This window comes from Zea mays, chromosome 5 (assembly GCF_902167145.1).
Source record: "Zea mays cultivar B73 chromosome 5, Zm-B73-REFERENCE-NAM-5.0, whole genome shotgun sequence".
Lineage (NCBI taxonomy): Eukaryota > Viridiplantae > Streptophyta > Magnoliopsida > Poales > Poaceae > Zea > Zea mays.
In genome coordinates this window covers 224,548,521-224,619,282 of record NC_050100.1, presented here as the reverse complement: position 1 = coordinate 224,619,282, position 70,762 = coordinate 224,548,521, and the positions used below count along the sequence as shown (strand labels likewise).

The window sequence follows — 70,762 nt, the reverse complement described above, 5'->3', positions numbered from 1 at the left end:
ACCAGGCTGCAGGTGAAGACAGGAGCGATGGCCACTTTAAGTACCAAGTGATGCCTTTTGGATTAACAGGAGCCCCGACCACATTCCAGGAATTTATGAATCATACTATGGATGGTGTACTTGTCTACAGTCCTACTATGGAGCTGCATATCCAACACCTGAAAGTTGTCTTTGAATTGCTTAACCACCACCAATTGAACCTCAAACAGTCCAAGTGCATGTTTGCACAAAACAAGATGGAGTTTCTCAGCCATGTAATTAGTGCCAAGGGCATTGCATGCTATTGACCCTCGCAAAGGTCAGACTGTTCAAGAGTGGACAATACCAACCAATGTCAAAGAGCTTCACAATTGTGTCTCAGCAGTGCCTATCATACTCAATCGGATGGACATACTGAATGAGTGAATCAATGTCTCGAGACTTACATCGCAAGTTGAACAAATTTGGCTGTTGAACAAATCGGAACAAGAAAGGAATAACATCTGCCCACATCGCAAATCCTAGATCGTGAGTTCCTTCATGTGAGTGCTAATACTCCTGCTAACTAATGGTGGAGGAGAGCCTTGACCTGCTGTGTGCCGCACAGCTCGAAAGGCAGAGCGTTCCCCTGGAGCTGGACCGCGCTCGCCGACGCCGTGGTTCCCATGGCACCGGCAGCAACTTTGTCGGCCAGCTCCCCGCCGCCGCAGGTGAGGAAGCACGAGGCGACGCCGTCGCAGCTCAGGCGTTGGACGATGACGTAGCGACCGGACATGTACAGTTTCATGACGTAGCACTCCTTGCCCTGCACCGTGACCATGGAGGTCGGCGTGTCATCATCCCAACAGTTGAGGTGGCACTCGTCCCAGTAGATGGGGCAGTAGTGAATCAGCAGCGGGTGGCGCTCCGTGCAGAGGAAGCAGTAGTACATCTCAAAGTTTTCGGCGCCATGGGGAGACGCCGACGCAGCAGAGTCATGCATGGTGAACGCCGTCGTGTTCACGTCCACCGCGGCCGGGACAGCGGCGGCAGGTGTCGTGGTCGTCATGTCGCCGAGGAGAAGGGTGAGGGAGACCAGGGCATGGAGGAGGAGGATGGAAGAAGCTGCCGAGAGAGGCATCGTGTCGTCGTCGGCCGGGACGCCGCGCAGAGCGGAAACAGAGCTAGCTAGTCTCGTGGATGGGCCTCCTTTTTGGCAAAACAATTTTCAGAAATATTCTATATATATAAGGGTAAAGCTCGATCGGCTGTCCTTCGTATCATCAAGAACACGCCGCGCCAAATTGGATGCCATTTACTTTTATCTTTTTTTTTTACCGCTCATGTTTTTCAATGTACATCAAATTCGTTTAAAACTCAGTAAGTACATGAGTCTTCTAACTATCAACATAACATACGCATGTTAGTACTTTTGTTTTTCGGTGGATGAGTTCCAAATACACGATCCTAGTTAGAACTAGAACATTTTTTGTTGACTTGGATGTTAAGATTTAGCAATCAGAAGTGAAACATTCAAGGTGTATGACTGCTTCACTCTGAATGCATGGACACAACATCCATCAGAGAACATATCCGAGGTGTGGCTACAGAGACTGCTTCCTTGTCGTTCTTCGCGGTTGGAGCGGACAGATCACTAAATGTTGTAGCTGTAGGTAGAGGCGATTTTACACTATAAAATTTAAGTATCAGATCGAATTAGAATCGAACTCTATTTCTATTCATTTTTCGACTAAAATTAATTAATGGCTTAAATGAATTATAAAGAAATATTTCGATCATAATTTATTATCACCCCTAGTTGTAAGCGGACAGTTAAAGAAAACAATGTGCACTCATGCTTGCAGCGGACTTGAGGGAGGGAGGAGACGAGGAGTTTATGAACTCCGGCATGTTGGAAGGTCGCGATGTATCTAGACCGACAATAGATACCTGCGGATGTGCTTGTGCGCCTCATACGAGGGCTACCAACGGGGCCTGCTCGCTGGCGTGGTAGCGCGCTCAACAGGAGTGTTGGCCTAGGGAAAAGTATGGAAGCCCGCTCAACATAGGTGACATTCCCTTGTTTGGGGCGGTCTAAGATTGGTGAGGTTGAATCTTGTCGTATTTTTGGTGGAATCCTTCTTCATGCTCGAATTATAGATAAGCATGGTTTTATAGGCATCCAGTCGAGACTATAACAATTCAAGCTTCTCCAGTTTCTTCTTAGAACACGCAAGCGACATCGTTAAAAATTTCAATATTTTTTATTTTCTGTTCAACTCGGATACGGAAACAACTCAAACTGCACGAGTCCTTCTCGAACATGACCAAACTTTCTGAATCAGTTTCTCAACCATCGAATAGCTACGGTCCAAGTTTAGCCATACTCCCTCTCAAACTCAAGAATAACACTTCGGTCTACTATAAGGTGGTCGCAAGACTTATCCCAACCACTCTTGCGCTAAAGGAGGAGGGTTACAAGGAAGAAGTCCCACTAATGAGCACTCAACATGGCTTAGCCATCACTGCCACATCAGAAGGAAAGACTATACATTGGCTAAGAGTCCGGTTACACTCGAACATCTTGCCTTCATGGATCAATTGCCACACTAAACCGAGTCGCCATCTCAGTTATCCTCGATCACCAAGTCGTGCACTCTTGACAGCATAGGCATCTATGATCATAGCAAGGTGATAATTTGCTTTGAAATGAGACATCAGCCACAAGAACGAAGAAGAAGATGCTAACATCTCTAATGACCAGCAAAGTGTAGTTGGACTATTGGAGAGACATACCCTAAGAAGGCTATTCGAACACACATGAACAGGCAACACACATAACAACACATTTGATAGTCGCCTAGAGGGGGGGTGAATAGGGCGAAACTGAAATTTACAAAATTAATCACAACTACAAGCCGGGTTAGCGTTAGAAATAATAACGAGTCCGAGAGAGAGGGCGCAAAACAAATCGCAAGCAAATGAAGAGTGTGACACGCGGATTTGTTTTACCGAGGTTCGGTTCTCGCAAACCTACTCCCCGTTGAGGAGGCCACAAAGGCCGGGTCTCTTTCAACCCTTACCCTCTCTCAAACGGTCCCTCGGACCGAGTGAGCTTCTCTTCTCAAATCACAACCGGGAACAAAACTTCCCCGCAAGGGCCACCACACAATTGGTGCCTCTTGCCTTGATTACAATGGAGTTTTGATCACAAGAACAAGTGAGAAAGAAAAGAAGCAATCCAAGCGCAAGAGCTCAAAAGAACACGGCAAATCTCTCTCGCTAATCACTAAAGCCTTGTGTGGAATTGGAGAGGATTTGATCACTTGGGTGTGTCTAGAATTGAATGCCTAGCTCTTGTAAGTAGTTGAGAAGTGGAAAACTTGGATGCAATGAATGGTGGGTGGTTGGGGGTATTTATAGCCCCAACCACCAAACTAGCCGTTTGGTGGGGCTGACTGTCGTATGGTGCACCGGACATGTCCGATGCGTACCGGACATGTCCGGTGCGCCAGCCACGTCACCAAAACCGTTGGGTTCCGACTGTTGGAGCTCTGACTTATGGGCCCACCTGAATGTCCGGTGGCGCACCGGACATGTACTGTAGAGTGTCCGGTGCGCCAGTATGGGCGTGCCTGACTTCTGCGCGCGCTGGCGCGCATTTAATGCGTCCGCAGGTAGCCGTTGGCGCCGAAGTAGCCGTTGCCCCGCAATTACACCGGACAGTCCGGTGTACACCGGACATGTCCGGTGAATTATAGCGGAGCAGCTGTTGCGAATTCCTGAGGCTGCCAAGTTCCAGAGCTGTGTCCTCTTGGAGCACCGGACACTGTCCGGTGTACACAGGACATGTCCGGTGAATTATAGCGCACCGGCTCCGAAAATTCCCGAGGCTGAGGAGTTCAGCGCGAGGTCCCCTGGTGCACCGAACACTGTCCGGTGGCACACCGGACAGTCCGGTGCGCCAGACCAGGGAGCCTTTCGGGATGCCTTTAGCTCTCTATTTTGAACCCAACATTGGTCTTTTAAATTGGCTTGTTGTGAACCTTTGGCACCTGTATAACTTATACACTAGAGCAAACTAGTTAGTCCAATTATTTGTGTTGGGCAATTCAACCACCAAAATCATTTAGGAACTAGGTGTAAGCCTAATTCCCTTTCAATCTCCCCCTTTTTGGTGATTGATGTCAACACAAACCAAAGCAAATATAGAGGAGCAAAATTGAACTAGTTTGCATAATGTAAGTGCAAAGGTTGCTTTGGAATTGAGCCAATGTAAATACTTACAAGATATGCATGGATTGTTTCTTTGTTTTCAACATTTTGGACCACGCTTGCACCACATGTTTTGTTTTTGCAAATTCTTTTGTACATCATTTTCAAGGTTATTTTGCAAATAGTCAAAGGTAAATAAATAAGATTTTGCAAAGCATTTTCAAGATTTGAAATTTTCTCCCCCTGTTTCAAATGCTTTTCCTTTGACTAAACAAAACTCCCCCTTAATGAAATCCTCCTCTTAGTGTTCAAGAGGGTTTTAGGATATCAATTTTGAAAATACTACTTTCTCCCCCTTTTGAACACAAAGAGATACCAATTTGAAAATCATTAGTTTTAAAATAAGGTGGTGGTGCGGTCCTTTTGCTTTGGGCTCATACTTTCTCCCCCTTTGGCATGAAACGCCAAAAACGGATACTTTGAGTGAGATATAAGCCCTTAAAGTTACTCTCTCCCCCCTTTGGTCATAAATAAATGAGTGAAGATTTTACCAAAGATGGAGTCCTTTTGCTTTGGATTCTCCCCAAAGATGGAGAGATGCGAGGAGCGACGGCGAAGGATGAGTTACGGAGTGGAAGCCTTTGTCTTCGCCGAAGACTCCAATTCCCTTTCAATACACCTATGACTTGGTTTGAAATAGACTTGAAAAAACACATTAGTCATAGCATATGAAAGAGACATGATCAAAGGTATACAAATGAGCTATGTGTGCAGTTTAGCAAAAGAAATTGCGCGAATCAAGAATATTGAGCTCATGCCTAAGTTTGTTAAAAGTTTGTTCATCGAGAGGCTTGGTAAAGATATCGGCTAATTGATCTTTAGTGTTAATGTAAGAAATCTCGATATCTCCCTTTTGTTGGTGATCTCTAAGAAAATGATACTGAATGGCTATGTGTTTAGTGCGGCTATGCTCGACGGGATTATCCGCCATCTTGATTGCACTCTCATTATCACATAGCAAAGGGACTTTGGTTAATTTTTAACCGTAGTCCCGCAGGGTTTGCCTCATCCAAAGCAATTGCGCGCAACAATGGCCTGCAGCAATGTACTCGGCTTCGGCGGTGGAAAGAGCAACCGAATTTTGCTTCTTTGAAGCCCAAGACACCAAGGATCTTCCCAAGAACTGACAAGTCCCCGATGTGCTCTTTCTATTTATCTTACACCCCGCCCAATCGGCATCCGAATAACCAATCAAATCAAATGTGGATCTCCGAGGGTACCAAAGCCCATACTTAGGAGTGTAAGCCAAATATCTCAAGATTCGTTTTACGGCCGTAAGGTGAGATTCCTTAGGGTCGGATTGGAATCTTGCACACATGCAAACCGAAAGCATAATGTCCGGTCAAGATGCACATAAATAGAGTAATGAACCAATCATCGACCGGTATACCTTTTGATCCACGGACTTACCTCCCGTGTCGAGGTCGAGATGCCCATTTGTTCCCATGGGAGTCTTGATGGGCTTGGCATCCTTCATTCCAAACTTGGTTAGAATGTCTTGAGTATACTTCGTTTGGCTAATGAAGGTGCCCTCTTGGAGTTGCTTCACTTGAAATCCTAAGAAATACTTCAACTCCCCCATCATAGACATCTCGAACTTTTGTGTCATGATCCTACTAAATTCTTCACATGTAGACTCGCTAGTAGACCCAAATATAATATCATCAACATAAATTTGGCATACGAACAAGTCATTTTCAAGAGTTTTAGTAAATAAAGTAGGATCGGCCTTTCCGACTTTGAATCCATTAGTGGTAAGAAAATCCCTAAGGCATTCATACCATGCTCTTGGGGCTTGCTTGAGCCCATAAAGCGCCTTAGAGAGTTTATAAACATGGTTAGGGTACTCACTATCTTCAAAGCCGGGAGGTTGCTCAACATAGACTTCTTCCTTGATTGGTCCATTGAGGAAGGCACTTTTCACGTCCATTTGATAAAGCTTAAAGCCATGGTAAGTAGCATAGGCCAATAAAATGCGAATTGACTCAAGCCTAGCTACGGGTGCATAGGTTTCACCGAAGTCCAAACCTTCGACTTGGGAGTATCCTTTGGCCACAAGTCGAGCTTTGTTCCTTGTCACCACACCATGCTCGTCTTGCTTGTTGCGGAAGACCCATTTGGTTCCTACAACATTTTGATTAGGACGTGGAACTAAATGTCATACCTCATTCCTAGTGAAGTTGTTGAGCTCCTCTTGCATCGCCACCACCCAATCCGAATCTTGGAGTGCTTCCTCTACCCTGTGTGGCTCAATAGAGGAAACAAAAGAGTAATGCTCACAAAAATGTGCAACACGAGATCTAGTAGTTACTCCCTTATGAATGTCGTCGAGGATGGTGTCGACGGGGTGATCTCGTTGGATTGCTTGGTGGACTCTTGGGTGTGGTGGTCTTTGTTCTTCATCCTCCTTGTCTTGATCATTTGTATCTCCCCCTTGATCATTGTCGTCATCTTGAGGTGGCTCATTTGCTTGATCTTCTATTTCATCAACTTGAGCTTCATCCTCGTTTTGAGTCGGTTGAGATGCTTGCGTGGAGGAGGACGGTTGATCTTGTGCATTTGGAGGCTCTTCGGATTCCTTAGGACACACATCCACAATGGACATGTTTCTTAGCGCGATGCATGGAGCCTCTTCATTACCTATCTCATCAAGATCAACTTGCTCTACTTGAGAGCCGTTAGTCTCATCAAACACAACGTCACAAGAAACTTCAACTTGTCCAGTGGACTTGTTAAAGACTCTATATGCCCTTGTGTTTGAATCATATCCTAGTAAAAAGCCTTCTACAGTCTTAGGAGCAAATTTAGATTTTCTACCTCTTTTAACAAGAATAAAACATTTGCTACCAAAGACTCTAAAATATGAAATATTGGGCTTTTTACCGGTTAGGAGTTCATAAGATGTCTTCTTGAGGATTCGGTGTAGATATAACCGGTTGATGGCGTAGCAGGCGGTGTTGACCACCTCGGCCCAAAACCAATCCGAAGTCTTGTACTCATCAAGCATGGTTCTTGCCATGTCCAATAGAGTTCTATTCTTCCTCTCCACTACACCATTTTGTTGTGGCGTATAGGGAGAAGAGAACTCATACTTGATGCCTTCTTCCTCAAGGAAGCCTTCGATTTGAGAGTTCTTGAACTCCGTCCCGTTGTCGCTTCTTATTTTCTTGATCCTTAAGCCGAACTCATTTTGAGTCCGTCTCAAGAATCCCTTTAAGGTCTCTTGGGTTTGAGATTTTTCCTGCAAAAAGAATACCCAAGTGAAGCGAGAATAATCATCCACGATTACAAGACAATACTTACTCCCGCCGATGCTTATGTAAGCAATCGGGTCGAATAGATCCATGTGGAGTAGCTCAAGCGGCCTGTCGGTCGTCATGATGTTCTTGTGTGGATGATGGGCACCAATTTGCTTTCCTGCTTGGCATGCGCTATAAACCATGTCTTTCTCAAAATGAACATTGGTTAGTCCTAAAATGTGTTCTCCCTTTAGAAGCTTGTGAAGATTCTTCATCCCAACATGGGCTAGTCGACGGTGCCAGAGCCAACCCATGTTAGTCTTAGCAATTAAGCAAGTGTCGAGTTCAGCTCTATCAAAATCTACTAAGTATAGCTGACCCTCCAACACTCCCTTAAATGCTATTGAATCATCACTTCTTCTAAAGACAGTGACACCTACATCAGTGAAAAGACAATTGTAACCCATTTTGCATAATTGAGATACAGAAAGCAAATTGTAATCTAATGAATCTACAAGAAAAATATTGGAAATAGAATGGTCAGGAGATATAGCAATTTTACCCAACCCTTTGACCAAACCTTGATTTCTATCCCCGAATGTGATAGCTCGTAGAGGATCTTGGTTTTTCTCGTAGGAGGAGAACATTTTCTTCTCCCCATTCATGTGGTTTGTGCACCCGCTATCGATGATCCAACTTGAGCCCCCGGATGCATAAACCTATAAAACAAGTTTAGTTCTTGACTTTAGGTATCCAAACGGTTTTGGGTCCTTTGGCATTAGAAACAAGAACTTTGGGTACCCAAACACAAGTCTTGGAGCCCTTGTGTTTGCCCCCAACAAACTTGGCAACTACCTTGCCGGATTTGTTAGTTAAAACATATGATGCATCAAAAGTTTTGTAGCATCCCAAAAATCCTAATCTAGGTTTGAAACCCTAATCCACCTTTTTTTCCCCTCCCTTCATCCTTTAAATCCAATACCTCCACTAGTTTTTCTTTCATCATATGCATACATTTTGTTTGATCACAAAGCACCTCACTTAGATTCTATTTTCTAAACACTTAGAGTATCCACAAAATTTTTGTTCAAAAGAAAAAAGGGGCAAAATGGGAAATAGAAATTAGAAAGTAAAAAGAAAAAGGGAACAGCTCCCTCCTCCCCCTGCTGGACCGAATCCAGGCCCAAGCCCGCGACCTCCCCTCTCCCACGCGCCCGCACTCCTCCGCTTTCGGCCCATCTCCGGCCTGCCTCCACGCGCGCGCCAGCCCGCTCCTCGCCCCGCACCGCTCTCACTGGCAAGGTGTCCCCACCCGTCAGCCGCCCTCTCTCTCGCGCGCTCGCTCCCTCTGACAGGATGGCCCCACTGGTCAGTTGCTTCGTCGTCCTTCCGCCGTCTCCTCACCGAGGTCACCTCCGGTCGTCGCCTCCGTCCTCCCCTCTGCCATCTCGCCGCACAGGGAAGTTTGGCACCGCTCCGTCCTCCTCCCCTTGACCAGCGTCCTCGCCGGTACCGCCCCGCCGTAGCGTCCCCTCGGCAGCGCTGTGCGCCATTTATGGCGGCACGGGGAAGCTCGCCGGAGTTAGGGAGCTCCACCGCCCCCCCTTCCCCCGCGCGCCTATAAAAAGCTCGCCCCGAGCCCCTCCTTCCTCGCACTAGCCCCGGCCATCCCTCTCCTCCCCTCCCCCGAGCCCAATTCGCGAAGCGCCGGCGTCGTTCTCCACTCCGGTGAGTCCCTTCCTCCTCCTCCCTCTCCTTCCCTATTGGTCCGGCAATGAATTGAATGAGCCGAGCGGCTCCCTCGCGTAACCGCGAACCCGAAGCACCGTCTTCCAGCTCCCGTTTCCCACCCAGAGCCCACCGGCGGCAATCCCCGCCGCGGAGCTCCGCCCCCTCCCCGTGGGCAGCCCCCTCCCGACCCCCTCTGGCCAAATTGAACCTACCATGAGAAGCACCAACTGCCGCCCGTGCTAAACCCCCCCCCCCCCCCTCGGACCAGGAGCCGGGCCACCGGCGGCAAGCCGCCGTCAAGTCTCCCCGGCGGCCAGTTTTTCCCCGCGCTCGGCCGGTTCGCCCGCCGTCTGGCCGCGACGCCGTTTCCTCCCCCCCCTCTCGCTGGCAAGTGGGCCCTCAAGCGACGCCGTTACCCTCGCGGCCGCGCCGTTCCCCCTCGCCCGTGGGCCGCCGCTGGGTCGAAAGCGCCTCAGCGCGCGCTCGCGCCCAGGGTGGGCCAAAAACCGTGTCCCCGGCCCAGCAGAGAGGAATCCCCTTTTCTTTTTCTTTTTCCACCCTTTTTCCCATTCAAATAGTTTCCTCAATATTTTATGCACCAAAAATTATCAAAAAGGATTTTCAAGGTCACATAAAATAATATTGTTAGAAAATGGCACACTATGATTGATGAACCATTATTGATGTATTGTTTTACTGTGTGTTTCCTAGAAGAAGCGGGAACCGCAGATCCGGATCCCGTAGCCCCGGAAGAAGGGTCGGAGCCCGAACTTCCGGAAGTAGATCTCCTGTGCCAAGAGAGCTTCAACGAAGGCAAGTCCATCCTTCCCTTGATGCATAAATTACCTATTCTCTCTACCACTGCCTAGGCCGGGAATCATGGGGGAATGGTGCATTGTGAGTGAGAGATGGCCCGCATTAACATATGCTTTCTGGATACGAAATGTGTTTTGGAAAGAAGGGCAAAGTGTTTCTTCAAATAAAACCTCTTTTTGAAAAGTTATGCGATGAAGGGTACTCACCCTCATCACCTTGAGAGTGGGGTGATCAGGGACTCCTTGGTTTAGGGGAGAGCCTAAGGTGTTGGCTCAGCTGGTTTAGGCGTGAGCAGAAGGATTGTCCCCTCATATAAGGACCGGCTTGTCATTTTCACTACCTGTACTCCTTTATCGTACAACCACTCGAGACTGTGTGGGCAGTCACTCGATCCGAACTCGTACGGTCCAACCCCAGTGTTAAGAAGGCTGGGGAGCACCGGGAGGATAAGGAGGGGGAAAGTTTTGTCCGGTTTGGGCATGGTGGTGGCCTGACTCCTTCCGGATAACCGTTAAGGTTAGGACGTACGGGTAAGGAAAGAGATCCGGCATTCGGGTCTCGCGACGGTGAGATCGCGGAAACCGGGCTAGTGGGTAAAGTGTACCCCTCTGCGCAGAGTCGAAACCTATTCGAATAGTCCGTGTCCACTGGTATGGATGAGTCCGGTATGGTATGACAATTAGAACTTTCTCTATGAATTTCAAGAAAAGGGGGAATGTGTGAATGAGTAAGTGTTAAGAAAAAAACTAAGGCCACGGGAGCGGGAAGCTCAGTGGTGGTTGAGTTTTTGGTTACTTTTAAAGACTATGGGGTAAACCTTCAAGCAACTTCCTTTCTCTAAGAAAATGATGAGTGACATCAACTCCACCAAATTGAGCATGTACATCATAGGTCTCTTTCTCTCTACGGGAGCGGGGTGGGCTTGCGGAATACCTAGTGTATTCACCCAGATTTATTTATGTTTTTCAGCAGCCGAAGACTTCTTTTCTGCTATGCTTGATTAAGAGGGCTGTGTCTGCACCCAGTTCTGCCTGTGGCTTGGGCTAGAGTGTTTTCCTACTGCGCTTCTCTATTTGGCTCTCTCGAGCTTGTACCCTGGTATTGTAATAAATTTATCTAAACTCTGTACTATTTGAAGTAAGGAATGTGTTTACTAGCCTCCTGGGACTAGTAATTGTTTCACATTTGAGTCCCAAAGGATCGGGACGCTTCAGGTGGTATCAGAGCCATAGGACTGGCCGTAGGTCGCAGCCCTGACCCTAAAACTTACCTTAAAAAGAAAATACCTCTTACCTCAAGAAAAGTTTTCTCTTCCCTTCCCCGGTTTTAACAAGACCCCTTCTTTTCCTATTCCAGATGGAAGATTCTCTGGCCATTAAGTCATCCTACTGCTCAGAAGTGGAAGGGTTCCCACGCCTCTTGCAAAGTTGTGCGCTCCGCATGGGAATCCGCAAGAAGCCGGAATACGTCTGGACGGAGCATATCGAGGGCGGAATGATAAGATGCTCTATGGCAGTCTACCTGGGGGAAAGCCAAAGCTATCCAAACCAACGTTCCTTCCAAGTCACTTTTACCGGGGTCCATTTCCTAGATGCTTGCCAAAATGTCGCCCGAAAAGCCCTCCGACAACTGTGTCAGAACTACAACAAAGTAATCATTGAAACCCCCCTTCGCTACTTTCCACCCAGCAACAAGAATACCCCACCTGGAGGAAAAGACTTCAGGCCCTATCAGGAGGAGATCCTATTGAGAATGATCCCACCATTGTCTACATGGCGGGATACCTTCATACCCTTGATAACCAATATGATGACCTCGCCCTCCACTGCACCTCCCTAACCTCCCGGGTGGAAAGCCTGGAGCAGAAAGTCAGGGAACTTTCAGAAGAAAAAGTGTCCCTTCAAGAGAGCCTCTCGATAGCTGAAGGCGAAGAGACCAATACCCGTGAAGCTTACCGCACCCTCAAAATGGACTACGACAAGAAACTGAAGAAGCTCGCCCCCGCAAGAAAAATCCGCAAGAAGACCAAAAGCCAAGGATGTCAGACTGAGCAGCAGGAAGAGAACCCTCCTAGGAACCAGTCCGACACCGAGGACATGTCCCTGGCCAGCCTTGATGACCTTCTCAAGGAATTTGGGGACACCTTAGAGAAATAGTTTGGGGGTACCCTAGGTAGCACTCGTGTGTGATGAACTTGTGGTAGCAGTATTCTATGTAATGTAATGGCTTGATGTAATGAATAAAATACTAGTTAAAAAAATGGCATGTGCATAATAGTGACTCTCTTCCCATGGCAGATGGCTTCGGATAGAACCACGCCTACCGCCTCCGGGATTGGAGCAAGACTTCCTCTAGGAGCTGAAGGAGAGGCTGGCGGAGAAGGGGGTGAGACCCACCTCCCCGCACCTCCAGAACTACCACTAGACCTAGCCCAAGTTCTGGCCAATCAAACCAGACTCATTGAAGTCCTCACTCGAAGCCTGGAAAACCAGCGCCCAGGCGGTGGAAGGCCCCAGGACAGGATGGGAGAGTTTTTGAGACTCAAGCCTCCCACGTTCGCGGGGTCCAGCAATCCCCTCGATGCAGATGACTGGCTTCGCACGATCAAGAGGAAGTTGGAAGCCATCGCTTGTCCTGAGAATCAGCGTGTTCAGCTGGCAGCTCATCAGCTTTCAGGAATGGCTTTAGCATGGTGGGACACCTTCAGTGAAGCAGTCAGAGATGCGACATGGGCAGATTTCGAAGCAGCCTTCCGTGAGCACCACGTACCCCAGGGGATAGTTCAACTCAAGGAGGATGAGTTCCGGGAGCTAACTCAAGGCGGGAGAACAGTCAGTGAGTATGTGCACAAGTTCACAGAGTTGGCCCGTTACGCACCTGAGGATGTCAGCACCGAGTCCAGAAAGATGGCCCGTTTCCTGAGAGGATTAAGACCCGAGCTTAAGACCATCCTTGCCAGCCAAGACTTCCACAGCTTCTCTCACCTCTCCAATAAAGCTATTCAAGTGGAAAGAGCAAAAGAGGAAGAAAAAGGGCACATCAAGAGGAAATTCCAGGTCCTCCGAGCGCAACAGCAAGAACGTCACCAGAGAGCTCGACCCTTTGGGCTTCCGCCCAGGGGTCCAAGCTTCAATAAACAATCTGGACCCTCTCCATCACGCTTCAGTCAGCAGAGTCAGAGCTCCCATCAGGCACCCTCCGTGGCAAGCAACCAGCCGCCAGCAAACGCCTGTTGGCACTGCGGGGACCCCAGTCATTTCAAAAACAACTGCCCTCAGTTGAAGGCACCAGGACCAACCTATTCCAACTCAGTGAATGGCCCCAAGATTCCATCGGCACCTACCTCCAAGGCGCTCCCTTCCAACAGCCAGCAGAGCAGGACTCAGTACCAGGGCAGGGCCCGGGTCAACCACGTCGACGCTCAGGAAGCCCAGCAAGCCCCGGGAGTAGTGCTCGGTGAGTTCCTCGTTGAATTTACTCCCGCTTCTGTGCTTTTTGATTCAGGAGCATCCCATTCATTTATAACCGCTAAGTTTGTGGAGAAGCATGGCATACCCGCTACACCACTAGCTATCCCTTTGGTCACCCGAACCCCGGGATCAGACCTCCTGTGCAAACTCAGGTGTTCCCAAGTCAGAATTCTTTTAAGTGGGGTAGTGTTCCTGGCAGACTTAACCATCTTGCCATCCGAAGGAATTGATGTAATCCTAGGAATGGATTGGCTAGCTAAGCACAAGGGTGTTATCAGCTGCGCAAGCAAGACTGTTCTTCTCATAGATCACCAAGGAAAGGCAGTTTCCTGCCAAGTCCAACCACCCGCAAATGATCCAATGATATTTAATCTGGCAGTAGAAAGCATGTCTGTAATCAAGGAGTTTGAAGATGTATTTCCAGAAGAGTTGCCCGGGATGCCACCAGAAAGAGGAGTAGAGTTCTATATAGATCTCATTCCCGGCACTGCACCCATTGCAAAGAGACCATACCGCATGGCCCCCACTGAGCTGGCAGAATTGAAACTCCAGATTTCAGAACTACAACAAAAAGGGTACATCCGTCCCAGTTCGTCTCCCTGGGGAGCACCCGTTCTTTTCGTTACTAAAAAGGATGGGAGTATGAGGATGTGTATTGATTATCGATCCTTGAACGAAGTTACAATCAAGAATAAGTACCCTCTCCCTCGGATCGATGACCTCTTCGACCAACTACAAGGAGCCAAATATTTCTCCAAGATAGACCTCAGGTCAGGGTATCACCAACTGAGAATCAAAGAGGCAGACATTCAGAAAACTGCATTCGTCACCAGATATGGGCAATATGAGTTCACAGTGATGCCATTTGGACTAACCAACGCACCCGCCTTTTTCATGAACCTCATGAATAAGGTATTTATGGAAGAATTGGATAAGTTTGTCGTGGTCTTCATCGACGACATCCTTATTTATTCAAAGAATCGCAAGGACCATGAGCAGCACCTTCGAATCGTCCTCGGAAGACTCAGAGCACATCAACTTTATGCGAAGCTCAGCAAGTGTGAGTTCTGGTTGGAGAAGATAGCTTTCCTGGGGCATATCTTGACTGTAGAAGGGATAGAAGTGGACCCATCTAAGGTAGAAGCTGTTTCAAATTGGAAGCAACCATCCAATGTCAGTGAAGTACGAAGCTTTCTGGGAATGGCAGGGTATTACCGCCGTTTTATCAAGGGATTCTCCAGCATAGCAAAGCCCATGACCGAACTACTCAAAAAGGACAATAAGTTCGTGTGGACTCCCAAATGTGAAAGAAGTTTCCAAGTCATCAAGGAAAGGCTTACAACCGCACCAGTCCTGACTCTGCCAGACATACACCAGGATTTTGTCATCTTCTGTGATGCTTCCAAGCAAGGCTTAGGGTGTGTCTTAATGCAAAATGAGAAAGTCATTGCTTATGCATCCCGATTACTCAAGCCGCACGAACAGAACTATCCTACCCACGATCTGGAATTGGCAGCCATAGTGCACGCCCTAAAAATTTGGAGGCATTATCTGATTGGGAACAAATGCCACATCTTCACTGATCACAAGAGTCTAACGTACATCTTCACGCAACCGGACCTCAACCTCCGTCAAAGAAGGTGGCTCGAATTGATCAAAGATTATGACCTCGAAATCCACTACCACCCCAGAAAGGCCAACGTAGTAGCAGACGCCCTCAGCCGAAAACCCTTCGGGGTTAAGGGAGCAAACTTTCTGGAAGATTGGAAGAAAGAATCAGCTCAGCTAAATGCATGTCTGGGAGACAACAGTGGCCTGGAAGTCAAGCCAAATCTAGAAGATCTCATATGCAAGGCCCAACGCCTGGACGCAGCAACAACCAAGCTTATGGAAAGAGCACGAAAGGAGCAACTTCCGGACCTCAGGACAGATAAGCAAGGAGCCCTCTGGTTCAAGGATCGCCTGTGCGTGCCAGTGGGAGAAACACGAGAAACCCTGCTCGATGAAGCCCACAACTCAGCTTACTCTATCCACCCAGGGACCACCAAAATGTACTTAGACCTTAAGACCAGATATTGGTGGAAAGGGATGAAAAGGGAAATAGCACAGTATGTGGCCCGATGTGACACCTGTCAGCGAACAAAGGCCGAACATCAGAAGCCTGCAGGCCTACTTCAACCCCTCCCAATACCCGAATGGAAGTGGGAAGAAATAGGCATGGATTTCGTAACCGGACTGCCCAGATCACAAAGAGGAAATGATTCCATATGGGTAATAATCGATCGTCTCACCAAGGTGGCCCATTTCATTCCAGTAAAGACCACTTTTGGAGGAGCAGCCCTTGCCCAAATATACCTTAAAGAGATAGTCAGGCTACATGGCATTCCACGGAAGATAGTATCAGATAGAGGAACGCAGTTCACTTCAAAATTTTGGAAGGGCCTTCAGCAAGCAATAGGCACCAAGCTAGATTTTAGCACTGCTTATCACCCCCAGTCAGATGGCCAAACAGAAAGAGTCAACAAGGTCCTTGAAGATTTACTCAGAGCCTGCGTGTTAGCCTTCGACGGAGATTGGGAGTCTAGTTTGCCGTACGCCGAATTCTCATACAACAACAGCCATCAGGCCAGCATCAAAATGTCACCATTCGAAGCACTGTATGGAAGAAAATGACAGACTCCCCTAATGTGGTCCAATGTAGGGGAAAGGACACTAGAAGGACCCGACTTCGTTAAAGAAGCCGAAGAAAAAGTTGCTTTGATCCGCAGAAGGTTACTTGAAGCTCAGAGTCGACAGAAGAGTTACACAAACAATAGGCGAAGGGAACTCAGATTTGAGGAAGGAGATTTTGTTTACCTCAAGGTTTCCCCAATGCGTGGTGTCAAAAGGTTCCAGGTGAGAGGAAAGCTAGCACCCCGTTTCGTCGGTCCTTACCCTGTCATTTCCCGAATAGGACCCGTGGCATACCGTCTTGAGCTACCAGAATCCATGTCAGATATTCACAATGTGTTCCATGTGTCTCAACTCCGCAAATGCCTAAAAGTACCAGAAACCCGTATCGAGGCAGAAGCAATTCAGATTCAAAAGGATCTCCAGTACCGGGAAAATCCAGTGAAGATTCTTGACTCAGCAGTCAGAAGGACCCGCAATTCTGAAGTGAAGCTCTGTAAGGTTCAGTGGAGCAGAGATGGAGAAGAGGAAGCCACCTGGGAGAGTGAGGACTCTCTGAGGAAGGAATACCCTTACCTTTTCTCAAGCCCCGTCTGAATCTCGAGGGCGAGATTCCTTTAAGTGGGGTAGGTTTGTAGCATCCCAAAAATCCTAATCTAGGTTTGAAACCCTAATCCACCTTTTTTCCCCTCCCTTCATCCTTTAAATCCAATACCTCCACTAGTTTTTCTTTCATCATATGCATACATTTTGTTTGATCACAAAGCACCTCACTTAGATTCTATTTTCTAAACACTTAGAGTATCCACAAAATTTTTGTTCAAAAGAAAAAAGGGGCAAAATGGGAAATAGAAATTAGAAAGTAAAAAGAAAAAGGGAACAGCTCCCTCCTCCCCCTGCTGGACCGAATCCAGGCCCAAGCCCGCGACCTCCCCTCTCCCACGCGCCCGCACTCCTCCGCTTTCGGCCCATCTCCGGCCTGCCTCCGCGCGCGCGCCAGCCCGCTCCTCGCCCTGCACCGCTCTCACTGGCAAGGTGTCCCCACCCGTCAGCCGCCCTCTCTCTCGTGCGCTCGCTCCCTCTGACAGGATGGCCCCACTGGTCAGTTGCTTCGTCGTCCTTCCGCCGTCTCCTCACCGAGGTCACCTCCGGCTGTCGCCTCCGTCCTCCCCTCTGCCATCACGCCGCACAGGGAAGTTTGGCACCGCTCCGTCCTCCTCCCCTTGACCAGCGTCCTCGCCGGTACCGCCCCGCCGTAGCGTCCCCTCGGCAGCGCTGTGCGCCATTTATGGCGGCACAGGGAAGCTCGCCAGAGTCAGGGAGCTCCACCGCCCCCCCTTCCCCCGCGCGCCTATAAAAAGCTCGCCCCGAGCCCCTCCTTCCTCGCACCAGCCCCGGCCATCCCTCTCCTCCCCTCCCCCGAGCCCAATTCGCGAAGCGCCGGCGTCGTTCTCCACTCCGGTGAGTCCCTTCCTCCTCCTCCCTCTCCTTCCCTATTGGTCCGGCAATGAATTGAATGAGCCGAGCGGCTCCCTCGCGTAACCGCGAACCCGAAGCACCGTCTTCCAGCTCCCGTTTCCCACCCAGAGCCCACCGGCGGCAATCCCCGCCGCGGAGCTCCGCCCCCTCCCCGTGGGCAGCCCCCTCCCGACCCCCTCTGGCCAAATTGAACCTACCATGAGAAGCACCAACTGCCGCCCGTGCTAAACCCCCCCCCCTCGGACCAGGAGCCGGGCCACCGGCGGCAAGCCGCCGTCAAGTCTCCCCGGCGGCCGGTTTTTCCCCGCGCTCGGCCGGTTCGCCCGCCGTCTGGCCGCGACGCCGTTTCCTCCCCCCCCCCTCTTGCTGGCAAGTGGGCCCTCAAGCGACGCCGTTACCCTCGCGGCCGCGCCGTTCCCCCTCGCCCGTGGGCCGCCGCTAGGCCGAAAGCGCCTCAGCGCGCGCTCGCGCCCAGGGTGGGCCAAAAACCGTGTCCCCGGCCCAGCAGAGAGGAATCCCCTTTTCTTTTTCTTTTTCCACCCTTTTTCCCATTCAAATAGTTTCCTCAATATTTTATGCACCAAAAATTATCAAAAAGGATTTTCAAGGTCACATAAAATAATATTGTTAGAAAATGGCACACTATGATTGATGAACCATTATTGATGTATTGTTTTACTGTGTGTTTCCTAGAAGAAGCGGGAACCGCAGATCCGGATCCCATAGCCCCGGAAGAAGGGTCGGAGCCTGAACTTCCGGAAGTAGATCTCCTGTGCCAAGAGAGCTTCAACGAAGGCAAGTCCATCCTTCCCTTGATGCATAAATTACCTATTCTCTCTACCACTGCCTAGGCCGGGAATCATGGGGGAATAGTGCATTGTGAGTGAGAGATGGCCCGCATTAACATATGCTTTCTGGATACGAAATGTGGTTTGGAAAGAAGGGCAAAGTGTTTCTTCAAATAAAACCTCTTTTTGAAAAGTTATGCGATGAAGGGTACTCACCCTCATCACCTTGAGAGTGGGGTGATCAGGGACTCCCTGGTTTAGGGGAGAGCCTAAGGTGTTGGCTCAGCTGGTTTAGGCGTGAGCAGAAGGATTGTCCCCTCATATAAGGACCGGCTTGTCATTTTCACTACCTGTACTCCTTTATCGTACAACCACTCGAGACTGTGTGTGCAGTCACTCGATCCGAACTCGTACGGTCCAACCCCAGGGTTAAGAAGGCTGGGGAGCACCGGGAGGATAAGGAGGGGGAAAGTTTTGTCCGGTTTGGGCATGGTGGTGGCCTGACTCCTTCCAGATAACCGTTAAGGTTAGGACGTACGGGTAAGGAAAGAGATCCGACATTCGGGTCTCGCGACGGTGAGATCGCGGAAACCGGGCTAGTGGGTAAAGTGTACCCCTCTACGCAGAGTCGAAACCTATTCGAATAGTCCGTGTCCACTGGTATGGATGAGTCCGGTATGGTATGACAATTAGAACTTTCTCTATGAATTTCAAGAAAAGGGGGAATGTGTGAATGAGTAAGTGTTAAGAAAAAAACTAAGGCCACGGGAGCGGGAAGCTCAGTGGTGGTTGAGTTTTTGGTTACTTTTAAAGACTATGGGGTAAACCTTCAAGCAACTTCCTTTCTCTAAGAAAATGATGAGTGACATCAACTCCACCAAATTGAGCATGTACATCATAGGTCTCTTTCTCTCTACGGGAGCGGGGTGGGCTTGCGGAATACCTAGTGTATTCACCCAGATTTATTTATGTTTTTCAGCAGCCGAAGACTTCTTTTCTGCTATGCTTGATTAAGAGGGCTGTGTCTGCACCCAGTTCTGCCTGTGGCTTGGGCTAGAGTGTTTTCCTACTGCGCTTCTCTATTTGGCTCTCTCGAGCTTGTACCCCGGTATTGTAATAAATTTATCTAAACTCTGTACTATTTGAAGTAAGGAATGTGTTTACTAGCCTCCTGGGACTAGTAATTGTTTCACATTTGAGTCCCAAAGGATCGGGACGCTTCAAGTTTTAAATGAAAAGCTATGTTCGTTTGATGCACTAGGAGTTCTCTTTTTAGGCAACTTAGCACGGGTTGGTTGCCTAGAGCTAGATGTCTCACCCTTATACATAAATGCATGATTAGGGCCAGAGTGAGACTTCCTAGAATGAATTCTCCTAATTTTGCTCTCGGGATAACCGGCAGGGTATAAAATGTAACCCTCGTTATCCTGAGGCATGGGAGCCGTGCCCTTAACAAAGTTTGACAATTTCTTAGGAGGGGCATTAATTTTGACATTGTCTCCCCTTTGGAAGCCAATGCCATCCTTAATGCCAGGGTGTCTCCCACTATAGAGCATACTTCTAGCAAATTTAAATTTTTCATTTTCTAAGTTATGCTCGGCAATTTTAGCATCTAATTTTGCTATATGATCATTTTGTTGTTTAATTAAAGCCATGTGATCATGAATAGCATTAATATCAATATCTCTACATCTAGTACAAATGGAAGTGTGCTCAACGGTAGATGTAGAGGTTTTGCAATATTTTAATTCCACAACCTTAGCATGCAATATATCATTCTTAGTTCTAAGGTCGGAAATAGTAGCATTGCAAACATCAAAATCTTTAGCCTTAGCAAGCAATTTTTCATTCTCAATTCTAAGGCTAGCAAGTGAAACATTCAATTCTTCAATCCTAGCAAGTAAATCATCATTATTATCTCTAGGATTGGAAATTGAAACATTACAAACATGAGAATCAACCTTAGCTAATAAATTAGCATTTTCATTTCTAAGGTTGGCAATAGTGTCATGGCATGTGCTTAGCTCACTAGTTAATTTTTCACATTTTTCTATCTCTAGAGCATAAGCATTCTTAACCTTAACATGCTTTTTATTTTCCTTGATTAGGAAGTCCTCTTGGGAGTCCAAGAGATCATCCTTCTCATGGATGGCACTAATTAGCTCATTTAGTTTTTCTTTTTGTTCCATGTTAAGGTTGGCAAAAAGGGTACGCAAATTATCTTCCTCATCACTAGCATTATCATCACTAGAGGACTCATATCTAGTGGAGGTTTTAGATTTAACCTTCTTCTTCTTGCCGTCCTTTGCCATGAGGCACTTGTGGCCGATGTTGGGGAAGAGGAGTCCCTTGGTGACGGGGATGTTGGCGACGTCCTCGTCGTCGGAGGAGTCGGTGGAGCTCTCGTCGGAGTCCCACTCGCGGCACACGTGAGCATCGCCGCCCCTCTTCTTGTGGTACCTCTTCTTTCCTCTCCTCTTGCCCTTCATGTCGTTATCCCTGTCACTGTCACTTGATAATGGACATTTAGCAATAAAGTGACCGGGCTTACCACACTTGTAGCAAACCTTCTTGGAATGGGATTTGTAATCCTTCCCCTTCCGTTGCTTGAGGATTTGGTGAAAGCTTTTGATGATCAAAGCCATCTCCTCGTTGTCGAGTTTTGAAGCGTCGATTGGTTGTCTACTTGGTGTAGATTCCTCCTTCTTCTCCTCCGTCGCCTTGAACGCCACCGGTTGTGCTTCGGATGTGGAGGGATCATCAAGCTCGTTGATCTTCTTTGAGCCCTTGATCATACATTCAAAGCTCACAAAATTCCCGATAACTTCCTCGGGAGTCATTAGTGTGTATCTAGGATTACCACGAATTAATTGAACTTGAGTGGGGTTAAGGAATATGAGTGATCTAAGAATAACCTTAACCACCTCGTGGTCATCCCATTTCTTGCTCCCGAGGTTGCGCACTTGGTTCACCAAGGTTTTGAGTCGGTTGTACATATCTTGTGGCTCCTCCCCTTGGCGAAGACGAAAGCGACCGAGCTCCCCCTCGATCGTTTCCCGCTTGGTGATCTTGGTGAGTTCATCACCCTCGTGCGCGGTCTTGAGTAGATCCCAAATCTCCTTTGCATTCTTCAACCCTTGCACCTTGTTATATTCCTCTCTACTTAGAGAGGCGAGGAGTATGGTTGTGGCTTGGGAGTTGAAGTGCTCGATTTGGGCTACTTCATCCTCATCATAGTTCTCATCCCCTACGGATGGTACATGTGCACCAAACTCAACAACATCCCATATACTTTTGTGGAGCGAGGTTAGATGAAATCGCATTAAATCACTCCACCTAGCGTAATCTTCACCATCAAAAGTTGGTGGTTTGCCTAATGGGACGGAAAGTAAAGGTGTATGTTTAGAAATGCGAGGGTAGCGTAGGGGAATCTTACTATACTTCTTACGCTCTTGGCGCTTAGAAGTGACGGACGCTGCGTCGGAGCCGGAGGTGGATTCTGATGAAGAATCGGTCTCGTAGTAGACCACCTTCCTCATCCTCTTTTTCTTGTCCCCACTCCGATGCGGCTTGTGGGAAGAGGATTTCTCCTTCTTCTCGTTGTGGTGTGAAGAAGATTTCTTCTCCTTCCCTTTGGAGGAGTCCTTCTTCTTCTCCTTCCTTTTGGTGCGGGACTCTTCCGATGAAGTGCTCCCGTGGCTTGTAGTGGGCTTTTCGCCGGTCTCCATCTCCTTCTTGGCGTGATCTCCCGACATCACTTCGAGCGGTTAGGCTCTAATGAAGCACCGGGCTCTGATACCAATTGATAGTCGCCTAGAGGGGGGGTGAATAGGGCGAAACTGAAATTTACAAAATTAATCACAACTACAAGCCGGGTTAGCGTTAGAAATAATAACGAGCCCGAGAGAGAGGGCGCAAAACAAATCGCAAGAAAATGAAGAGTGTGACACGCGGATTTGTTTTACCGAGGTTCGGTTCTCGCAAACCTACTCTCCGTTGAGGAGGCCACAAAGGCCGGGTCTCTTTCAACCCTTACCCTCTCTCAAACGGTCCCTCGGACCGAGTGAGCTTCTCTTCTCAAATCACAACCGGGAACAAAACTTCCCCGCAAGGGCCACCACACAATTGGTGCCTCTTGCCTTGATTACAATGGAGTTTTGATCACAAGAACAAGTGAGAAAGAAAAGAAGCAATCCAAGCGCAAGAGCTCAAAAGAACACGGCAAATCTCTCTCGCTAATCACTAAAGCCTTGTGTGGAATTGGAGAGGATTTGATCACTTGGGTGTGTCTAGAATTGAATGCCTAGCTCTTGTAAGTAGTTGAGAAGTGGAAAACTTGGATGCAATGAATGGTGGGTGGTTGGGGGTATTTATAGCCCCAACCACCAAACTAGCCGTTTGGTGGGGCTGACTGTCGTATGGTGCACCGGACAGTCCGGTGCACACCGGACATGTCCGGTGCGCCAGCCACGTCACCAAAACCGTTGGGTTCCGACCATTGGAGCTCTGACTTCTGGGCCCGTCTGAATGTCCGGTGGCGCACCGGACATGTACTGTAGAGTGTCCGGTGCGCCAGTATGGGCGTGCCTGACTTCTGCGCGCGCTGGCGCGCATTTAATGCGTCCGCAGGTAGCCGTTGGCGCCGAAGTAGCCGTTGCCCCGCAGTTACACCGGACAGTCCGGTGTACACCGGACATGTCCGGTGAATTATAGCGGAGCAGCTGTTGCGAATTCCCGAGGCTGCCAAGTTCCAGAGCCGCGTCCTCTTGGAGCACCGGACACTGTCCGGTGTACACCGGACATGTCCGGTGAATTATAGCGCGCCGGCTCCGAAAATTCCCGAGGCTGAGGTGTTCAGCGCGAGGTCCCCTGGTGCACCGGACACTGTCCGGTGGCACACCGGACAGTCCGGTGCGCCAGACCAGGGAGCCTTTCGGGATGTCTTTAGCTCTCTATTTTGAACCCAACATTGGTCTTTTAAATTGGCTTGTTGTGAACCTTTGGCACCTGTATAACTTATACACTAGAGCAAACTAGTTAGTCCAATTATTTGTGTTGGGCAATTCAACCACCAAAATTATTTAGGAACTAGGTGTAAGCCTAATTCCCTTTCAACATTCACTCCTGACTTCACCGTGAAGCACTCAATCAATACTTAGCTGAGCTGTAAAAGGAGGCTCGGCTCGCGAGCGAGCTGCACCTTGAAAACTAATATTACATTATATATTGAATTAATAGTCTATAAACGTGAAATAAATAATCATAACCTGACATTATAAGTAATCTAAATTATAATTGTCATATATCCATCATTAAAGACTAAGAAACGAGTCATATATCTATAAAATTATCCAATATCCATCATTATTGTATATGTTGATTAGTTTTGTGCGGATCGCGAGCCAGAGCGGCTCGGCTCGTTGTCTCAACGAGCTCGAAAACCTGGCTCGGCTCGGCTCGCTCGAGGCTCGCGAGCCGCTCCGAGCTCGAGCCGGCTCGCGAGCTTCGAGCTTTTTTTCCAGCCCTAGAGGAGGAGGTGGCCCACGTTATATAGCCATGAGGAGACAAGCTAGGAGCATAACAGTCAAGGCGGGGAGAAACACGGAGGTGGTTGAGGTGGTACCAGGAATCCGGTGATATTTCAATAACCCGGAGAAGATGATATTAGCTATCAGCGACACAGACCGGTGGGTGGGGGCGCGACTAAGGGTTGAGGAGCGAGCCCCGCTAGTCACGTGGTCGTGTCGCCCTGCAGTGTAGGGGTGGGCACTTTTTTACCATAAACCAAAAACCGAACCGAAATTTCGGTTTTTTCGGTAGTTCGGTTCGGTTTCGGTATTTATATCTAAGAGGTTTGGTTTTCGGTATCGTAATCGGTATTCACCGTATACCGAACTGAAATACCAAAAAACCGAATACCAAACTTTATCAATTCTCAAATTTGATTATTCAATTATGTGAACTAAATATGTGATTCAATTAAATTGTTATTCACTTATTTGTATGTGATGTATGATGTATCTCTAAATATTTGTACCTATAAAATTTTTATTTTTAAAAATTATGTGTAATCTATCATGTAAACTTGTTGTATGTATTGTCTTGAATATAAGTTTGGTATTCGGTTTTTACCGAAAAACCGAAGTAAAAAAACCAAAATCGAACTTCTTAGTTTTCATTTTCTAGAAAACCGATCGATTTCTAATGTCTGTAAAACCGAAGTTTTTTAAAACCGAAAAACCGAACCGAAGTTTAGAAAAAAAAAACCGAATGCCTAGCCCTACTGCGGTGGAGGTAAGTGGGTCGTGGTAAATCCAGGGTGAAGTTTGGCAGGTGAAGAGTTTCGGCCCGAGGTTTGTTTTTGTCCTTTTTTATTTCCTTTTTCCTTTTCTTGTTTTTTGTTTTATTTTCCAAATGAAATTAAAATTTGGGTTTAACAATCCAAATGCAACAAACATAAATCCACAAATGTATTTTTATTTAGGATTTATTTAAAGGAACATATCTCAATTCACACTAAAATAAATTCCTAGTTTACTCTCTTTTCTAATAACTAAATAAGAACTACCTAGACTCTAAGACTAACCTTTTGGGGTTTACAAAACACTACTATATATAACTAATAATAATAATACATCCATGAAAATATAGCACATGCTAATGGAGTAAGGGTCGGTTTAGATGGTGCAGTTTTTGAAAATTATAGTATCGCAAAACGGTGGTTTAATTTTGTGAACCAAAGAGATACAAAATTGTGGGTTATTAGAGAAAAAAGTGCTCATATGTGTGCACAGTTTCTAAAATATTTAAAACGGTACGATTTTGACAAATCCAAATAGATCGACTACAAGATTTGTTGTATACAAAATTCATTAATTTTTGAAAACCAAAGTATTTGATAAAACCGACTATATATTTCTCTACTATTTCAAAAAAAATACTTTGCATCCAGAAAGGGCCTAAATCATTTTCCTTATTGGAAAAATGTCAGCTTGTGGGGTGGGGGGAACGATGAATAAGTACCGCGCGAGACATACCAATAATGTTGCACAACGCACTACAGTATGTGTATAGCTAGCTTCTGATCACAAACATCACTATATATACGACGTAACAGCCAGATATATGTACACTTGCTCGATCCAATTATAATTATTCACAAATTAAAAGTAAAAGTTGACTAGCTTGCCTTTTGAGATACTAACATGTACACACAAGTTTAGTTTTACAATATATACAACAATTACTAAAATTCCACTGCACAGTACGTATAACTAGCACGCGCGTGCAGGCAGCAACTAACCTTTTGAAATCGCAACAGTTGCTCACACAAATCAATTTTGAAATCTGAATGAACTTCATGCCTCAATGTATCTGAGCATGCATATTGCATGCAAATTAATATATATAGCTAGCACATATATATATATATCACGCACAAGAACATCTCTTCAGATGAACAGGCAACATAACATGAAATATCTACTGATGCACATGCAGCATGCATGCATATGTGTGTGGCTCACTGTTTACGGAACAGAAAATACTAATACAGAGTGCAGTTGTGTGTGAGTTGTTGTTGTTGCAATAATGCAACATATATATGGGACGAGTGCAATGTAATAACATTATTAGCAGTAGATCAGACCGCCCTAGCTAGCTAGATGCATATGCATCAGCTCTTGAATCTTATCGGCCGAGTTCTTCTGCTAGCTATGTCCTTTTTCCTTGTCAGATTTAAGGCCCTTTTGAATGCACTATAGCTAAATGGTTAGCTAGCTAAAAATTGGTAATGAAATTAGCTAACTAATAAATAGCCGACAAACAGTTAGCTAGTTTTAGTGGATTGAATCAGCTAATAACTAATGAGTAGTTGAAGGTGCAGCTAATAGTTAGTTGGACGACTATTTGCTAGGGTGTTATGATGTATCCAACTAAAAGTAGCTAATAACTAAACTATTAGTTAGGCTATTTAGCTAATTTTAGCAGCTAATTGTTAACTCTAGTGCATTCAAACAGGTCTTAGGCCCCGCTTGAATGCACTAGTGCTAATAGTTAGGTGACTAAAAAGTTGGTAGTAAAATTAACTGGCTAACTATCATCTAATTTTAGTGGGTTGAATCAGCTAATAACTAATAGGTAGTCAAAGGTGTAGCCAATAGTTAGTTGGACTATTAGATAGATTGTTTGGATGTTTCTGACTAAAAGTGGCTAATAGCTAGACTATTAGTTAGGTTGATTAGATATCTCTAACTAATTTTAACAAGTAACTATTAGCTCTTAAACAAGGTGTAAGTTATATATAACCTAGATATACGCTATCTAAATATCTAGTACTCTGCTCTATAATAAGTACCCTTTATGTTTTAGATTGTAAATTGTTTTTGTTTTTCTTAAATATATAACAAAAATTCTGACTATATATCTAAAAAGATCACAGCAACATACAATTTGAAACGGAGGAAGTATGCAACTTATTCATTTCAAAAAGAAGAAGAAAGTATTGGATTTTGAACTGAATCCTGATGATCCTAATATTCTTATCCAAACTTCAAAGAGAAAATTGAGGGCATCCAAGGAGAGCAATATAATTGCTAGAGATAATATATACATAGAGAGATGGTACCTGATTTGGGACCCCTGACACTTTATATATGTTACTAAATAAATTACTTAAAGGAGATCGAAATGCAACAAAGACCGCTGCGCTAAGATCTAGGAACACATGCATGCACGCATGCATATACAGCAAGTTGCAAAACAACAAATGATCAAATTCAAAGTGATTAAACAAGAGAGATTTAATTTAAGAACACACAATGCAAAGTTGTCAAACAATATTGCATGAAAGATGCAACAGCACATGAATCGAAGCTGATGATGAGACCAACGACATCTGATTATTGCACGGCAACAAAGTAGCACTAGGGACGACGGCCACACTTCATCATATGTACTAACCTACTAATGGCGCGCCACTCCGATCCGGCCGTCGTCGTCTCCAATGGAACAGTAACGACCATGCAGTGCACGCACAGCATTCGCCATTGCATTCTAGCAACTGTGCTCGACCTTGGGCGCATCAGGATCATCAGTACGGTGGCCGCGGGTGCGCCCATGACGGGAAGCCGTCGCCGCCTCCAAGCTGCCCGTTGCTCGGCGGCAAGTTGAACATGGGCAGCGCTGACGGGTCGGCGATGCCGAGGCCTCCACCCATGAGCGGATCGGCGCCGCCGCCGGACGCCATCGGTGGAGCTGGCCCTTCATCCTCCTCTTCGAGCGGAAGGCGCTCGTAGGTTGCGTTGGCGAACGTGGACGCGATCACCATGACCGGGCCGGCGGCGATGAGGGTGCCTACAACGCTGCCGCCAACCACCTGCCCCTGGCCCCCGGCCAGGTACACGGTGAGCCCCGTGGACCCCGGCGGCGCGGGGCCGGGCAGGAAGGTGCCGGTAAGCGAGAGGATCTCGAAGCGGCCGCGGAGCGCGACCACGGCCGTGGGCGCGGACGGTTGCCGCAGCGCCACGTTGGCGACGGTCCCGGCGCCGCTGAGCACGCAGACACCGCGCTGGCGGCGGCGCGAGAACTGCGCGATGGCGTCCGCCACATCGGCGCCGCCCGCCACCTCCATGACGTGGCTGCGCAGCGCGTTGGGGCTGTCGCGCGTGACGAAGATGGGCGGCTTGGGCTTGTTCTTGGACCCCGGCGGGCGCCCGCGGGGCCGCCGGCTGGGCGCCGCCACCACGGCGCCACCGGACTCGTTGGTCTCATCGGCTCCGTGGTCGCCCGGCGCGCCGACTGCCGGGCTGCTGGGCTCCGGGTCCTTCATGGCCGGGGGCTCCGTCTTGGGGTTGGGGCCGCCGGACGGCTGCTCCGGCAGGCCCAAGTGACCGGGCACGCTCCACCACCGGTTCGCCAGCTTGACGCCTCTTGTATGTAGCAACCAACAGGGAGGAGCTTTATATATATATCTTGTAGCACGACACGATCGATCGACAAGACAAGAAACGAAACAAACTAGGTACCGATCGAGCAACAAAAGAAAAGATTTTGATGTTTATATCTGAGCAGATCTGATCTGGACTGGATGCAGGGATAATTTATAGTAAATTTACCTTTGCTGAGAGAACTTCTTCTTAATTAACTTGGTATCGGTCGAGTACTAATTTGATCTGATGAGCTAGAGAAGCATCATATCTAATCTATCATAGAACACATAAGTTCTCTCTCCAATTACATGGGGGATTTCTGTCTAGCTAGTAGCTAGCTATCTAGGAGGAGTGGAAGTTTGGTATGTGTTGAGAGAGAGAGAGAGAGAGAGAGAGCTTGATTGGAGAGATCAAGGAGGAGAAGAGCTGGTTGGTCTGAGCTTTGAGGAGGGCAGCAAGCTAACAAGTGGGTATATGAAAGGTGGACATGCAATAAGCTAGTAGGAAGATGGAGAGAAGAGAGAGAGAGAGGCTTTGGTTTTAATTTGACTGCTTACTGGTCCCCAGTATGCCATGTGAATTCAAAAGAGAGACTATAGATTTATATTTATATGCATTTAATTTCCTCTTCTTCTTTTTTGTCTTGGTCTTTGAGGCATATTTTTAGGCTGGTCCCCCGTTGAGCTGGTGGTGCGCTGTTTGGTATATATATGCTGAGGCCTGTTGTGTGTTGTGGCTGAGAATCCGTACATTGTTTAAACAGACAACCTCATCAAACTTCACTCTGTTAAAATATTACGTGTTTTGCACATCCATTTAATTCTAAGTAAGAACCTAGCGTCGTCGTCATTCTTATACGAAATGACCCTTATGCCCACGCAACGCAACCTTTTTTTTCATCTAGCTAGCTATACCCTTGCACTATGCTGGCCTTTAATTTAATGGATTTACTAATAATTAGCTACTATGCTACGGCACAATATACATCGTACTATGCTGGCCTTTAATGTTTTTTTAAATTTCATAATTTCCTTTGTTTATTTAATGTTTTCGTCTTTATCATCAGCTATACCATCATATCAATGAAATTAATGTGGGCTTGGCCTTTATTAATGGCTGCTATTTATGTTGGATTAATGTGGGCTTGGCCCAAATTAATATTCAATAATAGTCAATGCTAATGGCCCACTTTAATGCTATGGTGTACTAATTATTTAGTACCATATTGGAAGTTCAAAGGACAAATCAATCAACTTAAATAGGTGGACCATTGGTGCATCTATTGAGAAGTTGAGAAAAGGATGAAGGACTGCCACACGCGCGCGCGCGCCGCCGCCGCCGCCGACCGTGGCCGTGGCTCGTGGTAGATCGGACCTTGGTCAAACGGTTGCGCATTTTGCCTGGAGTGATGACCGTCATGATAACCGTCCGTTTCCTGTCTTATGGCTAGTAACGGACGTCAGTTACTGTCGTCAGTTTCCAGCTCTAATGCGTGACCGTTTCTGTCCGTTGTCCTTCTCCCTTCTTCTGACCGCCTATAAGAATGGAGAGGGAGGGCTCTTCCAGTTATGCGAATTATCTCACGCGAATTGCAAACAACACATTCCCGTCCCATCTTCTGCGAGCACAGAGAGAGTGGGAGAGCAGGCCTCCGAAATCACCGACCGCAGAGATACACTTGCACGGGTGTGCGGGCGATCAGATTTTTGGGGAGCGTCTTCGCGACTGCTCGCGTGATCGTCCACAGCTTGCTGTTCGTCGCCTTCCCAAGTTGACGCGTGCTGCTGTTCTTCTTCCCGGCGACCGTTCGAGGGACTGCACTGCGTACATCTTCCTGCACCGACTTCGTACGACTACATCGAACAAACACACGAGATGTCTCGTGTGAATGGAGCCACTGGTGCCTTGAGCATCGGTCCCTCCGCTGGGTACACTCTGTTCTTCGTATTTATGCATGTTTCATTGCTGTTTACTGCTTATGCGAGTAGTTATACACACATGCACATACATGTCATCACATATATCGCACTGATTATCTGGATTAAATTAAAACTAAAAATGCCTAACTTTCTAACAATCCAAAAATCTGATATTAGGCATTTTTCTGTTAGTGGTTTTGCTGCTGCGTTAAAACCAAGTGAACCTTTTGATGGGACGTTTTACAAGAGATGGCGTAGTAAGATGATACTGTGGTTGACCGCAATGAACTGCTATCACGCCGCACAGGGGAAACCCGAACAGTTCACTCCTGAAGAGGAGAAAATGTTCGACGTTGCCGGTAACCTGTTTCGAGGCGCCGTGATTGGCGCTCTTGCCAACAAGTATGTTGATTCTTATCTAACGTGCACATCTGCAAAAGAGTTATGGGATGCATTAGATGAGAAGTTTGGTGTTTCTGATGTTGGTAGCGAGCTGTACATCATGGAGCAGCTATTTGACTATAAGATGGTGGAAAACCGTCCTGTAGTTGAACAGGCTCATGAAATACAGGCACTGGCTAAAGAACTCGAACAATTCCCATGTGTCTTGCCTGACAAGTTCGTGGCCGGCGGTATTATCGCTAAACTGCCACCTTCTTGGACGGACTTTGCTACCACTCTAAAACATAAGAGACAAGAGTTTAGCGTGGCTGAGCTTATTGGTTCTCTTGATGTTGAGGAGAGGGCGAGAGCAAAAGACACTCGTGGAAAAGGAGTTGAGACTTCTAGTGCCAATATGGTACAAAAGAAGAACTCCAATGCATCACATAATAATAAAAAGAAGAACAAGCAACAGAATGCCACGAAGCCCAAGCAGGCAGCCTCGTTCAAAAAGAAGAACAAAGGAGCTGGTTGCTTTGTTTGCGGGAGTATTGATCATTGGGCAAGCGCTTGTCCAGACCGCAAATTTAAGCAAGAGAAAAAACCAGCTCAAGAGAAGAAAACAGTAAACATGGTTGTTAGCGAGACTGCAGAAGGAACATCGGGGTATGGTAATCTTTTACCTACTGTTCTTTCAGTGTGTCAATCCCCTGAGTGGTGGGCTGATACCGGTGCTAATATTCATGTGTGTGCTGATATTTCTTTATTTTCTTCTTATCAGTGCAAAGGGACTGGAGCCTTGCTGATGGGGAACGGATCACATGCGCGTGTTCTTGGTGTTGGTACAGTCATTCTGAAGTTTACTTCGGGAAAGACGGTGCTATTGAAGAACGTGCAGCATGTCCCCTCCATCAAAAAGAATCTAGTTAGTGACTCTCAATTGTGTCGAGATGGCTACAAAATTGTCTTTGAGTCTAATAAATGTATACTGTCTAAGTATGGAACGTTTGTTGGAAAAGGCTATGACAGCGGAGGCTTGTTCCGCTTATCTTTGCATGATGCGTGTAATAAGTCTGTGAACAATGTTGTTTCGAATGAGTCGTATATTTGGCATTCACGACTTTGTCATATCAATTTTGGTTGTGTCTCGCGGTTAGCAGATTTAAATTTAATCCCGAAATTTGATTTAGTCAAAGGTTCTAAGTGCCAGGTGTGCGTGCAATCTAAGCAACCTCGCAAGCCTCACAAGGCTGCGGAGGCGAGGAATTTGGCACCACTAGACTTAATACATTCCGATTTATGTGAGATGAACGGAATATTGACTAAAGGAGGCAAGCGATATTTTATTACTTTTATCGATGACTCTACTAGATTTTGTTATGTGTATCTCTTAAAATCAAAAGATGAAGCTTTGCATTATTTTAAGACCTACAAAGCTGAAGTTGAAAATCAACTCGAGAGGAAAATTAAACGATTAAGGTCTGATCGTGGTGGAGAATATTTTTCGGGTGATTTTTCTGATTTTTGTGTGGAACATGGTATTATTCATGAGAGGACACCGCCATACTCACCACAATCCAATGGGGTTGCTGAAAGAAAGAACCGTACTCTAACTGATTTGGTTAACGCCATGTTAGAGACTTCAGGGCTATCTAAGGAATGGTGGGGTGAGGCGATCTTGACGGCGTGTCATGTCCTGAATAAAGTTCCCACAAAGAACAAAGAAATCACACCATTCGAGGAATGGGAAAAGAAGAAATTAAATATCTCCTATTTGCGCACCTGGGGTTGTTTGGCTAAAGTGAATGTGCCAATTAACAAGAAGCGCAAATTAGGACCGAAAACTGTTGATTGTGTTTTTCTTGGGTATGCTTTCCACAGCATTGGATATAGGTTTTTAATTATAAACTCTGGAGTACCGGACATGTTGGTTGGTACAATTATGGAGTCCAGAGATGCTACGTTTTTTGAGGACGAATTTCCCATGAAAGCTACACATGATACGTCTAATGATGAACCAACGATACCCCATGAGCATTTTATTCCGGTAGAACACACTGAGGAATCCCATATACATAATCATGTGGAAAATGACAATGTATCAACTCGAAAGAGTAAGAGACCAAGGATTGCAAAGTCCTTTGGTGATGATTACATTGTATATCTTGTGGATGACACACCAAGTACCATTGAAGAGGCATATTCCTCTCCTGATGCTGACTTTTGGAAGGAAGCAATAAGGAGTGAGATGGATTCTATTATGTCTAATGCAACTTGGGAGGTAGTTGAGCGTCCTTATGGGTGTAAGCCCATTGGAAGTAAATGGGTGTTCAAGAAAAAACTTAGGCCTGATGGTACTATTGAAAGGTACAAGGCGAGGCTTGTAATTAAAGGCTATTCACAGAAGGAAGGTGAGGATTTCTTTGATACTTATTCACCTGTGGCTCGATTGACCACAATTCGTGTGCTACTTTCTTTGGCTGCCTCTCATGGTCTACTCGTCCATCAAATGGATGTTAAGACAGCATTCCTAAATGGAGAGCTAGATGAGGAAATTTACATGGAGCAGCCAGCTGGGTTTGTAGCAAACGGTCAAGAAGGCATGGTGTGTAAATTATTGAAATCTTTATATGGCCTAAAACAAGCACCTAAGCAATGGCATGAAAAGTTCGATAAAACTTTGACATCTGCCGGTTTTGTTGTGAACGAAGCAGACAAGTGTGTATACTATCGGTATGGTGGGGGCGAGGGAGTAATTTTATGCCTATATGTTGATGACATTCTAATCTTGGGGACGAGTCTTGATGTGATTAAAGAGACAAAAGACTTTCTGTCTAATAATTTTGAAATGAAAGATTTGGGAGAAGCTGATGTTATTCTTAACATTAAGCTACTGAGAGAAGGCATTGGTGGGATCACACTTGTGCAATCCCATTATGTGGAAAAGGTTTTGAGTCGCTTTGGTTTTAGCGAATGTGAACCTGCTCCAACGCCTTATGATCCTAGTAAGCTATTAAAGAAAAATCGAAGGATAGCTAGGGATCAATTGAGATATTCCCAAATAATTGGTTCACTCATGTATTTAGCTAGCGCTACGAGGCCTGACATCTCATTTGCTGTGAGCAAACTTAGTCGATTTGTTTCAAATCCGGGAGATGATCACTGGCGTGCTCTTGAGAGAGTTTTGCGCTATCTAAAGGGTACTATGAGTTTAGGCATCCATTATACCGGGTACCCAACAGTGCTGGAGGGTTATTGTGATGCAAACTGGATATCTGATGCTGATGAGATATATGCCACAAGTGGATATGTGTTTTCACTTGGAGGTGGTGCTGTTTCATGGAAGTCTTGCAAGCAGACCATCTTAACGAGGTCGACTATGGAAGCAGAACTCACAGCATTAGATACCGCTTCAGTTGAGGCTGAGTGGCTTCGTGAACTCCTTATGGATTTACCGGTGGTTGAAAAACCTGTGCCGGCTATTTCCATGAACTGTGATAATCAGACTGTGATAATTAAGATAAACAGTTCTAAGGATAATATGAAGTCGACAAGGCACATAAAGAGGCGTTTGAAATCTGTCAGGAAATTGAGAAACTCCGGAGTAATAGCGTTGGATTATGTCCATACGTCTAAAAATCTGGCAGATCAATTTACTAAGGGGCTATCACGTAGTGTGATAGATAGTGCATCAAGTGAGATGGGCATGAGACCCACCTAAAGTTTATCATAGTGGTAACCTGTTCTATGTGATCGGAGATCCCGTGAATTAGAATGGTGAAACAAGCAAGTGGTAGACTGAGAGGAAAGACCCTTAATAAGGCTCATTTCAGATGCATATCTTTCCTTACTGTAAGGTAGGTTGGTGTTTACACCTTAATATGTTCCAAGTGGCTTTGTGAAGCAAAGATGTTGTCCTACAGAACATCTTTAGAGGAACATACCTATATGGGTTAACTGCTAGTCACAGTTTATGAGATCTGGGTGGTTTCTAGATACCCATGAAAGGCTATGGAGTTTGACTTATATGCTCCAACCAGAGGGGATGCGTTCAGCAATCTAGTACTGGTAAAGAGTTTAGATGAAACTCATTCCACGCAAAACTGCCAATTCAAGGCCTAGTCCATTGTGCAGTTGTGGTCAAGTGTAGTCTAAGTTCTAGGTGGATGTTCAACTTAACAGTCTCCATCGAAACACCAGTATATCAAACGTTTGAGATGATGAGAGCTTTTTTGTGTGACTTAGCATTTGGTGGGGATTGTTGGATTAATGTGGGCTTGGCCCAAATTAATATTCAATAATAGTCAATGCTAATGACCCACTTTAATGCTATGGTGTACTAATTATTTAGTACCATATTGGAAGTTCAAAGGACAAATCAATCAACTTAAATAGGTGGACCATTGGTGCATCTATTGAGAAGTTGAGAAAAGGATGAAGGACTGCCACACGCGCGCGCGCGCCGCCGCCGCCGCCGGCCGGGCCGGGCCGGGCCGTGGCCGTGGCCGTGGCCGTGGTCGTGGCTCGTGGCTTGCCTGGAGTGATGACCGTCATGATAACCGTCCGTTTCCTGTCTTATGGCTAGTAACGGACGTCAGTTACTGTCGTCAGTTTCCAGCTCTAATGCGCGACCGTTTCTGTCCGTTGTCATTCTCCCTTCTTCTGACCGCCTATAAGAATGGAGAGGGAGGACTCTTCCAGTTATGCGAATTATCTCACGCGAATTGCAAACAACACATTCCCGTCCCATCTTCTGCGAGCACAGAGAGAGTGGGAGAGCAGGCCTCCGAAATCACCGACCGCAGAGATACACTTGCACGGGTGTGCGGGCGATCAGATTTTTGGGGAGCGTCTTCGCGACTGCTCGCGTGATCGTCCACAGCTTGCTGTTCGTCGCCTTCCCAAGTTGACGTGTGCTGCTGTTCTTCTTCCCGGCGACTGTTCGAGGGACTGCACTGTGTACATCTTCCTGCACCGACTTCGTACGGCTACATCGAACAAACACACGAGATGTCTCGTGTGAATGGAGCCACTAGTGCCTTGAGCATCGGTCCCTCCGCTGGGTACACTCTGTTCTTCGTATTTATGCATGTTTCATTGCTGTTTACTGCTTATGCGAGTAGTTATACACACATGCACATACATGTCATCACATATATCGCACTGATTATCTGGATTAAATTAAAACTAAAAATGCCTAACTTTCTAACAATTTAGGCCGGTGAAGAAAGACCTCAAAAAATGATAGTATAAATCAAATTACAGACTCCAAATATGTGGATCTAAGTCTTCAAAATCTTGAGGTAGGAACCTTCTTGACCTATTTCAAGGTCTCTCTAATTTCCCTTTTCTTCCTATCTTTTTCTTCTCTCTAAGAGGATATCTCTGGTGCTCATGAAGGGGGTTAAACTGAGCTTTCTACTGTGTTGCCTAGTGCTTTCCAGATACTTCCCCCTCCTATTGCAAGCCAAGTCACACATACTAGATGCACAAAAGTTGGCCCACTCATTTATGATGCACCTATTGAAAAGATCAAGATACACTACTGGACACAGCTGCTTTGCCGAGTGCTAGTGCTTCAGGCACTCGACAAAGTCTTTGCCAAGTGTGACTCTAGGCAAAGAGGTCTCGGTGAATTGTACATCGGCAACGGCTTCTTTGCAGACTTTGCCTAGAAAACTCTCAGCAAAGTCTACCAAAGGACACTCGGAAAAGAAGTCATTTTGTCGAGTGTCAACTCCTGACACTCGGCATAGTTAAAGGTTGTCAACTATAAACAGCTGTTGACGGCCTTTTGCCGAGGGTCACGTTTCACCGAGAGCTTCATGCTCGGCAAAGACTCCCTACCGAACGTCTTTGCACGCCGAGTGTTTGACGCTCGACAAAGGGGATATGTGTTGAGTGTCATTGTTCGCCGTGAGTGGCACTCGACAAAGCTCTTCATACTGGCAAAGATCCGGATTACGGTATTGATACCAAATAGAGGATGGTGAATTGTGCTTCTCTGATTTTTTTCTTGCACAAGTTAAAACTCATAATCAAGCCCAACTTTATCTCTTGTGACTTAGTGTGGTAAAAAGTTTTGCACCCTAAATTCCAATCATATACTAGCGTGACAATTCTGGTAAATAAATATTTGAATAAAATTGCTCAAATATAAGCTCTCCACGAGCGCTTCTCTAGCATGGTGAACCACACACAACCTTACACGCTTTAGGTGGGTCACCCATAAGTTCTCCAAGTGATCACTGATCACCCAATCGCTACTAAGCCATCTAGGTGATACTGATCACCAAGAGTAACAAGCAAACTTTGACTTGACATGTCCAAGTATATTGAGGGTAGTGGATGCATACAAGATACTCTCAAGTTCTTCACTAACCTTGATGTGAAGCTTATCTCTAAGATTCCAATGTTGTGTGAGAAGAAACAACACTGAAAGTGCACTACAAAGGTCTAATTTAGCACATTACCAATATATGGAAATGATTTGTTTGGCTTTGCTATGTTAATTCTTTGCAATTTTAAGATGATACCATAAATATTATATGGATTCTTAATGTTGAAATTTGGCTTTCTCGAGTTATAGAGTAGTGTCAACCATCATATAAAGTAGTTGCTTCTTCATGTTAGGTAGTCTATTTGATTTTGCATGGATGTGGACATATATGCTTGGTCAATTGTGATTATTTGTTATTCCTATATGTCACTAGGTGCATTTAATAGCGCTCCATTTATGCACTTGTGTTTCCAATTGAAGCAATTTGGATGTCACATCGCTAACATTTTTAATTGATGTTGCTAATAATTGGATACTTTATGATTATTGTGTGATTATGCCATACTATAGTTTTTGTTCCTTATGCTCTAAGGGTGGTTAGATCTTAGAGGCTAGGCTTGACTTCCTCCTGACAATCTATGTGAGGAGCTAAGACAACGAGACAAATTCCAAAGAGAATAAAAATAGTATTATGCTTCGTTCATATCATAACAACAGGTTGTGATTCAAGTAAGACTGAATTTCCAACAGTTACCATTCTAAGTATTTGAGAATGATCACCATGTTGACACATTGGTTTTGTATTTGACTAATTATAACTATATTTTTGCATTTGTTCTCCTACTTGATGCACACATATAAACTTGACCAATTAAAACTAAATTTTCTCATTTGGTCATATTTGTATATTACACATAGAGATCGTTGTCATAAGTGTCTCAAATTTACCATACTCCACCTACATAGATATCAATACCTAGAGAACAGGTGTATCTAATTATTGTTATTTTCATAATTTTTTCAATTTTCTATATCAATGCATAGTTGTTGCTAATCGCATATTTTGATCTATATAGTTAGGCTTGGGGGATGCTGGAACTGTATTTGCAAGGCAATCTTCGTTGACCTTTTTAAAGGTAACTATCAAGACTGATAATCCAAGCGGTCAAAACTTAGTCAATTGTTTTGTGTGCTAATCATGTTTGTCTAAGTTCTAGGGATCATCTAAAGTCAGGCCAAAAAAAGCCAAAGGAATTTGGCACAAAAGAGAAGAAGGTAAGAAGGTGGGCTGCTCTAGGTAACACCGGATAGTCTAGCGTCGGTACGACCAAAGTGACCGTTTCGGATTAGGCCTGGCCTCGTCGGCTTTAATTCATCGGACAGTCCAGGCAAAGCGCCAGACATTCCGGTGTGATGGACAACCAACGATTATCAGCCATGTCAACATGCTCCAATGGTCAGATGGCGCACCAACAGTCTGGTGCCCCCCTGACAGTCTGGAGCCCCAAGAAAAGGAAGACAACCAATCAATGATCTAGTGACAGTTGCAATGTGCACTGTCCAGTGTGCCACCAGACAGTCCAGTGCACACGTAGACAGGGAAGGCTGGTCCAAGTCTCCAACGCCTCCTAGGCCTCTTTGTACGTCCAAACACTATAGAAAATGTGGCCGTCTCCTTCCATCCCTCCTTATGCGTCCAATCAAACACACTCTACAATACTTTGCGCGGCCGCTAACACGGGCTTCTGGAGATAGTCTAAGGTGCATGCATAAACATGAAGTTTAGATGAGATAATAAAACCAATCGGTGCATGCGTGATATCTTGTGGTCCATGCATGACAAATATGGCATGGCACTTGCAAAGTACAACAAAGGCAGCCCAGACTGAATAAAGATACTGTCATGCTCATGCCGACACTCCCAGCTAATCTAAAGAAGCAGACTAATGGAACAAAACAAAAGCTAACTGCAACCAACTAAACTAATAAGTTGTTCATCTCACAAAGCGCTGCATGCCCACTGACATGACTACTAAAATAGTTGGCACATCTCACGGAGATGGATAACCTAAGCTTTGCCAAACACTGATGGCGTGCTGTGCAGCATGACTTATCTAACCTTGCCCAACCAAATTAAACTCGACGTTACGTTGCAGCAACTAACACATGCACGGGTTGCATTGTGTGCTCGATCTTGCTCTATTAGTCCACCATGAGAACCATACCATGATACCAGGACTGCATTTGTTTTGTGCGTTGGATATCTATGATGAGGCGTTTATATATACAGGTTAAATTTAATATAGATATGGCTCGTATTTTTATTTTATTAATCTTAGATACGCATTAAATGTGGTCGGGACTCTATAGTCCTTGAGACGTATAGGTCGCCGTGTCCTTTAGGATGTCGGGGCCCTATGCCTATCTCAATATTTAGGAACGCCCTATGCCCCTTGAACGTTAAGGGGGTTATATTTGTTACACTCGGATTGGAGGACAAACCCGGATGCGTCTCAAATATGTGATATGATCAAGTCTCACACATATGGTGACTCATGGTACATAAATCAATGTCACGTCTTACCAGACGATGTCATGCGCGTGCTCAGCTAATATTGATTTCTTTACTATGAGTCATCATATGTGTGGGACTTGATCATAGCACAAATTTGAGACGCTCCCGGGTTTGCACTTAAATCCAGGTGTGACAATATTCCTTGGGACGTTTGCCCCCTACCATTGGGAGGCCAGGGCCCTTGAAACATCCAATCAGAGCCAATGTAGCCTTCTATACTTGATAATATACTTCAGGGTACACTGGTATGTGCACAGGTGTCTACAAGATCGACGCATGTACCGAATAGTGGTCTCGAGTTCCCTACTACCTAAATCATAGCGACAATGCACATCTCATGCTTATAATATTGCACAACATACATTTAATGTATTGTACCTTAGATTTGTCTAATAGACTAGCGCTACGAACCTTTCAGCAAGCCCTAAACATGGGTCCCTGACCTAGTGCAGTAATGTCCTTAGTGGGTCTAGGCTAAATCTATCTTATGGATAGGATTACACTTAGCTACATCAAATCCCTTGTTCTGTTAGGAGCCTTAGGCCCCCAAAAGGTTTGAGGCTCGATGGTTCACATTACATAAGGCTAGGAACGATCTTAGGGACCTAGGAGCCATTTGGGTCCTGAGTGATTAAGTGTCACTGAGTGTCTCGAGGAACGAGGGGCCCATGGGCTTATTCTTCATGATAGCCCTACAACCTTAGGTGCATAGGTTGCTCTAGCTTGGGACGTCCTGAGACGCTTGGACCCTAGGCCTTAATCTATACGGACTGGCACCATAAGTGCAGGAGTGTCCTAGAGCTCAGAGGGCCATGGATCCCATAGTGGACCTTATTAATGGAATATGGTGGTGTAGAAGTCATCTTTTTGGGGGTGTCCCAATATCAAGTTGCCAAGAAGTTAAACCATTGTCCTAGTCGAGACCATGGGAGGTCCCTAGGGTATGGGACCCTAGGGGCGATGGTATCAATAGCTGGGCCTTATGGATTTTTAGAGAAAAGGTTTCCCCTGCTTTATTTTTACAATAAAACGTTCACATGTTTTACAATTTTGAAGCATATGCATATTCAAGAGTGCACCCACCGACAGACATTGTACCCGATTAACAGAAAATTTTATGCTAATGTCACTCATTAATTTCCTCACGCTACTTTCCACACGACCACAAACCAAAAGATACTCCTCCATCTATGATCACAACCTGGACTCCAGGCTCCATCCAATTCCTGTAAGACGCATTGAGCTTGCTTCCAAAGCGCCATTGCAGTAATCTAGCTCCTCCAAACAACTCTGTTTGCATAATGGCCTCCATCTTCTGAGCATTTGTGCCATCCTCACCGTCAGCTTTTGCATCCTTCGCCAATTCTCTCCCTAAAAACAATGTGTGTTACGGGGTATCCAAATACACAACATAATTTCTGCACTAACCATATTTCTAACACTATTTTTCTTATTCCTAACCCAAAAAACGAGCCACTGATTCAAAATCATGACCTAGGTTCCAATTGAATATGTCATTAATCTCTTTCCACAAACGGGAACCCACACAACAATGGTAAAGAAGGTGGCATACTAATTCATTTGATGTTTTGAGGTACATTAGAGCATGATTCGTTAGTTGTGTATGCAAGTTCATGTTGATTAATTTGCCTATACTAACAAATATGTCTGTGTGTTGTAATGAAACATACCATTTATGTTATCATCTATTCTAACTTTCACTACCGAAACCTGGCTCTTTGTTGAGTGCTCAAAGCTTTGTCACGTGCAAAATATCGGGCACTCGATAAAGCATAATTTGTCGAGTGACACTCTCGGCGAACAAATGCACTCACCAACGACGTCCTTTGCCGAGCACTAAACACTCGGCATACAAAGACACTTAGCAAAGGAGGATTTGTCAAGTGTCCGGCTCTCAGCACAACTGGGTACTCGAGAGTGAACAACTCTCGGCAAAACTGGGTACTCGGTAAAGAGCCGCCAGCGATCGTCTATAGTTGACGACCGTTAACTATGCCGAGTGCCAGGAAAGGACACTCGACAAAATTATTTCTTTGTTAGTGTCTCCGACAGACAATCGACAAATAAAATTGTTGTCGAGTGTTTTCCTTTGACACTTGGCAAAGTTTATTTGTGTTTTTTCTTTTTTTACTCCAACTTTTCTGTGGTGTGTTCCTACAATCTCTAATCCTACATGTCCAATTCTGGCACATTTGTCAAATTATTTGCTATACCTATTAGATTTAGTTCATTTAATTGAATTTCTTTGGATAATTCAAATTTGAACTGCAAGTAACTAAAAATGAAAAACAACGAATGCAAAATTGATATTCATACTATTTGGCACAAGTTACGACCTAATGCAGGTACAAACCAGAAATTTCGAACACCATATTCACGAAACATGACCATTGCGATCCAATTGTTTTAAAATTGTTAAAACACAAACAAAGTCAGAAAATCATGAAACTTGTCGAGATTTCATGATATCATATGTAAAAGGTGTGATAAAAATTTGACAGTGTTTTGTGAAAGTTATCACATACAATGTGTACAACCTATGCGGCCTTCACACGAGCTCCCTTTGTCGGGTGCCAAGTTGTGGCTCTCGGCAGGCTGCCATGGGGCCTGTTGGAGTTTTTTTTGCCGAGTGTCAGACCAACAAACTCCCTCTTTGCCGAGTGTTACCGAGTACACTCGACAAAGTCTCCGTCTCTATCACGACGACTTTTATTTGCCAAGCGTCAGATGCCACTCGATAAAAACTTTGCTGAGTAACCGACAAAAAGTACTCGATAAAGAATCTATTGTTGATGTACAGTTCACCGAGTTTTTTTTTCAAGAGTTACGCTCGACAAAGTGGTTGTGTCCGGTAGTATGTACCGTGCATGTACACGCTATTTGAACAACATTTCTCTGGAGCCGGACTCCTTGGATGCTTGTATCGGTTACCAAACTTTATTAGTGCACGATTAATACATATCAAATGCTTTTAGTGTATTTGGAATAAAAAACTTTAAGATATACTAAAAATAAAATAAGGTCTTTCAGGGTATATATAACCACATAAAATACAAAACGTGGTCTTAACCTTGTACTAGTATTTTTTTTATTTCATGCAATATATGTACAACCAAATAAAATAGCATACAACCGTTCAGAAACCAAAATCGGGGCTAGTGCGTTTAGCGAGATTAGTATACAGATACGAGGCAATAGGTATGTATAGGCATACAAGCATGTGATTAGGACCGGCTGGTGCAATTATCTAAGCTTTGTCACAGGTGTTTGGTGCTTGTGTTCTCTTGCCCGCCCGAGTAGAGAGCATCTCGCTGCCTCAATAATTGCATCCTTGATCACTGCGTTGGTTATGATTCCTGCACACGCTGACCTTTTAAGTCTTCTATCTATACAATACAATAATGCGTACGTAGTATTTAACTATACCACTTGTTCATGGTGCACCCACATTATCATTCCTTGCATCTGGATTCGTTTTGCCAGATGCTGCGGGACACGTGTCGACCTCACATAGTGCTCAATCAAAGCTTCTTTATACAGTTTTTTTGTTGTTGTTATGCTACTAAATACCATACACATGACATGCCAAAGGGAAGGAACGGACAACAAACTTGAATCCCGCAACAAGAGAACATAGGATCGACCCAGCACGCACGCTGTAGTCGTGTTGTACAGTGCAGAGTTGACGAAACACCCACATCAACATATACTTTGGCACTCAGGACGGTGGGTTTTCAAGGTATCTATCTATACGGCACGGCACGCAGATGATGAGATGACCATTTCCAGCATGTCATGTCTTCTACCTGGTCAAGTAGTAAACCAGCAGAAAAAGGGCGACGAATGATGCGACGAGGGTTCCCATCCTCCGGCTTGATTTGGTCTCAAATACCTGCACACATGGATCATCTCAGAAGGGCACAATCGGCCTACTAATTTAATTGTTTCTCTTGTCGCTTACCATCTTGAATTTGTCCACGGTCCCAGACAGAAAACCCCTTGAAGTATCCATATCGTTCCCCTGAATTTGTCCACGTGAGTAGGATAGTAGATTCAGATCTTACAACAAGCAAAGGATGGGGGGCAAGTGTACCATTCGGTCCAGCATTCTGTTATGAGTCTCCACCTCTTCATGGATATCGCCTGACAACTACAGGTAAGTGAAAGAGCCTTCAGTACCTAATAACAAACCTATGGTTGCCTAAAAGCTTATCCAGAATTCCAGATTGATGAATGGGGAAAGAATCCTAATGTTACAACAATTCCAACAAACTTAAACTAGTCCAAGGAAGAGTTGTTGGAATGCTCGTTTGTTTTCTATCGTACCATTAATAAAATGAGCAAAGCACCCTATACCATAATAGAGATTGCTGACTTTGGAGAATGTCCACACTGACATCAGACAGAATGAAACCAGATTGACAAAGAACACCAGAATCATGACATGGCCCATTGTCCAGATATTCTCCCGGTCTTCCTCCTCTATATCTCATCTAATTGCAGCTTTTAAAGAAAGCTGTATCTAATACAGCTACCAAATGCATCCCACACTCAAAGAAAAGGCCAATCAAATATTCAGATTGCATTAATGCAACCACCAATAGTCGTCGCAAGGCCCATCAGATTACTTAGATTCCTTTTTGGTAAAATTTAACTAGAGAACCGTGCTGAACTAATTTCAAATATTTCAAACCAAACTGATCCAGGAAAGCGTGCAGCTGACAAGAATCCCATATCTACACTAATACTGTGCACTAAAGTTGCAGCAGAGAGAAACTATTTTTTTAAGGAACACAATATTGTTTTAATAAACCTATTTTATTATCTCATCTCTTGAGCTGGTAAGTATATAATAATATCTACAGTTGTTTTACATAAAAGAATCAACAGAGTTAGAATGTTTTAAGAAGTTGAAGTTGCACAATACCCGCTTGAGAATGCTGACACGATCCTGCAGTCCATCAATAGCTCCATCATTTTCTTGCTCATCTATCTCATGAGAAGAATAGGATGTTGCTCGGATTCCACCCTCCTCAATGCCATCGAAGAGAGAAGTTCTGTTGCTACGATGGCTGCACAAAGTGCATAAATTTTCCAATAGGAACAGGGCATACAATCAATAGACGAAGAGAGACTAACTGCAAAGTGAAAGGGGTTGCAAATTTAAACTTAACTACTCAAATAAAATTTCACAAAGGAACAGTCAACCTAGGATGTTCAGATAAAAATGGGATTCTACATTATTAGAATCAATAAGAACAAACAGCCTTATCCATTTGGTGAAGTAGCTGAACAAATATGTTGAAACAATCCAAACTATTTATTTAAACTGAGAAAAAACATATATTTTTCCCTTCTGAATTCTATCTCTAACTAACAAAACTCGACTCAGCTCAACAATAATCAATATTAGTTATAACAATATACTAATTATAAAACATATATGGTCCACGAATCGGAAACACGAAACTTGCATACTCTGTGATGGACCGACAACACAGTTACCTGGACCCATATCACGAAATAAGTCAAAGCATTGTCTGCTAAAGTGCTTTTGTACAACAGAAAACTACTATAAGATGACAAAAAAGGAAGCGTGATAATAACTAGGCAATGACGTAGGTGGTGCATATTAGCCCCAATTAGCAATACAATTGAGATCCATAGCTGCCATAGAGTCTGTCCATTTTGTCTGGGTGAAACTCATGTACTGCTGTTATGCCGGAAGAGGATCACCGTTCTTATATTTTTCTATAATATATAATTATAGCTATATTGCTCCAGCATATACTTTTCATCCCCTTCCGTTATATTGGACTATTTGCCAAGACATATTGTTATGCACAACTACAGAGTTGAGGAGCTTGCGATAGTGAGCATAACTACGGGACCTAATAGAAAGAATTTGACCATGAGGCTGTGATAGTGAGCAAAGTATATCTGTTGAAGCAGAGAAATATCAGCACACATAAACAAAGAGATTAGTAGCTCTTAGTTATAAATTCGTTGGTCAGAGAAGCAAACTAAGCCCAGTCAATAATCATGTGAAACCAACTTCTATGTCTGATAAACCTATATTCGTGATACTCAAACAGCTTAGAGTTGGGGAAAATGAAACTGTCATATACAACAATCGATTTGTCTTTGGAGGGAATTCATCAACCATAACTACGGGACAACAACTGAATTATCTGCACAAGGTAAGTAAACAGCAGCACGAATCACTCATCTTAACCCCTAACAAATGCAGCGTACCGATCGCACTAATCGCGTGCGATTCATCCAGTGAGGCAGCCACATTGAGCCGTTCTAACAAATCGCTCGCGCTCACCAACCCTAAATTCAAACACCATCTGACGAAAATCCCAAGCTCAAAGCAACAAACAAGCTCAGAAACTTACCCTCTCGGGTTCATGGCGCTAGTCTCGATTCGATTAGTGCTGCCCCCTGCCTGCACGCACCAAACCCCAAACCCATCAGAGTCAAGCAAATCGCCGAGAGGGGCGCCAAGAGCACGAAAAAGAAGAGGGAAAATCCGGACAGGAGTGGACGAGTGCGGTGATAGGGGGGATCCAGCGAGCTCACCTCTCGATCGATTCGCGTCGGATCGGTGCGGATTGGGATTCGCAGCGCTGCGAGAAGCCGCAAAGGGGAGGAGGAAAAGGAATGCTACGCGCTTCGCCGACGCGAGATTACACACGTAGCGTGTAACTGCCATGTGGGCCAGAATCTGGGTAAAGCCATTGGGACCCACCGGCATCAAGACAAGAGGAGCCTCTGGTCGCTGTCGTCCGTCCGTTTGGAGAGGTGACGTGGCGCGTTCCGATCGGACGGTCGGCGTCGACTCGACGCGAGCTCGTCCCTCGTCTTCTCCTTTTCTTTTTCTTTCCGAGAGGCGGGATTTCCTTCGCCGCCGCCGCCCCCAGTGACCACCTTGCCGACCGGAGCGTGTGAACCGTACGGAGTCGCCCGCGTGAGATGACGGCCACCTCCGCGTTCGAGTCGTCCCCGGAGATGGAGCGGTTCCTCTGCGAGCGGCTGCTGAACACGGAGCAGCCCATCGCGGAGCGCTTCCGGGCGCTCTTCTCCCTCCGCAACCTCCGCGGGGATGCGCCGCGCCGCGCCCTCCTCCAAGGTCTCGTCTCGCTTCACTGAATCGGCTTTGCTACTCTTCAAAGCTTGGTCGAAGGCTTTAGCAGCTTGTGGATTTAGCAACAGATTTCTGGTCCCTGCTGCTTTGCAGAACTAATCGAGTAGATGGAGTGGATACCATACTGTGCTTCACTAATTTGGTGCCTTGATTGCAGCACCATTAGTCCTAGGTACTTCGTCGGTTTTGTTCCAAACTCTAGTGTCCTTACAGTTCATACTAGTGCTGAGGTGATGAACTGACGATACTAGAAAATTTAACTTTGATGGATTCTTTATGTTATTCACCAAATTGATCTCAACAAGCTGCACTAGTTCATTTTGTGCTAGTGCTAGCAGTAGTTGTTTAATGTTAATAATACGGAGTATTTCATAACACTTGTTTTAGGTTTAGACTTTGGCGTTTCTGTGAGATACATTTTGGTCAGCACCAAAGAAAGAGGTTAGCATTATAGGAGCTGCCAAACATATTACCAATATATTTGCTATTAGAGGGTTTATCTCAAATTTTGGTATTGTTTCAATGGTTGAGATTATTTTATATTTATTGCTATGTAGTACATATTAAATTCCTGAAAGTTTGGATGACTGCCACTTTTTTGTTCCTTTCCTGCTATGTATAACTGTGAGATTATGTTGTTAACTTTGGTCTGCTACTCTGCTGTCAACAAAAGCCATTACAGACAAACCTGATATCTCTTAGATTTCTTTTAGTAGTCATTACTGAAAAAGAAAACTGTACTATACTAGTTATGCAAGAATTGAAAAGCACATCAAGGGCCTGATTCGCAACCACCACTTTTGCGCTGCTAGCTGTGCATATTCAGATTTCTGCAATTTCATGTTTGAGAGATCAAAAGATTGTGCTTAAGAAAACCTGACATATTTTGTAAATTGTTCAGCTGCAAGGGATCCTTCTAACTTGCTTGCCCATGAGGCTGCATTTGCACTTGGACAAATGCAGGATGCTGAGGCTATTCCTGCACTGGTGGCAGTTCTCAAAGATCTTTCGCTACATCCAATTGTCCGCCATGAGGTACTCAGTGAATTTGATGTTATATGCTTCTTCTAGTCCTTGGATATTCATGTTAAATAGTAGTGTATGTGTATTGGTTAGGCAGCGGAAGCTCTTGGAGCTATTGGCCTGGAAAAGAGCATCCCTGTGTTGGAGGAAAGTCTAACAACTGATCCTGCTGTGGAGGTCCAAGAAACTTGCGAGCTGGCACTAGGACGAATAGAGGAGAATAAGAAAGTTAATGGGGCTGAGAGTACAACCACTTCACCCTTTCTCTCAGTTGATCCAGCGCTGCCTTCAAAGCATGGGCTTTCAGTAGATCAATTAAGGTATTATTTACAACTTTCAAAGGATTCTTACATGTGTTGATTGTATCCTATGCCTACAGCCTTTCCGTTATCAACATGGTGGATGTTTTTCAGGGGCCTTCTTCTCAATGAGCAAGAGAGCATGTACCAACGTTATGCAGCTCTTTTTGCGCTTAGGAATGATGGTGGAGATGCTGCTGTTTCTGCTATTGTTGCAGCTCTGAGCGTCAAAAGTGCTCTTCTACGTCATGAGGTTTCTTCAAAATTTAGCTCATCCTTGTTGTCATATTTTTTTTATACAATTGTAAATCAAGCAACCAACAATGTATCGTTTGAATGTTTTTCTCAAAAAATATTCTGAGCTCCAATGGAATTTTTTTGTTGCCTTGTAACTTGTTTCTTTAGGTTCTGGCAGTCTAGATTATTATTTGGCATTTACACTTGAAAATTTTGAGCTTGCATAAAAAAATACAACAAACTGGCATAATAAATTGAAATGGAGTTAAGATTTGAGCACAAACCTGAGCAGCCTTGCAGCTATTTCTTTTTAATATATGATGTCACATGTCAGTTGTTTGTCAGTCTTGTTATGTACTTATGTTAGATTGGACAATATCCCGTTACAACCTCTTAATTTATGGTCAGTAGGATCCTCAAGAAATTTGACCGTTATATTTATTTAGTAATGGAGTGGGAGTTTGGTGTTTCCCTTTATGAAAAGAAACATAGTAACGAAAAATCAGGTTAGGATAATAGGATTGGTGGTGTGAAACTGCTTCAGATCTAGTCTGCACATTGGCTGATACACCGAGGTCATAACATCATATTCCTAGCAAGAAATTTAGTTTTTTTTATTTAAAAAACTTTGCATTACAATGCCTTTGGTTTTATATCCAATATAACACTTGGGTATTATTCGGCAGGTTGCTTATGTGTTAGGTCAGCTGCAAAACAAAGCCGCTTCAGATGCGCTTTCTACAGTCCTGAAGGATGTCTGTGAGCATCCAATGGTCAGGCATGAAGCTGCTGAAGCCCTTGGCTCAATCGCAGGTAACTAAAACTGCAAGTTTTGGCGGAATGTCATTTACAAACTCCAGCCCATGCATAGAGACATTCTCCAGTTACCTGAAATTGTGACCGTGCTGTGTTGTAGACCAAGAAAGCATTGCCCTTTTGGAGGAGTTTGCAAAGGATCCTGAGCCCATAGTCTCGCAGAGCTGTGAAGTAGCTCTCAGTATGCTCGAGTATGAGAGATCGGGGAAATCCTTTGAGGTACGTGCCTGCCTACATCATCACAAAGAACTTTCTGCCTCATAAGATCTTCGTTCGTGTAAATTTGTTTAAACCAGGGCTTCCTTTCCATGCAGTTTCTCTTCCTTCAGACTCCTCATGTGCAGTCCTAGGTTCCTCTTCGTCGATGATCACTCAATGCGAAGTGACTGAAAGCTTCTTGTATTGGTTAATGTGACTGGACCAGCCATATATCCACTGGCTTTGATGATACTCTTTATCCTGATAGGATTTTTTTTTTGGTTAATCGTGATATGGAGGTTGAAACACGGAGCAGCATGAAAACAAATGGAAAAGAAACCATGAAAACTATGAAAACTTATAAATTTCGACAAAAGAATACATGCGAACTATGTCAGTGGTTGGTTTCGGCAATTATACACTCGCAGCAAAGAAAACTGGGTTATCCTCACCAGCGCGAATCCAGATCTATGCATAAAGGGAACCACTTATTTATATTCTTGCAAAAGCATTTTTGCAGGATGTTCCCTCAAAACGTGCGTGTATGATTTCATGACTTTTTTTTTACCTGGCATTAAATAGTCTTTTAATAGTAAGCAAAATATGGGTGGAATTTTTTTTCTTACGTGAAACGTGACGGAATTTATTAAGAAAGTAAGAGCAGCTCCATTGATTATGTACCTAATATATGAAGTATAATTTTACTATCTAAATTCTAGATTTAGCTAGTCCTCAAATAATATATAAAGCAAAAAAATGATCTCTTTCGATACTTCTCTATATATTATTTTCTAAATATGTTAAAAACTTGTCATGTTACCCATGAGCTGGACTAGTTTTAGTCGATTGATTTAACATGGTGAGCTGGGTTAGACTTTTGATTTGTTACCGCAATTATTTATTCATTTATTTTCAGCTTGTGCATGTGCAGTTGTTCATTATTAATTGTCGGGGACCATAATTAGGGGTACCCTCAAGACTCCTAATTCTCAGCTGGTAACCCCCATCAGCATAAAGCTGCAAAGGCCTGATGGGTGCGATTAAGTCAGGGATCAGTCCATTCGAGCGACTCGATCATGCCTCGCACGAGCCTAGCCTCGGATAAGGGCAGCCGACCCCGGAGGATTTCCGTCTCGCCCGAGGCCCCCCTCCAACGGCGGACACATCTCCGGCTCGCCCGAGGCCCTGCCTTCGCTAAGAAGCAACCCTGACTAAATCGCCGCACCGACCGACCGAATCGCAGGAGCATTTAACGCAAAGGTGGTCTGACACCTTTATCCTGACGCGCGCCCCCCGGCAGAGCCGAAGTGACCGCCATCACTTCGCCGCTCCACTGACCGGCCTGACAGAAGGACAGCGCCGCCTGCGCCACTCCGACTGCAGTGCCACTTGACAGAGTGAGACTGACAGGCAGTCAGGCCCTGCCAAAGGCACCATAGGAAGCTCCGCTCCGCCCGACCCAGGGCTCGGACTCGGGCTAGGTCCCGGAAGACGGCGAACTCCGCTCCGCCCGACCTAGGGCTCGGACTCGGGCAAAGTCCCGGAAGACGGCGAACTCCGCTCCGCCCGACCCAGGGCTCGGACTCGGGCTAAGTCCCGGAAGACGGCGAACTCCGCTCCGCCCGACCCAGGGCTCGGATTCAGGCTAAGTCCCGGAAGACGGCGAACTCCGCTCCGCCCGACCTAGGGCTCGGACTCGGGCTAAGTCCCGGAAGACGGCGAACTCCGCCCCGCCCGACCCAGGGCTCGGACTCGGGCTAAGTCCCGGAAGACGGCGAACTCCGCTCCGCCTGACCCCAGGGCTCGGACTCGGGCTCAGCCCCGGAAGACGACGAACTCCGCTTCGCCCGACCCCAGGGCTCGGACTCCGCCCTGGCCTCTGCCGAACGACCTCCGCCTCACCCGACCCAGGGGCTCGGGCTCGGCCTCGGCCATGGAGGACAGACTCGACCTCGGCTTCGGAGGAGCCTCCACGTCGCCCAACCTAGGGCGCAGGCCAGCCACGTCAACAGGAAGCGCCATCATCACCCTACCCCGAGCTGACTCGGGCCGCAGAGAACAAGACCGGTGTCCTATCTGGCTAGCTCCGCCAGATAGGCAATGATGGCGCCCCGCATGCTCTGTGACGACGGCGGCTCTCAGCTCTCTTACGGAAGCAGGAGGACGTCAGCAAGGACTCAACCGCTCCGACAGCTGTCCCTCCACCAGGCTTCGTCGCTCCTCCGACAGCCACGACATCGCACCAGCTGGGTGCCAAGATCTCTCCGGCTGCCACATCGGCATGTACTTAGGGCGCTAGCACTCCCCCGCTAGACACGTAGCACTCTGCTACACCCCCATTGTACACCTGGATCCTCTCCTTACGCCTATAAAAGGAAGGACCAGGGCCCTCTTAGAGAGGGTTGGCCGCGCGGGGACGAGGACGGGACAGGCGCTCTCTTGGGGCCGCTCGCTTCCCTCACCCGCGTGGACGCTTGTAACCCCCTACTGCAAGCGCACCCGACCTGGGCGCGGGACGAACACGAAGGCCGCGGGATTTCCACCTCTCTCACGCCCATCTCCGGCCACCTCACTTCCCCCCTTCGCGCTCGGCCTCGCGTCGACCCATCTGGGCTGGGGCACGCGGCGACATTCACTCGTCGGCTTAGGGACCCCCGGTCTCGAAACGCCGACAGTTGGCGCGCCAGGTAGGGGCCTGCTGCGTGTTGACGAACAGCTTCCCGTCAAGCTCCAGATGGGCAGTCTCCAGCAACCTCTCCAACCCGGGACGGTGCTCCGTTTCGGGAGTCTTGAGTTCATGTCCTTCGACGGCAGCTACGACATGATACTCCTTCCACCGCCGCGCGACAACGACAATGGCGGCCGACAGCCCGCCCACCGGCGGCGGAATCGACGACGTCTTCCCCGCGTGGTGGAAGAACAACATTCGAGCTCGCCCCGTCCTCTCCCCCGCCAATGGAGGAGGAGGCGGGGCAACCAAGGCCAAGCGGGAGGCCGCGTCTCGTCGGCTGTCGAGCGAGTCGACGTCCCCAGCGCCCCAACGGGGGGCGCGTCGGGCGTCGACCTCGCGTTTGAGACGAAGGCGAGCGCCGTCTCCCCGCGACACGCCAATCCCGAGCAAGTGGACGACGCCAGTGCGCTCGCAGAGAGCTTGCAGGACGTCGCCCTCGTACCTGAGACCACGGTGCAATCAGTCCCCGGCGTGACCATGTCGCTGCTCATCGACCGAAAGGTACCGACCGATTCCCATCCTACGTCATTTGGACTCAGCCTCAACCCGCCTAGCGACCTTGCTTTGGCGGGCGCTCTCGTAGAGGCGAGATCAAACCCTCTGGGGTTTCGCATGCGGTCGCCTTGGGACCGGCTGACGGACGTCTCGACCTACGGGCCCTCTGGGTCCGAGGAAGACGACGACCCCAACATCTGTTGGGATTTCTCTGGATTTGGCAACCCTAGTGCCATGCGGGACTTCATGACCGCATGTGACTACTGCCTCTCCGACTGTTCCGACGGTAGCGGCAGCCTCAACGACGAGGACTGCGGCCCAAGCCGCGAATGTTTCCACGTCGAGCTAGGGGATCCCTCAGAAGGCAATCATCTCGGCATGCCGGAGAACGATGATCTCCCTAGGCCGGTGCCTCGCGCTGACATCCCGCGGGAGCTAGCTGCGGTCCCCGTTCCGGCGGGGGGTCACGACCCATAGCTCGAGCAAGTCCGCGGGGCGCAGGCCAGGCTCGACGAGGGAGCAGGAGCGCTTGAGCCGATCCGCCGGGACGTCGGGCAGGCATGGGCGAGCCAACCCCCGGCCGGAGAAATACGTCACCTGCCCCAGGGTTTCCAACACCGCGTCGCCAACGACGTCAGGGTCAGGCCGCCACCCGCATCCAGTGGGGTCGGTCAGAACCTGGCTGCCGCAGCGATGCTTCTCCGCGCGATGCCAGAGCCATCAACCACCGAGGGTCGGCGAATCCAGGGAGAGCTCAAGAATCTCCTGGAAGGCGCTGCGGTCCGATGGGCCGAGAGCTCTGCCTCCCGAAGGCAGGGATACCCCTCGGAACCTCATGCCGCGACTTCTCGATTCATGCGGGAAGCCTCGGTCTACACCGGGCGCACGCACAACACCGCGCCTGCGGCCCCGGGCCACCTCGGCAACGAGCACCATCATCGCGACCGTCGGGCCCACCTCGACGAGAGGGTGCGCCGAGGTTACCACCCCAGGCGTGGGGGACGCTACGACAGCGGGGAGGATCGGAGTCCCTCGCCCGAACCACCCGGTCCGCAGGCCTTCAGCCGGGCCATCCGACGGGCGCCGTTCCCGACCCGGTTCCGACCCCCGACTACTATCACAAAGTACTCGGGGGAAACGAGACCGGAACTGTGGCTCGCGGACTACCGCCTGGCCTGCCAACTGGGTGGAACGGACGACGACAACCTCATCATCCGCAACCTCCCCCTGTTCCTCTCCGACACCGCTCGCGCCTGGTTGGAGCGTCTGCCTCCGGGGCAGATCTCCAACTGGGATGACCTGATCCAAGCCTTCGCCGGCAATTTCCAGGGCACGTACGTGCGCCCCGGGAATTCCTGGGACCTCCGAAGCTGCCGACAGCAGCCGGGAGAGTCTCTCCGGGACTACATCCGGCGATTCTCGAAGCAGCGCACCGAGCTGCCCAACATCACCGACTCGGATGTCATCGGCGCGTTCCTTGCCGGCACCACCTGCCGCGACCTGGTGAGTAAGTTGGGTCGCAAGACTCCCACCAGGGCGAGCGAGCTGATGGACATCGCCACCAAGTTCGCCTCTGGCCAGGAGGCGGTCGAGGCTATCTTCCGAAAGGACAAGCAGCCCCAGGGCCGCCCATCGGAAGATGCTCCCGAGGCGTCTACTCCGCGCGGCGCCAAGAAGAAAGGCAAGAAGAAGTCGCAAGCGAAACGCGACGCCGCCGACGCGGACCTTGTCGCCGCCGCCGAGTACAAGAACCCTCGGAAGCCCACCGGAGGTGCTAACCTCTTCGACAAGATGCTCAAGGAGTCGTGCCCCTATCATCAGGGGCCCGTCTAGCACACCCTTGAGGAGTGCGTCATGCTTCGGCGCCACTTCCACAGGGCCGGGCCACCCGCGGAGGGTGGCAGGGCCCGCGACGACGACAAGAAGGAAGATCACCAAGCAGGAGAGTTCCCCGAGGTCCGCGACTGCTTCATGATCTACGGTGGGCATGCGGCGAATGCCTCGGCTCGGCATCGCAAGCAAGAGCGCCGGGAGGTCTGCTCGGTGAAGGTGGCGGCGCCAGTCTACCTAGACTGGTCCGACAAGCCCATCACCTTCGACCAAGCTGACCACCCCGACCACGTGCCGAGCCCGGGGAAATACCCGCTCGTCGTCGACCCCGTCATTGGCGACGTCAGGCTCACCAAGGTCCTTATGGACGGGGGCAGCTGCCTCAACATCATCTACGCCGAGACCCTCAGGCTCCTGCGCGTCGATCTGTCCTCCGTCCGAGCAGGCGTTGTGCCCTTCCACGGGATCATTCCCGGGAAGCGCGTCCAGCCCCTCGGACGACTCGACCTTCCCGTCTGCTTCGGAACGCCCTCCAACTTCCGAAGGGAGACTCTGACGTTCGAGGTGGTCGGGTTCCGAGGAACCTACCACGCGGTACTGGGGAGGCCATGCTACGCGAAGTTCATGGCCGTCCCCAACTACACCTACCTGAAGCTCAAGATGTCGGGCCCCAACGGGGTCATCACCGTCGGCCCCACGTACAAACACGCGTTCGAATGCGACGTGGAGTGCGTGGAGTACGCCGAGGCCCTCGCCGAGTCCGAGGCCCTCATCGCCGACCTGGAAAGCCTCTCAAAAGAGGTGCCAGACGTGAAGCGTCATACCGGCAACTTCGAGCCAGTGGAGACGGTCAAGGCCGTCCCTCTCGACCCCAGTGGCGACACCTCCAAGCAGATCCGGATCGGTTCCGGGCTCGACCCCAAATAGGAAGCAGTGCTCGTCGACTTTCTCCGCGCAAACGCCGACGTCTTTGCGTGGAGTCCCTCGGACATGCCCAGCATACCGAGGGATGTCGCCGAGCACTCGCTGGATATTCGGGCCGGAGCCCGACCCGTCAAGCAGCCTCTGCGCCGATTCGACGAGGAGAAGCGCAGAGTGATAGGCGAGGAGATCCACAAGCTAAAAGAAGCGAAAAGCGTCAAGCTCAACCCTGAAAGGTGGGTCCTCGGGGCGCCCCAGGGCATGGTCTTGGAGTTCATTATCTCCAAACGGGGCATCGAAGCCAACCAGGAGAAGACCCCGACCATCGCACAGCACCCCGAGCCCTTGCTGGGGGTACCCAGGGGCTGCACGCACCCCCGGGAAAGGCCGCTTGTCACCGCCGACGTTCTGGAGCCCGGAACGTACAAGCTGGCCGGCGGTCAAGGCGAGGTCTACGACAACGCTTGGAACGTCCGACAGCTACGTTGCTTCTACCCTCAAGATGTTTTCAAGTTGTTCATATACCTCGCTCCCACACAAGTCTCAGTCGTCAAGGAAGGGTCGGCCTCGCCTCGGCAGAGCCCGACCCTCCCTCGGGGGCTAAAAAGGGGGGAACCCCTCTGCGTCAAGATTGGGTGTACCTCTCTGCATCCAAAATTTTCGATCAAAAAAGGCTTTTGCGTTCTCCCGGCTATGTCAGAAGCAGGGCCCCGAGGAGCGAACGTGGGTGCATGTAAGTGGCGAGGCCGACTGAGCCGAGGAACTCCTACGCCTCCGGGTTAGGGACACCTCACTCATCACCCGCCACGAAAAATGACCCTACTCGGGAAGCCACCCTATTATTGACAGGCTAAGCCGGACACGCAAAATAAAAGGAAGAAGAGTACGACTTCATGCAATGAAAACAAAGTGTTCAGGCCTCAGCGGCCGCAGTAAGACACACGCACATCCAATAGGAACTGTTCCAACAAGAGTTAGGCGTCGCCTTGGGAAGGAACCGCGCCTTCAGCTCCGTCCCCGCCTTTGGTAAGGTCCATCTCGGCTTCCGGCGACGGCGCAGGGGGAAGGATCTCCGCCTCAAAGGTGGTCGCCAGCACTGCGCTCGGACCCGCGGCGACCGCGTCGAGCCGCTGAACTTCTGCCAGGGCAGCTTCGTCTTCGTCAGGAAGACAATACCCCTCACTAACCCGCTCCAGGTCCACAACGTAGTGGGAAGCGAGCACGGCGAAGGCCCGCCTGACGCCGTGGTGTAGCGCCTCGCGGACTCTGCCGCGCGCATGATCACCCAAGGCTTGAAGGCGGCTTTGAGGGGAGCTTCCTGAAGGGACGTCGCCGGAGCCAAGGATCCGATAAACGTCCGAGACGGCCTCGGACATGGCCGCGAGGTCGGCCTCCCTCTGCTCGGCAGCTCCGGCAAGCGCCTCGGCAAGCGCCTTGGCGGACTCGTCAAGGGCGGACTCGAGCTCTACGAACAGCCAGAAGAAAGATCTCAAACACAAGCAGAGGAAACAGACAAGAACAAGAACCAGGGACGGCCAAAGCGTACCTCTAGCTCGGGCACGCTGCTCCGAGGCCGCGACCTGGGCTGCGGCTAAGTCGGCTGCGAGGGTTTCAGCCCGGCTTTCGGCCTCGGCAGCCCGGCCCCGAGATTGGTCCCGCTCCTCGACGACCTGGACGAACTCCGACCGCTGCCGTTGCGCCTCTGCGCGCGCCGCTGCTGCCTCCGCGCGCGCTGCTGCCGCCTCGTCTCTCAGGTCAGTGCAGAACAAGTGGAGGTCCGCTACCTCGGCACCCTGCTGAGAAAGGCGCGCAGTAGCCCCGGCGAGCAAGGTCCTCAGGGATTGCAGCGAGCCCCAGACATCGACCTCGCGGCGGATGAACGACGACTTGGCGGCGCTCCGATCCGTCAGATCCTGGGGGAAGGAAACGGGGTGTCACGAAGAACGCCTCGTTCACAGAAAAGAAAAGGTATGCCTGAAACCGTTACCTGGAGGATTTTGGGGACGTCCCTGCAGAAAACCTCCAGCGACGACCGGAGCGACCCCACCGTCGCTTCAGCACACTCGCGGAGCTCATCCCAGGACTGGTCCTCCTGTTCATCGTCGAGAATGAAGACAAGGTCCGGGGCCTCGCGGGTCCGAAACCGGAGCAACTGGCGCCGGGCCCCGGGGCTCCGCCGCACAGCGATGAGGCTGCCGCCCGGCTGGACGGATCGCGCCTCCACGCCCACCTCTTCCGAGGCACTGGGCACCGACGCATCAGCCGTCTCGACGCCGGCAGCAACCGGTCGCTCTCCGACTGGGACGGCGGCGACTTCGGTAGCGGCAGGCGCCAGCATGGCCGGCACGTCAGGTGGGCTCGGGACCACGTCAGCGTCAGCCGCCTCCCCTATCACGATGGTCGCCTCGGCAGAAGAGCCAGCCTCGAGAACCTGCTCCACAGCGACAGGTGCCGCCCGAGCCCCCTGCGGTGAAACGTCCTGCAAGAGGGTCGGCTGAACGACAAGGCCTGGAGCGGCGCTGGCCGCACAGGCCGGCGCCGTCTTAAGGGCCTTCCGGGGTGCCAAGTCGGTCTGGCCATGGCTTCGCTTGCTGAGGGAAAAAGGAAAATCACGGCCGAGACATATGAATGGAAAGCCAGGACGAAGACATTCCGAGATATCTACCCGCTCCGGGCCATGATCCACCGCGCCTGGGGGGAAGTTTCTTGGATCCCAGCTCCCGGAACAGCCGCCGAGGTCCGCTTCGCCGGCAACTTCGACGCCACCCTTGCTTTGGACACCCGGGGAGCAGATTGCCCGGGCACTGTCACGATGACTTGAGGGTCACCTCCATGCGCTGCCGGCACGAGCGGCGGCTCTTGGGGAGCAGACGCCCTGACCTGGCCCCCCGGAGTCACCTCGGCTCCTTCGGTCGAGGGGTCAGGTGTCCTCTCGGGTTGCCCCCGTGCCTCGGACCGGGACCCCGACGCCCCGACTCCGGGGGCTGACGGCGTCGGCCCGCTCGGGGGCTGGCTCGACGGCTCCTGGCCACACCCCAAGACGGGGCTGAGGCCGAGACGGGCGGCCATGTCGTCCTCCTCATCATCATCGTCGTCGTCATCGTCGTCGTCGGGCGTTTCCGGCGACGGCTCCCTCGGGAGTCCCTCCCTCTCCTGCTGGCGACGGCGCTTTTCCAAGGCGTCTCGAGCCCGCCTCCGCTCACGGGCCCAGGCCTTCTCCGCGTCCTTCTTCCTCTTCTTCTCCTCCGCGGCGACCCGCCGCGCTGCTCGGTCCACCGCATCCTACGGGACCCGTGGCCGGGAAGGCTTGTGCCACCCCACCTCCTGAAGAACGGGGGAAAGAAGCCCGATCGTAAGAACCAAGAGCAACCCAATGTATGAAGAAGGAAGGAGCGAACACTCACCAGAGTCACGCACCCCTGGTCGGGGCGCATCCGAAGCTGGGAGAAGGCGTGGGGGTCCGGCTTCCCCAACGCAGCGGACACCCGCCATTGGAGGGCGTCGAAGGGAAGAGGATCAGGGGACATCCGCGAGCCCTCCCAGTCAGCCTCCGGGGTCATCTCCCAAAGCGACAGCCGTCGCTCCGCCAAGGGAAGCACCCTTCGACGGTGGATGGCGGCAATCACTCCCGCAGCGGTGAGTCCCCCCTCCCGCAACACCTCCAAGGCCTGGAGAAGGGGTCCGAGGTTCTTCTGTCTTTCGTGTGGGGTCCCGTGACGCCAGGCGTCGGTGGCGGTGGTGACTACTCGCTGGGAGAACGGCGGGAGCAACTCACCGTCGTTCCGGAGGTAGAACCACCGGCGCTGCCACCCCTTGTTCGAGGACACGAGGATGGCAGGAATATACTGCGACGCCCGCGACTGCCTCAGCAGGAGGGTGCAGCCGCCGGCCCGCACCGCTGTGCGGACCTTCCTCTCCCCCGTCGGCGAGGCAAAAAGCTCGGCGAAAAAGAGATGGGTCCACAAATCCCAATGGGGGGCGATCCCCAAATACCCTTCGCACACCGCTACGAAGATAGCGGCCTGCGAGATGGAGTTGGGGGTGAGGTTGTGCAACTCCACCCCATAGTGGTACAGGATCGCCGCGGTGGGGATGGAGCGGCTCCGCCCACGGGAGGAATCCATTCTGGTCGCTGCTCATCGGTGAGAGGGCGAAGCAAACCCTCGCCGACCAGATCCTCCAGATCGCTCGTCGTCACCGTGGAAAAGGGCCATGGATCGCGCGGCGAGATGATGGTCACCCGGTCAGCCATCACCAAACGGAAGGGATGGCGGCGCAAGGGGCAGGAAGGGCGGTTTTCTCTTCTCTGGCTAAAGTCTCTCGGGTTGCGAAAACCTAAAGAAGGAGGCAGGAAGCGGAGCGAAGAACCGTCACCAGACCCTCTCCCAGGTATATAAAGACCAAGGCGAGACCGTTTCCAGCGTTCCGCCCGGACCGGATGCGAGATTCAAAAAACGCGAAGCGAAACAGCCGTTCCTCGAACAGCTCGCGCACGCGCAACGACCGCCCTACCAACAACTCGCCCCGTTGCATTAACTCCGCGGCGGGACAGACGGCGCTTCTGGCGGGAGAGGCGGGCGACGCTTCGCCTTCGCCGTAATAACCGCGCCAAAAAAGGTACGCCGCGTCGTTCGATTTCGTACCCTTTTCCGTTTTTTCCTCTTTCTCTATCTCTTGCAACAGGGACCGGGAAAGGGGGATACCCCGAAAAAGATCCTTCCCCATGAAGGAACCAGGCTCCGAGCCTCCTTACTGATCAGAGGTTCGAAGGCTGGCCCCCCGAAGGGTTTCAACAGCCGCCTCAGATCGCGTGGGCCCTACACCCACTACTGGTCAGAGGTTCGAAGGCCGGCCCCCCGAAGGGTTCCACGGCCGCCTCAGGCTACTCGGGCTCCGCGCCCATTACTGATCAGGGGTTCGAAGGCTGGCCCCCGAAGGGTTCACAGCCGCCTCAGACGCCAAGCAAGGGATGACCAGGGGTACGTTCGATACATAACCAAGGCTCGGGCTGCGCTCCCGAGGTACCCTAGGACATTTCCGAGACCAGTGGGAGCGATCTTGTAACGGAATCCCATCAGAGGGAGGCATCGAGCCCTCGGACCCCGTCGCCAGGGGACCGGGTCCGGCAGATCACCCGCAGGTACTTTTGGGCGTGCCTCTGGGCCCCTAGCCGACCCCTAACGAACGGGGCATGGACGTCCACTCGGGTTACCCGCTTGCAGCTCGCCAGAGACACCATGTTCGGCGCCCATCGAGGGTAACATGGCGCTTTCCCCCCCTCCTCCTTGCGGAAAGGCGACGCAAGGGCGTATGTAAAAAAGCCGAGTCTGTCCCTGATCGTCCTCTCGCCCTGTGCGGAGGCTCGGGGACTGCTCTCGCAAACTCGGCTCCGGCCGAACCGTTGACAGCGTCAACATACCAGCCCGAGAACTTGGGCCCCGACCGTACACCCGGGCTACGGCCAGTTCGCATGAGGGAACAACCAGACCAGCCGAAGCATTACGCAAGGCATTAAGACCTCAGAGGAGTGAAACCACTCCTCCGAGGCCTCGGGGGCTACACCCGGCGGGTGCGCTCGCGCGCACCCACCGGAACAAAATGCAACCGAGAAAGGCTGGTCCCCTTGCAAAAAAGTGCGACGAAAGCCTCCAAGCGAGTGATAACACTCCCTTCGAGGCTCGGGGGCTACTGTCGGGGACCATAATTAGGGGTACCCTCAAGACTCCTAATTCTCAGCTGGTAACCCCCATCAGCATAAAGCTGCAAAGGCCTGATGGGTGCGATTAAGTCAGGGATCAGTCCATTCGAGCGACTCGATCATGCCTCGCACGAGCCTAGCCTCGGATAAGGGCAGCCGACCCCGGAGGATTTCCGTCTCGCCCGAGGCCCCCTCCAACGGCGGACACATCTCCGGCTCACCCGAGGCCCTGCCTTCGCTAAGAAGCAACCCTGACTAAATCGCCGCACCGACCGACCGAATCGCAGGAGCATTTAACGCAAAGGTGGCCTGACACCTTTATCCTGACGCGCGCCCCCCGGCAGAGCCGAAGTGACCGCCGTCACTTCGCCGCTCCACTGACCGGCCTGACAGAAGGACAGCGCCGCCTGCGCCACTCCGACTGCAGTGCCACTTGACAGAGTGAGACTGACAGGCAGTCAGGCCCTGCCAAAGGCACCATAGGAAGCTCCGCTCCGCCCGACCCAGGGCTCGGACTCGGGCTAGGTCCCGGAAGACGGCGAACTCCGCTCCGCCCGACCCAGGGCTCGGACTCGGGCAAAGTCCCGGAAGACGGCGAACTCCGCTCCGCCCGACCCAGGGCTCGGACTCGGGCTAAGTCCCGGAAGACGGCGAACTCCGCTCCGCCCGACCCAGGGCTCGGACTCGGGCTAAGTCCCGGAAGACGGCGAACTCCGCTCCGCCCGACCCAGGGCTCGGACTCGGGCTAAGTCCCGGAAGACGGCGAACTCCGCTTCGCCCGACCCCAGGGCTCGGACTCGGGCTCAGCCCCGGAAGACGACGAACTCCGCTTCGCCCGACCCCAGGGCTCGGACTCCGCCCTGGCCTCTGCCGAACGACCTCCGCCTCACCCGACCCAGGGGCTCGGGCTCGGCCTCGGCCATGGAGGACAGACTCGACCTCGGCTTCGGAGGAGCCTCCACGTCGCCCAACCTAGGGCGCAGGCCAGCCACGTCAACAGGAAGCGCCATCATCACCCTACCCCGAGCTGACTCGGGCCGCAGAGAACAAGACCGGTGTCCCATCTGGCTAGCTCCGCCAGATAGGCAATGATGGCGCCCCGCATGCTCTGTGACGACGGCGGCTCTCAGCTCTCTTACGGAAGCAGGAGGACGTCAGCAAGGACTCAACCGCTCCGACAGCTGTCCCTCTGCCAGGCTCCGTCGCTCCTCCGACAGCCACGACATCGCACCAGCTGGGTGCCAAGATCTCTCCGGCTGCCACATCGGCATGTACTTAGGGCGCTAGCACTCCCCCGCTAGACACGTAGCACTCTGCTACACCCCCATTGTACACCTGGATCCTCTCCTTACGCCTATAAAAGGAAGGACCAGGGCCCTCTTAGAGAGGGTTGGCCGCGCGGGGACGAGGACGGGACAGGCGCTCTCTTGGGGCCGCTCGCTTCCCTCACCCGCGTGGACGCTTGTAACCCCCTACTGCAAGCGCACCCGACCTGGGCGCGGGACGAACACGAAGGCCGCGGGATTTCCACCTCTCTCACGCCCATCTCCGGCCACCTCACTTCCCCCCTTCGCGCTCGGCCTCGCGTCGACCCATCTGGGCTGGGGCACGCGGCGACATTCACTCGTCGGCTTAGGGACCCCCCGGTCTCGAAACGCCGACATTAATGATTTAATATCTAGCTTACTAGTTGCTGCAATTGTGCATCAGTCCGACCGACGCATGGGCTTTGACTGCATAATGGAAAAAGGTGAATGAGATTAGATGAGAAATGGTTAAATTTAAAAATTTTATTTAGAGAGTTTTTGGATTAGCTATCTAAATTATTGATGTAGGGAGTGTTTTAGAGAACTATTAGAGTTGCTCTTTGCTCTAAGAGCAACTCCAATTTAAACAACTCCCTAAATCTTAAATTTAAGAAGTGAATAGAAAATGTTTCTCCAATAGTTCTGTAAAGAGAATTGCTAAATTTAATTATTTGTTATCCAATCTCATTTACTCTCCAAGTTTGATAACCGGATAGAAACTCCCTAAATAGAGTTTGTGTTGATTTTTTTCACACTCGCATGCTCATTTTTTCTTTCCCGTGCAGCGAATAGCCAAATTCGACACGTTTTCCCCCCTTCCCTGCATAGCGAGGCAGCAAGTCTGATGCACGTGACACAAGCTTCTTCTCCGTCGCTAGACCACCGTCGCCTATAGGCCGCACTGCCAAACCACTGCTCCCCACACAGGTCACGTCGACCGGTCTTGTTCTCCACACTTGACATTCTCTGGTCATGGCCCCGTTGTTACCTAGTTTCGACGAAAGCAGGCCTGCTAAAATTAGATTCAAAATAAAATTACTTCCTAAATATTAATAACTATTGGAGACCAAGCTATTTTTTACTCTCAATGGCTATTAGCAACTTACTAAACATGAGTCTAGAAAGTTTTTTTTAGAGAATTAGAGTTTCCACGAGGAATTCTTAAGCATAGAAAGCCCATACACAGCCGGGGCCTACGACCCGGGCTGTATTAAATTCCTAATGCCTGTCTTTTTTCAATATTAGCCTTTTCTCTTTTTGTTTTCATAAATATGCACTTTCTAGTTTCACTTCAATAAATGGATGGCGCCGACCTAACACGTATTGTCACTAAATACTTTGGCGCCTAGATCTCGTGCTCGACACCGACGTGAATCTAACATGGCCCATAGGTAGGCGCCATTTGGCGCCTACCTACGGGCTATAAGTGTGGGGGATAGATATCCCCCGGGTCCACTAAAGGAGTAAAAGACCTCACGAAAGGCCCAAGAGCCCAATAAATCGTAAGGTCATTCCTTCGTGGGCCTGAGGAGAAACGACCAACAAAGCAGAGAAGATGTAAGACTGGACTGAAGCAAACCCAGACGGCCCACAACGTCGAACGAGTAAATCGCAACAGAGACCCGACTTTCCCGCGCTGAAGCCCCCATGCAACAGAGCCATGCGAGGATAAGTCGGCAAGGGTTACGTAGGGATAAACTCAAGAGGTTCACTATCTTTCAGCTACTTGTTGTTATCATGTCCACGTGTACTACCCCACGGTCGAGTATATAAGGCCTAGGGGGCACCCCTTCAGATCGATCGACCCTATTTTACTTAGCCACCCACGTAAACTCTCTGTGCCTTCAATCCAGAGAGCCCTCTTGTAACCACACTCGAATACTCACCAGGACGTAGGGTGTTACGCATCTCTAAGCGGCCCGAACCTGCAAATTTTGTCCACTGTCCCTCGTGCGATCGGCACGAACCATTTTGCTACAGTTGTTGACACCGTCCTACTCCTAAAAATACCTTGAGGGGTAACCCCGGGTGTGCGGTCGGACCCAAAACACCGACAGCTGGCGCGCCAGGTAGGGGGTGTGTCGACGATCCAAGCTAGCTCAATGGCCGTCACCTTCCACAGCAAGATCACCGTGCGTCCCGGATCTGTATTCTGCTTCGGGACAATCTCATCTGTAGCGGATGAAGAGGGAATTCTACACCGCATCGCAGATCTGCCGGAAAAGAAGTCTCCTCCAACGAACTCCGAAAATGCTGGAAAGACGCTACCTCCAGCTCTTCGGAAGAAGATCGTCTCCGGAAAGGCTGGAGCTGGAAGCTCGCTAACCCGGAAGACTCCGCTGTCTACTTCCCCGACGAAAGAATGGACACGGATCGCGAGGAAGAAGGAGACCAAGGAAAGGCAAGTCGTTCTTCCCGTTCCTCCGGCCTCAAAGGAGAACGGAAAGAAAGTCGCCGCGACAGCAGCACCATTCTACCCCGACGTCCTCTTCATCGGGAGAGTGGAGTCGCCCGCCGTCTCTGACGACGAACCAACCGCGCCCGGAGAAGAACCACCTCAACGAGAATCCCGCCGATGGAGGAACCGACGCAGAAACGTTCGACGACATCACGCGGCCGGAGAACGGGATCCGGAGCAGCCTGTCTCGCGAGACGAGGTCTCGGAGATAGGAGAAACTCCGGAGGAACGCGTCTTCAAAGAACGAAGGAACTCCCGACGACGTGATCGCCGACGGACTCAGGAGCAAGCCGAGCAAGATGCGAGGCAACGCCGGGAGAATCCGCTCTTCGGGCGCAACCTGAACCCCGACTTCGCCCGAGCTATGAACACGCCAAGCGAAGTCGGAGGCGTACTAGCTCGGATAGCTGATGGACTTCCTCGGACTCCCGACGCCGAAGGATACCAGCGACTATTCACTCAGGCGGCCAACCATCTTCTACCGCTCGCTCACCCGCCGAACGACATACGACACGCCATCAACAGTCGCCGAGACGCGCGAAGCTCTATCAACGCTTCGCGCGAACGGCGGCATGAAAACGAAATTCGCCGTCGGGAGGAGTATGACCGAGATCATGGTTTCCCGACTCAAAGCCAGGCCACCAGGACTGAGTCGGCAACAGCTTCAACTGGCGGTACCACCCGGGGATGGTCGAGGAACCACAACCACCACTCCCCTCCCCGGGACAGACGTCGTCCCCGACGACAGGAGGACACGTGCGGAGTATCCGCTCTTACTCCGCGCCTTAGGGCCATCCAATGGCCTCCCAACTTCAAGGTATCCAATGTCGACAAATATGAGCCTAAGCAGGATCCAGGGGGTTGGCTAGCCGTCTACACCATCGCCGCTCGGGCTGCCGGGGCATCTGAGGACGTCATGACCGCGTATCTGCCCATTGTCCTTGGGCAAGATGCGCTGCAGTGGCTACGACATCTACCCCAACACTGCATCGACGACTGGGGAGACTTCAGTCGACGTTTCACCGCCAACTTCCAGTCCCTCTCCGACAAACCAGCGCAACCCTGGGACCTCAAATCCATCAAGCGCCGGGGGGACGAGACTCTCCGGTCGTACCTCAAAAGGTTCCAGACCATGAGAAACCGTATCCCCGAGGTCACGGAGGCGGCCGTGATCGAGGACTTCTACAGAGGATCCAATGACTCGGCTTTCGTCCGAGCCATACTACAAAAGGCGCCGACTACCTCCGAGGAGCTGTTCCGGGAAGCCGACCTATACATCACCGCCGACGAGCGGGCCCAGGATCTCATCGGGGGAGCAAAGCCTACACCAGCAGCACCGCGACGTGACGCGAACCAACCATCCGACAAACGCTGGGAGAAGAGGCCTCGTGAGGAAGTACACGCCGCCGGACCACCCGCCTCTCGCGCCCGAGGAGGACCTCGTGGAGGCGAGCGCACGCTGGACGACATCCTCGACGCCCAGTGCCCGTACCACAAGGACATGCGCCACACTCTTCGTAACTGCCGGGACTTCAAGCACTCCGTCGGGCACGGCCGACCCTTCCAACCTCTACCGCCTCCTCCGCCCAGGGGAGGACCAGATGAACCACGACAGCCCCATCAGCAGGAGGAGGGGGGAGGAGGAGCTTTCCCACGCGTTGACAGGGAGGTCAACGTCATCTTCGGCGGACATGGGTCGCAGGAGAACAAAAGACAACAAAAGCTCAACGATCGCCAGATACTGGTGGCGACCACCGGCCCTCCCGCCCCATACCGGTGGTCGGAGCACCCAATTACTTTCACTCGGGAGGATCAATGGCTCAACTTCGACCATCCAGGCAAATACCCGCTCCTCGTCGATACGGTGATCCGAGAGAGCCGGGTAAAGAAGGTGCTAGTGGACGGGGGGAGCAGCATCAACGTCACTTTCCCCCGGACACTCCAAGGCTTGGGAGTTCACCTCAAAGAGCTCCACGAGTCAGACACTCCTTTCTTTGGCATCGTGCCGACGGAAGGGGAATACCCGCTGGGCCACATCTACATGCCGGTCACCTTCGGAACTCTGGAGAATTACAGAACCGAGTTCCTGAGGTTCGAGGTGGCGAACTTCGACTGCGGGTACAACGCCATCATCGGGAGGCCGGGACTGGCCAAATTCATGGCCATTCCGCACTATACATACATGGTACTGAAGATGCCAGGACCGCAAGGAATCATAACTGTGCGCGCTGACTTCCAAGGCGCCGCAGAATGTTTCCGAGTGGCCATCCAAGCAGCCCTCACCACCAAGCCGTCAACGGTTCCTTCTACACTGGCGAACTCTAAGCCTGAGGAGGACCTTGCAGTACCGGCAAACGAAGCTCAGGCCACGACCTCTATGCGGCCGACTGAAGAAACCAAGCGAATCAACCTGGGGTTTGCTGATGAGCGCAAGACGGCCATCATCAGCTCCAGTTTGAACGACAAATAGGAAAGCGCGCTCGTCCAGTTCCTACAAGATAACCGAGACGTATTCGCATGGCAACCTGCGGATATGCCGGGAGTCCCAAGAGAACTGGCCGAGCACAAATTGAAGGTCTATCCTGAGGCGAGGCCGATCCGGCAAAAGCTACGTCGTTTCACGCCCGACAAGAGAGAGGCCATTCGTGCCGAGTTAGCTCGCTTGGTCGCGGCTGGATTTATTAGAGAGGTATTACACCCCGAGTGGTTAGTCAACCCTGTTCTTGTACTCAAAAAGAATAAAGTGGATTGGCGCATGTGCGTCGACTATACTGATCTCAACAAACACTGTCCGAAGGATCCCTTCGGGCTCCCGAGGATAGATCAGGTGGTGGATTCCACCGCTGGGTGTTCTGTGCTGTCTTTCTTAGATTGCTACTCCGGGTATCATTAGATTAGTTTGGCAAAGGAAGACGAGGAAAAAACGGCGTTCATCACTCCGTTTGGTGCTTTCTGTTATACCTCCATGCCGTTCGGCCTCAAAAACGCTGGAGCGACTTATCAGAGAGCCATTCAAACATGCTTAGCCGATCACTAGGGCAAGCGTGTGGAGGCTTACGTAGATGATGTGGTGATCAAAACAGATAATCCGGAAAATTTCATCGAAGATTTACAGCTGGTTTTCAATAGCCTGAGAAGATATAGATGGAAGCTCAATCCTGAGAAATGTGTTTTCGGGGTACCAGCAGGAAAGTTGCTCGGGTTTATCGTCAGCCACCGGGGAATTGAAGCTAATCCAGATAAAATTGAAGCTATCATGAAGATGGAAGCTCCTCGGTCACAAAAGAAGGTTCAACAACTCACCGGATGTATGGCAGCTCTGAGCAGATTTATATCCAGGCTGGGAAAAAAAGGTTTGCCGTTTTACAAGCTACTCAAGAAGGTGGATAAGTTTCAATGGACTTCAGAAGCACAAGACGCTCTAGATGCACTGAAGAAATTCTTGACAACACCACCAGTACTGAAACCACCCCGGCGAGCTACACCGACTCAACCGGCTGAAGATTTGTTGCTGTATATCTCTTGCACGACTCACGTGGTAAGCACTGCGTTGGTAGTCGAGCGAGTAGAAGAAGGGCATGCCTACCCAGTACAACATCTTGTTTACTTCATCAGTGAAGTTCTAGGCCCCTCGAAGAAAAAGTATCCTCAGGTTCAGAAGCTATTATATGCAGTACTTCTAACTGCCCGCAAGCTGCGTCACTACTTTGACGACCACAAAGTCATAGTAGTTACTGGTTTTCCAATAGGGGACATTCTTCACAACAAGGAAGCCATTGGCCGAATAGCCAAGTGGGCTTGCGAGTTGGGATCCCATGATATCGAGTTCCGACCTCGCACGGCCATCAAAACTCAAGCACTAGTTGATTTCGTATCAGAATGGACAGAACAGCAAGTACCAGACAATCCAGAAACGGCAGAAGTATGGCGAATGTATTTTGATGGCTCGCTGAAGCTGCAGGGAGCAGGAGCAGGGATTCTCTTCACTGCACCTGGAGGCGAACACCTCAAGTATGCTCTCCAGTTGCTATTCCCGGCCTCTAACAATGCAGCCGAGTATGAAGCTTTGATACACGGATTAAACATCGCCACGTCACTGGGCGTCAAGAGATTGATGGTATATGGAGATTCTCTGGTAGTCATCAGCCAGATAAACAAGGAATGGGATTGTTCAAGTGATTCAATGGGAAAATACTGCGCTGCCGTCCGAAAGCTGGAAGATAAATTCGAGGGTCTGGAGTTTCATCATATAGAAAGAGATCGGAACACGGCGGCCGATGTACTGTCCAAGCTCGGATCCGGTCGGACTCAGGTCCCGCCCGGGGTCTTCGTGCAAGAAATTCTCCAGCCGAGTATCTCAATGGATCAAACAGAAGAATGCAACATCATAGATCAACCCGAGTCAGACTCTGATGACTGGAGACGGCCGATTATTAAGTATATAAAGAATGAAGAAGAACCAGATGACAAGAACTCGGCAGAGCGCATTGCCAGACAATCAGCTCACTATACACTCATTGGGGAGGTATTGTACAGGAGGGGCGCGTCAGGCGTCCTCATGAAGTGCGTTCTCCCGTCCACCGGGAAGCAACTTCTGGAGGAAGTCCATGCAGGGCAGTGTGGAGTACATGCAGCATCCAGAACACTAGTCGGGAAGGTTTGCAGGTCAGGATTCTATTGGCCGACGGCGAAGAACGATGCAGCCGAGTTAGTTCAGAGATGCGAAGCTTGCCAATACCTGTCAAAGCAACAGCACATGCCAGCACAGCAGCTACAGACCATACCAGTAACTTGGCCTTTCGCATGCTGGGGACTGGATATGATTGGACCTTTCAAGAAAGCTCAAGGAGGATATACCCATGTATTGGTGGCGATTGACAAATTCACTAAATGGATAGAGTTCCAGCCCATTGCTTCTTTAACCTCTGCTAAAGCCGTGGAATTCATACAAAGCATAATATTCAGATTCGGGATACCAAACAGTATCATCACTGACTTGGGATCCAACTTCACCAGTTCAGAATTCTTTGACTTCTGCGAGCAAAAGAGCATTCAGATCAAGTACGCATCTGTAGCACATCCAAGAGCCAACGGGCAGGTTGAGCGAGCCAACGGAATGATATTGGAGGCACTCAGGAAAAGGGTCTTCGATAAGAATGAAAAATTCGCAGGAAAATGGATAAGAGAACTGCCTTATGTCGTTTGGAGCTTGAGAACCCAACCTAGCCGAGCCCTGCATGGAAACACTCCTTTCTTCATGGTCTATGGGTCGGAGGCAGTGCTACCTGCTGATCTCAAGTTTGGGGCGCCAAGATTGATCTTTGAAAGCATAGCAGAAGCCGAGGCCACCAGGCTGGAGGATATTGATATACTTGAGGAAGAACGACTGAATGCAGTAATCCAATCAGCACGGTACCAGCAGACTCTAAGGCGCTATCACGACAAGGCTGTGCGGCAACGTTTCTTTTCGATAGGAGACCTCGTCCTCCGCCGAATTCTAACGGGGGAGGGACGGCACAAGTTATCACCCTTATGGGAAGGGCCGTTCATAGTAGCAGAGGTCACTCGGCCCGGATCGTATCGCCTCACCCAGATGGATGGCACAGAAGTTGGGAACTCCTGGAACATAGAGCACCTCAGAAAGTTTTACCCCTAGCTGTATTTCAAAACAGCTGGGGCGACCATGTATTCTGTAAAATGGAAATACGTCATCAATAAAGAGAGATTTCAAAGATACTCGGCTCGTTTACGATTGACTTGCATTCTTACTTAACTCGGGGTGACCACTATGCCCTACAAACGGAGCAATCGACTTAAGTCGGCAACGACTTAAGGCGGTGCAACATGCTCACGCTTACTTAATTCGGGGTGACCACTATGCCCTACAAACGGAGCAATCGACTTAAGTCGGCAACGACTTAAGGCGGTGCAACATGCTCACGCTTACTTAACTCGGGGTGACCACTATGCCCTACAAACGGAGCAATCGACTTAAGTCGGCAACGACTTAAGGCGGTGCAACATGCTCACGCTTACTTAATTCGGGGTGACCACTATGCCCTACAAAC

General features: G+C 49.2%; 4 protein-coding genes across 5 annotated transcripts; 1 reads left to right on the top strand and 3 right to left on the bottom strand.

Moving 5' to 3' along the window:
- Nucleotides 1-430: 430 nt before the first annotated feature.
- On the bottom strand, nt 431-1,173 carry LOC100276072 (uncharacterized). The gene has a single exon (NM_001149953.2). It carries the CDS (start codon nt 1,097-1,099, stop codon nt 545-547), a length of 555 nt encoding a protein of 184 aa, NP_001143425.2. The 5' UTR covers nt 1,100-1,173; the 3' UTR covers nt 431-544.
- A 26,134-nt stretch (nt 1,174-27,307) lies between these two features.
- LOC100284459 (DNA-binding protein) lies at nt 27,308-28,802 on the bottom strand. Its single transcript, NM_001157354.1, is given in 2 exon segments — nt 27,308-28,355; nt 28,542-28,802. A coding segment is annotated over 1 exon segment (738 nt). The 5' UTR covers nt 28,256-28,355; nt 28,542-28,802; the 3' UTR covers nt 27,308-27,517.
- A 13,799-nt stretch (nt 28,803-42,601) lies between these two features.
- LOC100284212 (uncharacterized) lies at nt 42,602-46,271 on the bottom strand. The gene is made up of 6 exons (NM_001157107.2): nt 46,117-46,271; nt 45,933-45,982; nt 44,459-44,603; nt 43,625-43,681; nt 43,493-43,552; nt 42,602-43,423 (listed from the first exon to the last, which is right to left on the bottom strand). The coding sequence occupies exons 2-6, from the start codon at nt 45,944-45,946 to the stop codon at nt 43,334-43,336; spliced, it is 366 nt and encodes a 121-aa protein (NP_001150579.2). The 5' UTR covers nt 45,947-45,982; nt 46,117-46,271; the 3' UTR covers nt 42,602-43,333.
- A 137-nt stretch (nt 46,272-46,408) lies between these two features.
- On the top strand, nt 46,409-49,781 carry LOC100191312 (Deoxyhypusine hydroxylase). 2 transcript variants are annotated; one of them, XM_035967643.1, is made up of 8 exons: nt 46,409-46,666; nt 47,069-47,122; nt 47,583-47,716; nt 47,798-48,024; nt 48,118-48,256; nt 48,927-49,053; nt 49,157-49,275; nt 49,371-49,671. In XM_035967643.1, exons 1-8 carry the CDS (start codon nt 46,510-46,512, stop codon nt 49,404-49,406), a joined length of 993 nt encoding a protein of 330 aa, XP_035823536.1. In that variant the 5' UTR covers nt 46,409-46,509; the 3' UTR covers nt 49,407-49,671. The 2 variants fall into 2 exon arrangements, with proteins under 2 accessions (XP_035823536.1, NP_001130218.1); NM_001136746.1 differs by lacking the exon at nt 47,069-47,122 and having other exon boundaries at nt 46,437-46,666; nt 49,371-49,781.
- The last annotated feature ends 20,981 nt before the right edge of the window (nt 49,782-70,762 follow it).

What these genes read in the sequence shown, in the direction of transcription:
- LOC100191312 (XM_035967643.1), top strand. Translation starts at nt 46,510, where the DNA reads ATGACGGCCACCTCCGCGTTCGAGTCGTCCCCGGAGATGGAGCGGTTC. An exon ending in CTTTCAGTAGATCAATTAAG is followed by an intron (nt 48,025 to 48,117) that starts GTATTATTTACA and finishes GATGTTTTTCAG; the next exon opens with GGGCCTTCTTCTCAATGAGC. An exon ending in GATCGGGGAAATCCTTTGAG is followed by an intron (nt 49,276 to 49,370) that starts GTACGTGCCTGC and finishes CTTTCCATGCAG; the next exon opens with TTTCTCTTCCTTCAGACTCC.
- LOC100276072 (NM_001149953.2), bottom strand. Translation starts at nt 1,099, where the DNA reads ATGCCTCTCTCGGCAGCTTCTTCCATCCTCCTCCTCCATGCCCTGGTC.
- LOC100284212 (NM_001157107.2), bottom strand. An exon ending in GTGTCAGCATTCTCAAGCGG is followed by an intron (nt 43,682 to 44,458) that starts GTATTGTGCAAC and finishes ACTTACCTGTAG; the next exon opens with TTGTCAGGCGATATCCATGA. An exon ending in ACAGAATGCTGGACCGAATG is followed by an intron (nt 43,553 to 43,624) that starts GTACACTTGCCC and finishes GGACAAATTCAG; the next exon opens with GGGAACGATATGGATACTTC.